General features: G+C 38.3%; 3 protein-coding genes and 1 long non-coding RNA gene across 4 annotated transcripts; 1 reads left to right on the plus strand and 3 right to left on the minus strand.

Annotated features, from left to right (window-relative positions):
* Positions 1 to 14,636: 14,636 nt before the first annotated feature.
* Positions 14,637 to 21,645, minus strand: LOC129452992 (obscurin-like). Its single transcript, XM_073862207.1, has 4 exons — positions 21,187 to 21,645; positions 17,401 to 17,736; positions 16,888 to 17,214; positions 14,637 to 15,115 (listed from the first exon to the last, which is right to left on the minus strand). Exons 1-4 carry the CDS (start codon positions 21,479 to 21,481, stop codon positions 14,772 to 14,774), a joined length of 1,302 nt encoding a protein of 433 aa, XP_073718308.1. The 5' UTR covers positions 21,482 to 21,645; the 3' UTR covers positions 14,637 to 14,771.
* An 11,919-nt stretch (positions 21,646 to 33,564) lies between these two features.
* LOC141359402 (zinc finger MYM-type protein 1-like) lies at positions 33,565 to 35,048 on the minus strand. Its single transcript, XM_073861798.1, has one exon. The coding sequence runs from the start codon at positions 35,046 to 35,048 to the stop codon at positions 33,567 to 33,569; it is 1,482 nt and encodes a 493-aa protein (XP_073717899.1). The 3' UTR covers positions 33,565 to 33,566.
* Positions 35,049 to 36,314: 1,266 nt separating this feature from the next.
* On the minus strand, positions 36,315 to 36,852 carry LOC129428925 (uncharacterized). Its single transcript, XR_012365952.1, has 3 exons — positions 36,732 to 36,852; positions 36,588 to 36,641; positions 36,315 to 36,490 (listed from the first exon to the last, which is right to left on the minus strand). It is a non-coding gene; the product is annotated as an uncharacterized lncRNA (long non-coding RNA).
* Positions 36,853 to 37,711: 859 nt separating this feature from the next.
* Positions 37,712 to 39,827, plus strand: LOC141359483 (uncharacterized). Its single transcript, XM_073862027.1, has 3 exons — positions 37,712 to 37,847; positions 38,184 to 38,239; positions 38,740 to 39,827. Exons 1-3 carry the CDS (start codon positions 37,712 to 37,714, stop codon positions 39,328 to 39,330), a joined length of 783 nt encoding a protein of 260 aa, XP_073718128.1. The 3' UTR covers positions 39,331 to 39,827.
* The last annotated feature ends 32,262 nt before the right edge of the window (positions 39,828 to 72,089 follow it).

The following is a 72,089-nucleotide window of genomic DNA, read 5'->3' on the forward strand; positions in this document are numbered from 1 at the left end:
ATACGTGAGAATGCGCACACCTCTCTCTCTCAGGGGTTTTAAAGCCCCCTCCACTACTTTGGTGAATACACGGGGCGACAGAGAGAGCCCGAATGGGAGGACTTTGTACTGGTATGCTCGCCCCTCGAACGCAAAGCGGAGAAACGGCCTGTGCCGGGGGAGAATCGATACGTGAAAGTACGCGTCCTTCAGGTCGATAGATGCGAACCAATCGTTTGGACGAATGCATGGAAATATGCGTTTGGGCGTCAGCATTTTGAACGGCATTCTGTGAAGTGCACGGTTCAGCGAACGCAGGTCCAGGATCGGTCGCAAGCCGCCGCTTTTCTTGGGTACAATAAAGTAAGGGCTGTAAAACCCCGACCTCATCTCGGCTGGAGGGACCGGCTGGATCGCGTCTTTCACCAATAAGACAGCGATCTCCGCACGGAGGACGTGCGCATCGGCAGCTCTCACCGTCGTGAAACGAACGCCGGAGAATTTGGGGGGAAGCCGGGCAAATTGGATCGCATAGCCGAGACGAATCGTGCGTAAAAGCCAACGCGACGGGCTGGGAAGCTGTTCCCACGCCCCCAGATACCGTGCGAGGGGGACTAAAGGCACGATCGGTGTACCCGCAGCGGGCGCAACGGAGGTGATCGCCGGTGTGTGCGTAACGGCCGCACCGACAGCAGTGTTGTGTGTGATAACACTCACCTGAGTCCGTTGCTGGGTGGTTGAGTAAGGGAGGCTCTGCTGAAGACACCTCACACCACTCGATGCACCCTCTGGCGACAGAGGAGGGAGACGATGGGTTATGAGCCCGTAGCTGTCTCCTACCGCCTGAGAAGTTGGAGAGCGCGGTGGGGTTATGAGCCCGTGCGTCGCTCTCGTTCTCCTCTGATGAGTCGGAGAACGAGGGGGGGTTATGAGCCCGCTCGTGTCTCCGGCGCTCATCTGAAGACCTAGAGATGGAAGTGGAATTCGCTTTTCTGTGAATTTGTGGGTGCCGACTGAAAAGTCGGCGGAACAGAAAAATGAAACAAAAGATTCCCCAACCGGCCCTCCTCCGGTGGGGGGAGTGGTGCCTTCACCATCTCCCGAAGAGCGATCCCCTCCATCTCTAGGTCGCCCGTCTCAGGGCCGCTTTGATCTTCTTTTTCCACCCTTTGAAGCGGGCTGAGCGGGCGGGGCGGGCTGCTGACGACCGGTTCCTCGCTTCTTAGAAGAGCCCCGGGGAGGAACGGAGGCGGCCGCCGCAGGACGCCCTCGGCGAGGAGCAGGCTGAGGCGCCGACGTGGACGGGGCAGGCGCAGGACGCTTCCGACGTGGCATGATCTGAGCGATGGCCTCAGTCTGCTTCTTGGCCGCGGAGAATTGCTGCACAAACTCCTCGACCGTCTCGCCGAACAGGCCGGTCTGGGAAACCGGAGCATTCAGGAGCCGGGTTTTATCGGCGTCCTTCATGTCCGCCAGACACAGTCAGAGATGGCGTTCCTGGACTACCAGGGTAGACATCGCACGCCCGACGTCATGACCTCCCGCGTGCAGGTCCCTCAGAGCCTTAGCCTGGTGAACCTGCAGCAATGCCATGGCATGCAGGGCAGAGGCTGCCTCCCCACAAGCCTTGTAAGCAGCACCGGACAGCGCCGAAGACTGCTTACAGGCCCGTGAGGGGAGAGTAGGCTGGTCCCGCCAGGAGGAAGCGACACCGGCCGGACACAACTGCATCGCGACCGGGCGCTCCACTGACGGGATACCAGTGTACCCCTTGGCATCTCCACCCTCGAGAGAGGTGAGAGGTGAAGGCTGATACGGCCGGTTCCGGGCGGAAAACGGGGTTTTCCACGACCGCGTCAGCTCTTCATGCACCTCGGGGAAGAAAGGCACCGGGGGCGAGCACTGAGAAGCCCTGGCACCCCCGAAGAACCAATCATCAAGGCGGGACGGTTCAGGTGGGGGAGGTTTAGTCCACTCCAAGCCGACCGCCTCCGCCGCCCGAGCGAGCATGGCTGCCATCTCAGGGTCAAACTCAGGACCCGCAACCTGGCCCGAAGGCGGGAGCGGATCCGGATCGACGTCCGAGGCTGACAACCCCCTCCTCCGACGTTACGGTGGACATCGCATCAGGTGGAGGCTCGACAGAGCGCGAGGACACCGTAGAACACGGGCCGCTCGTCTCCATCGGGACCTCCGCTGGCAACGGATCAGGGCGCTGGGAGCTGCTGGACGAACCAGCAGACCGACCCAGCACCGTTATACGGAGATCATCCTTCGCAAGTCTGGTAACTGCGCCCTTAGCAGTATCAGACTTGGAAGGCGGGGGCCGTTGCCGGAGGAACGACACCCGTCTCCGCAAATCCGCCATAGTCATGCCCTCGCAGACAGAGCATGAGCTATCACGCAACGCTGCCTCTGCGTGCTGGAGCCCCAGACACGAAAGACAACGCTTGTGGCCATCCTGGGGGGCGATGAACACACCGCATCCAGAAACGGAGCACGGACGGAAATCCATCTTTAAAAAGACGACCCCGACCGTAACACGAATGAGTGGCTGTCTTTAAAAAGACACAAAGCTCAAACGTGCTGCTCTTTCAGGGAAATCACTCTTTTGTGCGAGCTGGTGAAACACACAGGGAGAGGCAAACGCACTCACTCGAACTAAAGTCCTAAAAAAAGAGACAGAGAGAGAGAGAAAGGGTGGAGAAAACACTGCGAGCCTCCGCTGAGGTGTCTTTGCCCAACCAACTTCAGCAAGCTGAGATTTTTTCTTTTCCCTCTTAGAGACAGGATCTACGAAGATCAGTTTAAACAGCTTCTCGTGAGCAGATGTCTACCGGCTTCGAAGCAATAAAGCTGATTTGGTATTATGCACCTGCGCCTTATATACGCACCTGGCGGGGCGGCGCCGGCATTATGCAAATACCTGCATGCCAAGTTCATTGGCGTTTCTGATAGTTCTCAAAGTAGATAGGTCACCCGCGAAGCGGTTCCCAATTCGTCGGTCACGACGTGACGTCGTAGTGACCGACTGAAAGGGAACACTATATATATATATATATATATATATATATATATATATATAATTTGTTAACTCCAATGTAGTGTTATATTATTAATACTATGGTGTTAATATGGTAAATATAAAGACTGCAACATATTACCGTACTTTTGGGACAAAAATATTTATTTTCAAACACATTTTAAAAATGTAACAACACAGCAGTTAATCCATCATTCTTATTATAAAAACTGTTAAGGATTTTTTTTTTATTGTCCTCAGTGTATCATGCATTTATGTGTTTATTAAATTAACATAATATCTGAGACAACTAAAAAGAACACTCCCAATGTATAACAGAAGTACAGATGCTTTAGTTCATACAAACAAGTTTGACTTCATTTCAATCCAAAAGCCATGTTGGTTTTCACATAATAACAGCAGAAAATGATGAACCAGCTGTAAGGAGGTGATATGATCCTCAGTCAGACCTTCAGACTGGATATTGAACTTTTCTGTTAATAAAACAAAAATAAAATGGAAAAATGCGTTATTAAAAAACAACTTATAACTAAGTATAACACCGCAGAAACAAAAATCATACAGAATTCACATACAGAACACGTTACAAAATACTTTGAAATCATTTATACATTTATGTTTTGCACAAGATACTCACTTTGTTATAAAATTGCTCTTCGTCTGAAGAAATTTTCATGTAGGCCACTTTCTGTGCTCCTCCAAAGTCCCCAAAGCTAATTTCCTGCACACATTAACGGATTTAAAAATATATTTTTTAAACTAAAACAGCATATAAAGCAAAAAACTCCCCAAAACATTCTGAGTATGAATTGCTCCATCTGAGGCTAAGACCTTAACTCAGCTGCCGCATTCATAAAATGACAATAACACATGACTTAATGTTAAACTTGATACTAACCGCAATATAAAACATAACACCTCACAACTCTCAAATGTTATTGATCAAAATTTTATTTATTGAACATTTACTTACCATTTACATTGAAAGAGATGATCTTCTGCTTGAACTGCAACATCCAAAAACACGGTTCAGTTTGTGCTGTAAAGAGGGGGAGATCTTCTCTATTTAACACCCTAAGAGTTACAAACACCACTTACTTTTTTAAGTGGAAACACTCTGTTTTGACACCAACCCTTTATTTTTAAAGAGTAAAATAAAATAGTTTTAACTCAATCCAGAGTTAAATTAACTCTGAACTCTTTATATTTCCATTAACACTGTAATTTTAACTCTGCTACTATTAACTAAGATTAACAAAGATTAATAAATACTGTAACAAATGTACTGCTCATGGTTTGTTCATGTTAGTTAATACATTATTTAATATTAACTAATGAACCTTATTGTAAATTGTTGCCCATTTATTTAATGTCTAAATTCTACATTAAAATGTTTTTTTTCGTACTTTAGGTTTATCCAAAGTTCATGTCAGTGATTTAAAACTTTTAAGTTACAATGTAGATTTTAAAAAATTTATAAACTTAATGACTGTGTCAATAGTGAAGCTGCCACAAAAAACATTTCTGAGTTCATCACACTGATGCAGGGGCAAGCAACTTTCAGAAAAATGTGATTCTGTTCCTCCGACAAAGTTTCCCTCTGTGTTATCTGGTTTGTTATTAAAAGTTTGTCTGACTTCATGCTTAGCTGCAAGAACCAACAGGCGGATGACATCACAGTACCTGTAACATGATTTCATTCTCGCGGTACTTTGATGTCATCCAATTGTCTGTTCTTGCAGTGCTGCATCATAGTGTCAAATTATGTCAGATTAAAAATGTAACCAAACTCGGACACAACAGTGCATTAAATCTAATTCAAATAAAACAATGCATCTGTGTTTACTTCCAGTGAACTTTTTCTAAATATTTACTCACCATAGACAGTAACATTGAATCTGTATGAGATCTTCTGTTTGCCACTGATGATTATTTGATAAAGTCCAGTGTGTTGAGTTGTGATGTATGTGATGGTGAGATCTCCAGTCTGATTATTCACCTGCAGTCTGTCTCTGAATCTCCCATCAAGAACATCATCATATACTGAGATATTTTTGGCCACTCCATTGATTCTTGCTATGAGAGAATTTTCAGGTCCAAATCTCCACAGTATCAGATCATCTGTCTGTAGTTTAATATCAGTGTGTAGAGTAACAGAATCTCCCTCCATCACTGACACTGACTTCACTTCATCACCAAACACACCTGAAGACACAAACATTAACACAGAAAACATAGTTAACATAGTAGTTAAGCAATTGGAAACCTTTGGCTTTTAAAATCAGTTGTTAGAAGACATGACATCAAGAATGGAAAAAATTAACACAGAGATGAAGAAATCAGATCACTGAATGTTTAGGCTTTGCTTACAGTATTTGTTTCAATTAAAAAGTTAGAAAGTGAGTGCAAATCTTCTGACTGAATGAAAATGTAAACTATAAAATCATAAAACATGTTTAAAACTTACCAGTTAGACCGCAGAAGCACAAACAGAGATAAACACACATGAGAAACATTTTCTTCAACACTTCAGTGTCTGATAGAGTCAATACAGTGATGCTATCAACAAAAGTTGTGTAGAGATACATCTGCTGAGTTTGGACCACCCCCGTGCCTTCAACACACACCCTCAAAAACATCAATGTTTATACACACACATAGACATAGAAATGGAAATAAGTGACATTGCTCAGTGTGGTTCTGGTCAGAATCCAGATCAAAGTGTTTTGTAGAACCAGATTCTCAAGGTAACCTGAAAAATAGGACACAATATAAACACACAGGACTCACAAAAAGTGCACATAAGCATCCATAACGAAACATCTAACAAAATAAGAGACTATATGGTCTTGTGGAGTTTACAGATATGAGGTAGCTTCATTGGCTACCGGTTACATTTCAAATAGATTATAAAGTGTTGCTTTTTGTTTTTAAGTCTCTACAAAACCAAGCTCCCCAGTACTTTTCTGAACTGATCCACCCAGTCATTCAGTCAAGATCACTTAGATCGGGCGATTCAAACTTGCTATCTGTCCCTCAAACAAGGCTCAAAAATAGAGGTCACAGTGATTTTGGAGTTTATGGACCAAAGCTATGGAATGGCTTACCTCTTCACATCAGATCTGCCCAAACCTTGACACTTTTTAAAACTTCCCTAAAAATGTATTTCTTTTCAATAGCTTTTAATATAGCTTGATGTTTTTCGTCATCCACCTCTGCTGTGTTTTTTGTTGATGTTCTGTGTTTTGTATTATATATTTTTCCTTGCCTTCTTAAGCATTTTGGTCAACGCAAGTTGTTTTTTAAATGTCCTATACAAATTGTATTGTATTGTATTGTATTGTATTGATGGTTAAGATACTACAAAATTATTGTTAGTGATACAGCGTACAAAAACTTTTTTAAGGTATGCGTTTTGTTAATAAAGAGTAAGGAAGCACCGTAAACTCTTGAGTTAAACTACACTGTAAAACTTTTAAATTTTGATTAACTTAAATTATTTCTATTGGTTACACCTAAAAAAATATTTTTTCAACTTAAAGTTTGTCACTTTAAGTGAACAATCTAAGTTGTAAAAGCTTACATTTTTAGGTGCTACCAATTTTAATAAAAAAATCCTCTTAAATGATGTAAATTGTTTTAATGTTTAAGTAGATCCAATTTTTACTTTTTACAGTGTGTAATCATTTGTCCTTTTTTATCTACAGAGATTGAAATGAATACAGCTTAAGTAATAAAACAGCAAACAGTTTATCTGAATCTGTGAAAAAATAAACTGCTGCACAAATCTAAATGTACGATCTTGACTCGCAAGCTCACATCATCATCTGCACAATACTTACAGCTTATCTTATATAACTGAATGATACAGACATGTGAACTTATCTCTACACAACTCTTCTTGATAGCATCACTGTGTTGAAGAAAATGTTTCTCACGTGTGTTCATCTCTGTTTCTGCTTCTGTCGTCTGACTGGTAAGTTATAAAGTTTTAATTTTTGTTATAAAGTTTTTCTTTATTTATTTTAAGTTTGATTTTTTGTTATAAAGTTTTTCTTTGTTTATTTTATTTTAAGTTTGATCAGTTTGAAGATGCACTTGTTTTAATTGACACATGTAAAATTGGACTCAGGTCTGTTATCTCATATAATGAAATATTATTATATTATTTATCTAAATGTCCTGTCAGAGAAGATTTGCATGCTTTTTGTGTTTCTATGCTAAGATGTGATTTCTGTGAAACTCTGAAGAACTTAAATTCTGTCATCAATAAAGAAATTTAAATGGACTTTGCCATGACTTTTATTTTAGATTGAATATGTAAAAGTAACACGATTCACAAGTATATAATATTAAAATTTCTTAAATAACATATTTTTTTGCACATAAGAAATCTAATTTCCAAAGTCCAAAATTTGTAATTTTTAGTCTTTCAATTTTTTGTTTTTCAATACATTTACTCAACGTCTAGTTCTGTCTCTATATTTGTATCTACAGGTGTGTTTGGTGATGAAGTGAAGTCAGTGTCAGTGATTGAGGGAGATTCTGTTACTCTATACACTAATATTACTGAACTACAGAGTCATATACTGTGGAGATTTGGAGCTGAAAATTCTCTCCTAGCTGCAATCAATGGAATGGCTAATAAGATCTCAATATATGATGCTGTTCTTGATGGGAGATTCAGAGACAGACTGCAGGTGAATAATCAGACTGGAGATCTCACCATCACAAACATCACAACTCAACACACTGGACTTTATCACATGATCATCAGCAGCAAACAGAAGATCTCATACAGAGTCAATGTTACTGTCGATGATAAGTGGAGGTTTATTAAGTTTTGGTATTTTAGTGTTGAATGACAGTAATACTAATATACATACATGCACTATGTGTTTGGTCTTAGGTTTATCCATGTTATTGAGCTACAAATTCATTCTGATCTGTTGTGCTGCTGTTGGATGTCTGATAATTTTAGCTTCAATTCTGATCTGCTGCATCTGCAGGAAACGAAAAAACACAAAACAACAGTTCTGCTTAGAAATTACTTGAATTTATCTTTAATAATGTGTAAGGTTCAAGGTGTCTTGTTGAAATACACTCATCTGTTTGTGTTGTTTCCCTCAGGCTGTGTTTTCTGTTGTCATATTTCTGAAGTTGTGATCCGATTGGTCGTCTCTGCTCTGGTGGGCGTGGCTGTGGTTGCCATTTTGGTTTATGAGGTTAGCTCGAGCAGAGTTGAACAGAAGAAAAGATCACAGAGACTATCAGACTAGTTTTAGTGATGTTTTTATTAGTAATGAAACATATCATAGTCACAAAATTATAGAACCACTATTTTTCTTGTTCCTGTTTAATTGCTTTCCCTCTGTCAATAAGTCTTTAAATATTTCTTTAAATATTGTGATTGCCATTTGATGTGTTAATGGTGTGTGATAGCAAAAATGCATTTAAAACAATCACATGTTTAATAAAGCTGCTTTAAAATAAAATGAGAAATCAATTTAATAATTCATATATAAAAATGCTAATAAATTTATGAGTTCAAGTTCAATATCAAATTGTATGCGCATGGACCTGCCAGACTCTTAACTCATACAATAATATAAGCATACTCTTTGTCTGGTCTACAAACCGTGGCTTTTACGATCATATCTAACATGTTTGATATTTAGGATGTTAAAGGTGACATTTTACAAGACTTTTTATAAGATGTAAAATAAACCTTTCGTGTCCCCAGAGTACAAATGTGAATTTTAGATTAAAATACCCCACAGATAGTTTATTATAACATGTTATAATTGCCATTTTGTAGGTGTGAGCAAAAATGTGCTGTTTTGGGGTGTGTAATTTTAAATCCAAATGAGCTGATAACGCAAACACCGATCACCATAATGGTAATTTGTTGAAATTGAGACTCAATTGTGCTGTAAATAATTTTTTCTCTCTCTCTCTGCACTTAAGGGCAGTGCTGTGGTTGGATAGTGCAGATTTAGGGGAAGTTACTGGGTTGATCTTTTTCACATTTTCTATGTTGATAGAAGCACTGGGACTCAATTATAGCACTTAAACATGAAAAAATCAGATTTTCGTGACATGTCCCCTTTAAATTAAGATGATTATGTCACAGGTCGGAGCGGACCCAGATGTTAATAAGTCACACCCCTTCCTAGTTTCCACCTCGAGGAGGTCCCAAAGCCACCCCAATGACCAGACACACAGAGCCAGAGGTGTGGACTCGAGTCATGTGACTTGGACTTGAGTCAGACTCGAGTCATGAATTTGATGACTTCAGACTCGACTCGACAAAATGTACAAAGACTTGCAACTCGACTTGGACTTGAACATCAATGACTCGTGACTTCACTTGGACTTGCGCCTTATGACTCGAGAAGACTTGCTACTTCACATGAAAACCTGGGGATTTTTTTTCACACGGCCGCGCCGCTCTCAGTGTATCTGCATCTGTGAAAAAAATGTGCACAACCTGCATGCAGAGAGCACGCGCGCTGCCTGCACGACAGCCAATCACTGTAGTCCCACGTTGGTTTGGATGTTGGGACCGTACCAGCAGTACAGCTCAGCAGTGGTGTAGTCTACGTGATACGCATATACCCACTAAAAATAGCGCGAGGATGTGTAACAGCATGGTTTTGTGACATTTCAAACTTTTAGTCATAGTGAAGCACTGACCAGCATGCTACACTTGCTACTTTAGCGGGTACATATACATATATACCATAGGAATGAATGGGTCTAGGCTAAATGCTAACACATTCATAACACACTGTACAGTGCACGCATTGAAAAAAGATAGGTATGTATTAATTCGTCTAGGTTGAGGTAATAACAGTTTAATATGGCAAAAGGATAGACTATTCCTTTAAATGTGGGGAAATCTACATAATTGATTTGTATGATGTAATTTGAAATCATGTGCAAAATAGTACATGAAGAGATGTTTGTAACTGTATGCTTCATATTTTGATCTTACTTTGCATTTACTTTTTTATCAAAAGGTTTCATGACACCTCATAAGTCTAATTTCCAGAGAATCACCCATATACACATAGAAATGGAAATAAGTGACATTGCTCAGTGTGGTCTAGTCATCAAGTGTTTTGTATCAGGACCAGATGTCCAACTGTAAGTTCCTCATGGAAACCTGAAAAATAGGACACAATTTAGACACAAAGAAATTACAATGAGTGCAAATAAGCATCCACCCTGAAACATATAGCAAAATAAGAGACACTCTATATGGTCTTGTGGAGTTTACAGATTAGAGACGGTTAAGAGACTACAAAAGTTGTTTGTGACAGAGCCTACTGCAAAAAACTTTGTTAGGGAATATATTTTGTTTTTATTTATATTTCCAATTTTTACTTTCTACAATGTAATGTTATCATTTGTACTTTTGAAGATCTTTAGAGCGAGATGAATACAGCTTAAACAATAAAACAGCAAACAGCTCAACCGAATGTGTGAGAAAAAACTGCTGCACAAATCTGAAAATAAGATCTCGACATGTAAGATCACATCATCAGAGCACACAGTTGTGTTATTTCTGCACAATACTTACAGCTTATCTTATATAACCCAGTGATACAGACATGTGAACTTATCTCTACATAACTCTTCTTGATAGCATCACTGTGTTGAAAAAAATGTTTCTCATGTGTGTTTATCTCTGTTTGTGCTTCTGTCGTCTGACTGGTAAGTTATAAACATTTACATTTTTGTTATAAAGTTTTTCTTTATGATCTTATTTTATTTTAAATTTGATCAGTCTGAAGACGCACTTGCTTTAAGTCACAGATGTAAGATTAGATTAATATCTGTAATCTCATATAATGAAATATTATTATTATTTATCTAAATGTCCTAAAGACCTGGGCCCGGTTGCATAAAGCACCTTAAGTGTAATTTTACCTTAAGTTGTTTCCTTTAAACTTAAGGGTGTTGCAGAAAAACCCTTAAGTTTTTTCTGTTGTGTCTCCATGGCAACAATAGTATTTTATAACAACAAACTGGGGTCACTGTCATGAAACACTTAACGATTACTCTTACCTAAGAGAACCGTTTAAGGGATTATATGCAAAACTCTTTAATTATTATCTTACAGAAGTTAAGGGGAATTTACCCCTTAAGTGTCATACTTAAGGAAAAAACTTAAGGTGCTTTATGCAACCGGGCCCTGATCTTTCAGTCCTACTGAGGAAATTCTCCATTCAGGAAATCTGTATATAGTGTCAAGCTGTACTTGAATATCAACTCTGTTGTGAGTTAATACTTCAAATCAACCACGAGGCAAATAAATAGATGAAGGTAAAAAACAGCAAACAGGAGACGAAGTGATGTAAATATAATAAAGATAGTTTATTAAATAATTTTACTTGCTCAGTAGTTTTATCAATATAACATAAAACATTTAAAAAGAATAAAAGTGAATGATAAAATGCTTAAATTAATGAATACAAAAAATTGTAAGAGTATATAATGATAAATGAAGTAAAACAATAAATGAAAGAAAAAACACAAATGTATGTTTACTCAGCCCTTTACTATAAAAAGCGAATGATCTGAGTTGCTTTTCCGATAATTCTTAGCACTTATGCACATTTAGCATGTGTTCAACAGAATTTAAAAACTACAGGTTTAAAACAACATTATGGTGAGTAAATGATGACAGAACTTTCATATTTTTAAATCGGCTTCCATAATATTTAAAGCAATAATATGTGTTATATAGAGTGTTTTATATACAGAGCAAACAAACAATAAAAAAAGAAGAGTAAAAATAGTGGTTTTATGTAACTATAATATATGTTTCATCACTAATAGTCTGATGATGTCTGTGATCTTTTCTTCTGTTCAACTCTGTTTGATCTGATGTCATAAACCAAAATGGCAACCGCAGCCACGCCCACCAGAGCAGAGACAACCAATCTGATCACAGTTTCAGAATCATGACAACAGCAAACGCAGTCTGAGGAAAACAACATGAAACAAATGTTTTAACATGGCCAATATCTTAAAGGGAAATTTATTATTTACATTTATTAAAGATAAAGTGAAGTCATTTCTAAGCAAAACTGCAGTTCTACCTGAACACGGCTGACAGAGTTGAGTGATGTTAAGATGTTGAGTTCGATTTTTAATGGCATTGTTCACCACACATCTGAATGTGTTTGTATCCTGATATTCAACCTCCAGAGGTAGAGAGAGTTTGGAATTGAGATAAGTCACACTGATGCTGGACAATAAACTGTTTCCTTTATACCAGGACAGACTCACATCTCTCACATTCAACACTGAACACAACAACGAACAATTTGAGCTTGAAGATGATGAAGAACATTGTGAAGAGTCTCTGGTGATGACAGGAATGGGCAAAAAAGCTGAAAAAACATTTGATAGAATAAATAATAAATTACATTAAATTAAATATTTTTTTTGACATATTCAAACCCTGGATTGAGGTCATTCTGTCCCCTGTATTTTAGACCAAGTGCCCATTCCGTTCGTGTTCTCTGGTTTGTTTTAAAAGTGTATTTGAAGAGTTTGGTTCCAAAACGCGATAAACTCCTTTAAAAAAAAAAAAGAGTTACCACCAAAATTAGTATTGTATTAGGTCAGTATTAAAAAGTAAATTCTTAATTTTACGCAAAATCCAATAATACTTGAAGCCAATGAAAATCGAGCAGGATCAAAACATTTTACAGCTGATCGCTGTCAAAAAACTTCAGCGAGGACGTCCCAAGGATGACAGCAGCAATGACAGTGTTCTAAATATGACAAAGGAAGTGTTTTGATTAATGCCATTAATGTCTATTTTTTAATTAGTGTAGGGGAGAGCGGGGTAAGTTGTCACACGGGTAAGTTGTCACACTGTTAATAACTCCAACACTAGAGGCTCTATCTCAAAAATCAAATAGCCACTTTATGTGACTTCTTCTTCTATAGTGAACTTCCTGTTCACATGTGGTCAAGATCACTGTAATCTGAAGTTAGCACAATTTTCTTATTTTTCTGCTTAAAAAGTAAAAAAAAATCACTTTACATTTTATGCAATACAACTTTGTTAGGTGTGAATGTTTAAAATGATTATTTTGCACAAAATAGAGGAGACCGTAAAGTGTCTTTTGATACTTTAGCTAAAGTGATATGATGAGCTAAACTTGAGATTTAGACAACATTAGCACACAAGTAAGTATGGGGCAAGTTGTCTCAATGACTTTGGGGCAAGTCGTCACATCTGACAACTTGCCCCTGTACAAACAAACACATCGAACATGCTCAGAAAACATGATATAGAAAAGAATAAGCCTCAATCTAGCAAAAAGCTGTTTCAAAAGAAAGGGAAGCAGAAATCTGGACCTATGAAAAACAAGGCAGCTAAAAGAAGAAAAATCATGCAAGAGTCATCATCAGATGATGAAGAGTGCTTCTGCCTCGTCTGTGTAGAGCCATTTTCAAAGAGTCGTCCAAAGGAGACCTGGGTAAAATGTGTAAAATGCAACAATTGGGCCCATGATGCTTGCACCTCAGGCCAGGCAATTTATGTGTGTCAGAATTGTGATTCTGGAGATGAGTCCTATTAGTCATACAGGGCATCTGTTTTGTTCAGAGGTTAAACATGTTAAGTTAAGCAAGTTATCTGCAGCGTTCCATTCAGTTATCTGGTTTTATGTGAAAGCCATAGAACATTTGAACCAAAGTTCAAAGTAAAGTGGTCTTGCCACTTAATTGAAATGTGCATTATTTGGATTGAAATAATTGTTTTTCCAGATTCTCCAGGCACGGATGTTTATATTTCCAGTTTGGTTTGAGTTTAAAAATTAAAATCAATATTCACAATTAAGTAGTTGTGTTCTTATTTTTAGATAATCTAGTGTGACAACTTACCCGCCCTAGTGTGACAACTTACCCTCCGATGGGGCAAATTGTCACAAGTGCACAGTCACTATTCAACAGTCTACAACTCTGTAATGAGATAAGATATAAAGATGTTATGAATACAACATATGTGCCCAAGACTTCCTTCTTTCATTTGGTATGAGATTTATACCATTTTGATGTATGGTGCTCAGTAAATGTTAGACAGTGTGAAAAGTGTGACAACATACCCCGCTCTCCCCTATACCACTAGTCAACTTAATGAATATAACATGGCAAAGATGAATGCACATTTATACATTGATTCAATAGATTTATAGCATTTTGAATAAAAAAATGGTCATGGATTTATTGCATTTTGTGAAAAAATATCAGTTTTATAATAAATCTTGGATTATGGATTTGAATTTTTTATGTTTTTATAACCTAAAGATACTATGTGAAAGTTTGTAACATGAAAATAGTTGTTTTCATCTTGTCACTTTCTTGGTATAGAAAACACGTTTTTACCGAAATTTGTCAAAATGGATTTATTGCGTTTTGGAACCAAACTCTTCAAATTTTCTTCCTTACCCAATTAGGCCAAGTTGTTTAGCGCTGAATGCTTATCTTATTATATTTTAGTACTTTCATTCACTAACGCTAGGTGTTTCAATAGTGTTTACTGTGGTAACTTTGAGAGTCACACCACCGACAGCTGACAATCCCCCATTTCAACTTTAAAAATAGCTACTATGTCCCTGCTATTATGACAAATTACTCCTTAAAAATGACAATTGTGCATCAGATCTAGTTGGAATAGTACAAAACATGATCTGTGTTTATGTCTAGTGAATTTACTAAATCTTTACTCACCATAGACAGTAACATTGAATTTGTATGAGATCTCTTTAGTGCTGTTGATGATCATTTCATAAAGTCCAGAGTGTTTAGTAGTGATGTTTGTGATGGTGAGATCTCCAGTCTGATTATTCACCTGCAGTCTGTCTCTGAATCTCCCATCAAGAACATCATCATATATTGAGATCTCACTGGTCGCTCTGTTGATTTTTGCTATAAGAGACTTTTGAAGTCCAAACCTCCACAGTATCACATCATTTTTCTGTATTTTAGTTAGATGAGTGTGTAGAGTAACAGAATCTTCCTCCACCACTGACACTGACTTCACTTCATCTGTATCACAAAACACACCTGCACACACAGAGACAAGATTTGTCATAAATGTAGGTTTGTTTTTCTGCACATGGGACAGGGCGACTGCACTGTATTAAGGAGAGGATGATCGGGGTATTGCAAGATTTTGGGGAACAACCCCCTTCCCTCAGTTATAGCATTGAAGATGAGTCAAAGCTGGGTCTTCAAATATGACAATGACCTGTCATGACAACAGACCTATCTTAAATAACTGTATATTATCTTAAATAACTTTATATCAAAACATGGCACTAAACTAACTAATTTAATTCCTGAATATGAATTTATTAACAATACATTCTACAACCAGGTAGTGTTTCTGATTTATTTAGGACGTGACTTGGTTATGTTCCATCTCATCTCTCCCTTCCTATACGCACAACCGGCGCAACGTCATAGAATGTCTCTGAACAGGTTCACGCCCACTTTTGGGGGAGATCAGACTAGACCTTCCATTGGCTTCCATTCAGAATAGCGGAGCAAGGCAGCCTTCGTGCACAGCCGGCAGGCGTAAATGGCTTGTGAAGTCACTCAGATTGAACGTGTTGAGTAATTATCTGTCCACCCTGCCTGCCATAGAGCGCGAAAGATAAATTAACATATTTAATTTGGTCAATATAAAAACATGTCTCTTTCATTCTCCCAGCATCAAATTTGTGTAACAACGCTCCCTATTGGCCAGAGGTGTCTTACCCGGACATTTACTCGTACCTCATCGAGTCAACAGGAAAGCAAGTGAATGATTTTACTTCGTATTTGAAAGTTACTTAGCATTTATTTATTATGTCTCTATATTTAGAGTAATGAGTGCACTTTTCCGTCGAGTCATACAACTAACTGGCTTAGTGATATTTCTAGCAATCACTGGATGGCGTTGTTACACAAATTTGATGCTGTGAGAATGAAAGGGACATGTTTTTATATTGACCAAATTAAATGTGTTAATGTATCTTTCGTGCTTTATGGCAGGCAGGGTGGACAGATAAATAATAATAATAATCTGAGTGATTTCATAAGTTATTTACGCGTGCCGGCTGTGTAAAAACGTTGCTTTGTTCCGCTATTTTGAATGGAAGCCAATGGAAGCGCTGCTTTTTTATCCCCCAAAAAGGGGCGGTGACGAAATTTACAGTCAAGTTCCCGGATGTGCTGGTAGTCCGTATATGAGGTGTTGCCATTGAAGCTGTGACTTGGTGTGAATTAACCCCGCACAGCTCTTTGAGTAACAGATCTTCTCTAGACGAAAACTCCAAAGTCCCGACAAGAATAACTGATCGCATGGTGACAATTATATGATTGACGTGAGGTGCAGATGATGTGCAATTAAAATCTGATCACGCATTCAGTTATCCTCAACGTAATGGGAAGCGCGCTCAAGGTTGCGTAGCAGCGAAAGACGTACCACTCTCTCGCTTTTGAAGGAAAAACTATGTTATATTTTTGACAGTAGACGCGGGCCGGGAGTTTGAGACCACTGCCCTACAGTATCTCATTGATAGTTGGTCAGTAATTTCTGGAACCCTCAGTGGGCGGTTCTTGTCAGACGTGAAGTTGACACGCAAATTGACAGTTCTTGACGAGAGATTTGCGGTTCGGCTGTAATAGAAAATATTTTAACGTGCATTAAAATTAGTGACACGCGTATCAGGCATATTATTATAACAACCGGGGCTTTACTAAACAGGTCCGGGGCTCAAGCCAAATTCAGTTAGAATAATACAATGCATCTGTGTTTAGTTCCAGTGAATGTTTTCTAAATCTTTACTCACCATAGACAATAACATTGACTCTGTATGAGATCTTCTGTTTGCCACTGATGGTTATATAAAGTCCAGTGTGTTGAGTTGTGATGTTTGTGATGGTGAGATCTCCAGTCTGATTATTCACCTGCAGTCTGTCTCTGAATCTCCCATCAAGAACATCATCATATATTGAGATCTTATTGGCCACTCCATTGATTCTTGCTATGAGAGAATTTTCAGGTCCAAATCTCCACAGTATCAGATCATCTGTCTGTAGTTTAGTAATATAACTTTGTAGAGTAACAGAATCTCCCTCCATCACTGATACTGACTTCACTTTATCACCAAACACACCTGCAAAAACAGATAGTCACAAGCTCTTAAATTTAAGATGAACTTGTTTCTGTATACAATTAGAAACCTTTGGCTTTTAAAATCAGTTTTTGGAATACATGATGACATAGACTTAAAAACAACAGAATGGAAAACTAAAAACACAGATGCAGAAATCAGATCTCTGAATGTTTAATCTTTACTCACCATAGACAGTAACATTGAATCTGTATGAACTTTCTTTAGCACTGTTAAAGATCATTTCATAAAGTCCAGAGTCTTTGGGTTTGGTGTCCCTGATGATGAGATCTCCAGTCTGATCATTCACCTGCAGTCTGTCTCTGAATCTCCCATCAAGAACATCAGGATATATTGAGGCCTCACTGGACACTCCATTGATTCTTGCTATAAGAGACTTTTGAAGTCCAAACCTCCACACTATCACATCATTTTTCTGTATTTTAGTAAGATGAGTGTGTAGAGTAACAGAATCTTCCTCCACCACTGACACTGACTTCACTTCATCTGTATCATCAAACACACCTGCACACACAGAGACAAGATTTGTCATAAATGTAAGATTTTTACAAATACTAAGTAGGTAAATAAGAAGTCCAAACACAATTTATCTCTTAAAATCAGTTTTGTTGTGAGACATGGCATAGATTTAAAAACAACAGAATGGTAAAATAAACACAAAGATAACATCTCTGAATTCACACATTCATATTTTTTATGTTTAGGCTTTGCCTATTTGCTTCAAGTCAGTGGGAATCTGATAAAAAAATAAGAATTATTACAGTAAACTATAAAATAATAAAATATGTTTATAACTGTCTATAACTTCAATTGATTACACCTAAAAAATATAATTTTTTTTCAACAGAAGGTTTCTCATTTTAAGTAGAAAATTTAAGTTGGCAAAACTTATTTTTTAAATTGTTACTAATTGAAGTAATATATTTAAGTAGATCTAACTTTCACTTTTTACAGTGTAATGTAATCATTTGTAATTTTGAAATAAGATCTATACACTGAAAATGATTCATTCAATTTACTCAATTTACCCTTTTTAAGGTAAGTGGTCGCAATCAGTTTATTTAAGCTACATTAAAAAAAGAAAAAAACAACAAAAAACTTTTGCTTAAATGTAGCTTAAATAAATCGATTGCAACCACCCAGCTAGAAATAAAAAGTTCTAAGAACGTTCCCTGAAAGTTCCCGAGTGTTCCCAAGGACATTCTGCCGACGTTGAAAGCGGCTAGTTTTTTTTGCGTTCTAGGAGCGTTTCTGTTGTCTCTGAACGTTAGAGGAATGTTACATTCTATCATTTTAAACGTTATGACAATATCATGTTTTAATGTTCACACAATGTTTAAAACAACAGCTGTTTATTATATTGACTTGTTTAATTGTTATATAAATGATAGAGAAACATTGCATTTTATTATTTTATAAAACATTATTTCTGAATGTTCAGTAAATATATTGCTGTAGAAAACTCAATTCACTTACTAGGTTTAGATGTTGATGTTTCATTTTAAGTCACCCTTATTGTGATTCGTGTTTGTTTTAGTTGGTTTCTTGACACTTGACTTTTTGCCTACTAGTTTTTTCCTGGTTGTGTTAACTTTGTGGTAATGCACCACATTTGTTATGAAAAGTTATTAGTGTATTTCTGTGGCTGTTGGTACATAATGGTAAAGATCATCACCTAGTTCATTTACTAATCAAAAGTTTATTTTCTGCCAATATTGTATATTAGATCCAACTCTTTCACAGCAGTTTGTCATTAAGGAGTTTTAGAAACTTTGGACAAAAAATATCCGCTGTATAGTTGGGATGCCCAAACATCAAGAATCAGACTATGAATCTCAACCATGGTGACAATTAAAATTGTTAAAAAAATCCTTATTTATCCATGCTGCAGTGCATGCTGCAGTCCTGAATGAGGTTTGTAATTTGTTAATACCCAGCATGCATTGCAGCATGAAGTTTTTCATTTAATTGTCACCATGATTGAGATTCACAGTCCGACCCCTGATGTTTGTGCATCCCAGCTACACAGCAGACACCTTCCGTCCAAAGCCTCCAAAACTCCTCAATGACAAACCGCCGTGAAAGCACCGGATCTCATCCACATTTTTGACAGAAAATAAAGTCTTGATTAGCAAATGAATTAGGTGATGATCTTTACCATTATGTACCAACAACCACAGAATAACACCATCAACTTGGCATGTTCATAACAAATGTGGTGCACCAACACAAAGTCAACACAACCAGGAAAAAACAAGCAAGCAAAAAGTCAAGTGTCAAGAGACCAACTAAAACAAACACTAATCACAATAAGGGTGACTTAAAATGAAACAAACATCAACATCTAAACCTAGTAAGTGAATTGAGTTTTCTACAGCAATGTATTTACTGCATACAGAGGTAATGTTTTATAAAATAGTGAAATGCAATGTTTCTCTATCATTTACATAACAATTAAACAAGTCAATATAATAAACAGCTGTTGTTTTAAACATTGTGTGAACATTAAAACATGACATTGTCATAACGTTTAAAAATGGTAAAATGTAACATTACTCTAACGTTCAGACAACAGAAACGTTCCTAGAACTTAAAAAAAACTAGCCGCTTTTAACGTTGGCAGAATGTTTTTGGGAACATTCGGGAACTTTCAGGGAACGTTCTTAGAACTTTTTATTTCTAGCTGGGCACTTACCTTAAAAAAAATTAGTAAATTGAATGAATCATTTTTTTTCAGTGTAGTATGAGTCTGTGAGATGAATACAGCTTGAGTAATAAAACAGCAAACTGAATCTGTGAGAAACTGCTGCAGAAATCTCAATGTATGATCTCGACACGTAAGTTCACATCATCAGACACAGTTGTGTTATTTCTGCACAATACATACAGCGTATCTTATAATAACCCAATAATACAAACATCTGAACTTATCTCTACACAACTCTTCAAGATAGCATCACTGTGTTGCGTGACTATCAGACCCCTGAAAAAAAATTCTCATGTGTGTTTATCTCTGTTTGTGCATCTGTGGTCTGGTAAGTTATAAGCATTTTAATTAGATATGTCAGGAGAGAGTTAATGTTTTAGTTTGATCAGTCTGAAGACACACTTGCTTTAATTCACAATGTTAAAGAAGATGATGATAATTTTGTTAAAACATTCTGTCATTAATCAAGAAATTGACATGGACTCAGATTCTTTTACTAGATGTGACATGAATTTTTTTTAGATAATAATTGTAAGAAATTAAAGAAGAAAATTAACATGTGTAAAAATATGAAAGTGTCTTAATTCACAGATCTTTGCTGTTCTTTGAATATCTTAATTCCAAAGCACAAATTTGTAATTTTACAAATTCTTTCATAAGTTAATTTTCATAATTTTGAGATACATTTATTTACGGTCTAAATTCTACATTAAACTGTTTTTTTCTGTACTTTAGGTTTATCCAAAGTTCATTAGTGTTTTAAAACTATATATATAATATATATAAACATAATTACTCTGTTAATATTTCTGAGTTCATCACACTGATGCAAGGCCGTAGCAAGCAACTTTCAAATACATTGTGATTTTGTCCCTTACACTTTTTTGAACCAGCGCCAAACACATTTCTGTGTGTGTTCTCTGGTTTAAAGCTTGTCTGACTTCATGTTGAGCTGCAAGAACTTGCAGGCGGATGACGTTAAAGTACCGCGAGAGCGATCCAAAGACAGACTCCTCCATATGATTTCTCAAATCATTCTCGCAGTACTTTGATGTCATCCTATTGTCTGTTCTTGCAGCGCTGCATCATGTTGTCAAATGATGTCAGATTAAATATGTAGCCAAATTCAGTAAAGACGAAAAAGCACTCGGACACGTCTCGGAACACAACAGTGCAACAAATCTAGTTGGAATAATACAATGCATCTGTGTTTACTTCCAGTGAACTTTTTCTAAATTTTTACTCACCATAAACAGTAACATTGTATATGTATGAGATCTTCTGTCTGCCGCCGATGATCATGTGATAAAGTCCAGTGTGTTGAGATGTGGTGTCCGTGATGGTGAGATCTCCAGTATGATCATTCACCTGCAGTCTGTCTCTGAATCTCCCATCAAGAACATCAGAAGTTATTGAGATATCTTTGGCCACGCCATTGATTTTTGCTATGAGAGAATTTTCAGGTCCAAACATCCACAGTATCACATCTTTACTCTGTATTTCAGTAATATTAGCATGTAGAGTAACAGAATCTCCCTCCATCACTGACACTGACTTCACTTCATCACCAAACACACCTGGAGACACAGAGATAAGGTTTGACAAATAAGAAAGATCTTAAATATAAAAGCTCAGTAGAAGTTAAAATTAGAAACAAGTCTTTATCTTGACTTTACAGAATAAAACTAAAATAACAGCCTCGTGCAAAGGATTTTGGGAACCAAAAATTATTTCCGCCTAATTCACAACACGTGTATGCGCACATGAATTGTGTCTTGTTCTTACGTTAGTGAATTTGGAGTGTCCTACATGAGTGGTCGTGTGCATTAGGTTTTCAATTTGCATAAAAGACGCCCAATCTAGCTCCATATACAAATTTTCGCAGCTCTAGTCCACAGAACATTTTAGAGCAGTTTGTCACCGAAGCAAAAGAACTCGAAAAGAAATTCATGATCATATTTAATACAGGTAATATTGTGTTTTGCATTTTTGATTTAGGAGGTTTTGCTGTCGCTGGACGAAGCAAGTATGTCTCCACCGGAGTAGGCTAACATTAAAGTATTGGATGCGATCACAAACACATTTATTAATATGACATTTAATCAGTATGACAGAGATGCGCATCTATACAGTTGAAAGAAAAAGTATGTGAACCCTTTAAGCTTACTTGGATTTCTTCATAAATTGGTCATAAAATGTGTTCTGATCTTCATCTAAGTCACAACAATAGAGAAACACAGTCTGCTTAAACTAATACCGCACAAACATTATACGTTTTCATGTTTTTATTGAACACATTTTATGACCAATTTATGAAGAAATCCAAGTAAGCCCAAAGGGTTCACATACTTTTTCTTTCAACAGACAGAAGATCAAGTGATTGACGTTTGGACTTCCTTATTACATTTCCATAACGTTTACATTAGGCATTAAAAGGACACTCTTTTTTGAAAATAGGCTCATTTTCCAGCTCCCCTAGAGTGAAACATTTGATTTTTACCGTTTTGATATCCATTTAGCCGATCTCCAGGTCTGGTGGTACCACTTTAAGCATAGCTTAGCATAATCCATTGAATCTGATTAGACCACACAGTAAAATCCCCAGTGTTAAATTAACACTGCTCGGTGTTTATATAATCCACACCAAGATTGGTGTTAAAAAAAACACTAAATCAGTGTTAAAGTTAATAAGATAATGAAGTGATTGAGTCATTAATTGTGAACACCTGCTGGTCATTCCATGTCAAATCAACTCAATTTTGGAATTGTTTATTTTGTTGACTCTTTTTCTGGATAAAGTAATACTAAAATGTGGAAGAAAGCCAAATTATTAAATGCAATAGATGAAATCACCATAGTTAAATGAACACTATCATCATATCTGTTTGAAAACTAAAATTACAACTTGCATCCAGAGTTACATGGATGATAGGTTGAACTTCTAAAGAACTGCTGTAAATCTGGTTAATAAAGTAAGTCACCATTGCTCCGATTAGTGTTTCCTTTAGTTGGGTACTTGGGTCTTGAAGTTTAGTGTTAGTTTTCTTCTGCTAACTGTGGCAGTTTATAAAACACATCTGTTAAAGCAGAGGAAGATGAGAGAAATGAAGTCTGTAACTCATGCTATGTTAATTAGTATGAAAGTATAAGTCTTGGGATTCAATGCTATCATAAAAAAGTAATCACTAAATATAAGTGTTTAATTTATGTTCTGCCAACCCTGTGAGGCTCCCATGAAATCCAACAGTGCTGTGATAGTCCACATACCCTGAAGAGTTAAATATTGTTTACCCAAATCTAATCTGTGGTGTTAATCAGACACACTGAGACATCAACAATCAGCCTATAAAACACAATCATGGTGACAATCAACAACAAAGCCCCACGCCGCAATGCACGCTGGGCACCAGGATTGCAGAAAACTCATTCATAAATCCCATCATGCATTGCAACATGACAAAAATGTAGCAACTTTCTTACCATTAACTGTCACCATTGTTGAGATTTGTATCAGAAATCATGAAGTCTCTCTTAAGCAGAAAACAACAAACACAACAAAAAAACACTAAAGCATTACAGCAGTCTCATTCAATACAATGTCATTTGCATAGAGCTTTTCTATATGCCTGTTTCTTTATAATTAATTTGTGATCAAATGTTTCAATGATTTGTAGAGTAGAATATAATAAAAATAAACTAAGAAGGTCTGGAAGGTTTTCCCTCTACATGAAGCAATGAACAAGTGGTTTTACTAAAACATTGTTGCTATTGCTAAAAGAGGAAAGTTAGATCAGAGAAGATCAAGGGACAAGTGCCTAACTAAAGGAAACACTAGTCACAGTAATGGTGACTTCAAATGAACTCATAACAAACACAAACTTAAGATTTAATGTGATACATTTTGTGATAAATGTCTATTTGACTTGTGAGACATCGCGTCAGAAAGAAGATCCGTCCACCAAACCACACGCGCGGATGCTGGAACAGTTGAGCACCTGCATCCTGCTCTGACAGCTGATAGAAGCCAAACTTATCCAATTAGAAAATAACTCAGCAAGTTATCTTTTTATCTTCAAACAGAGATGCTGATAGAGAGGCAAACGTGAAAGCTTTTGGAGGCATACACCCAACAGTATTCATCCATTGCATTCAACAATCTGTCTCTCCTTACCATTCCAGCACTTTCTCCAGAAAACGAGCCATCAAAACAAAAATTCAGAGACAGGAAAATGTCCAAAATGTAATTGACTTGAATGACCAGCAGGTGTTCACCATTAATGTCTTAATCATTACTTCATTATCTCATTAACTTTAACACTGATTCAGAGTTATATTTTTAACACCAGTCTTTTTTAACACCGATCTTGGTGTGGATTATATAAACACCAAATAGTGTTGATTTAACACTGATAGAGTTAATTTAACACTGGGGATTTTCCTGTGCATTAGCATTGCGCTCAAAAATAACCAAAGAGTTTCAATATTTTTCCTATTTTCCTAAAAATCAAATGTTTAACTCTAGGGGAGCTGGAAAATTAGCATATTTTTTAAAAAAGTGGAGTGTCCCTTTAAGCAGACGCTTTCATAGAGACTTAAAAAGTGAGGAAGGAAAGTGCGAAGATTTGTCATTACGTTTTGTCAAACTTTTTATGTGTAGAAAAAATAAGTAGGAAATAATAATGTATAATATCCTCTATATAATAAAAATATAGATAATGTATATACTAATATAAAAAACAGAAAATTTGATATAAAATATAATAATGTAAGTGTAATATATCAACATTATTATAATTATAGAATAGTATTTTATTATAGCGTATGAGGTTATTGTGTAGGCTACATATTTAAAACATATTGTTACTCAATACAGTGATGTTATCAACAAAGGTCGGGTCTGCTGAGTTTGGACCACCCGCATGCCATTGCAACACAATCTCAAGGCAAGACTGTTTTTTGCTTTTTTCCATGCCATTGAGCATGAATGTCTTTTCGAGTCAATCAGCACAAACTTCTATAAATAGTTTTTTGTGTTCAGAGTACGTTATTTTTCGTATCATTATTTGTTTTCTCATTGTTTTTTCCTCCCTATTTTTAAATCATTGTCGCTTGGGTTTCAGAAAAATTACTTTTTGTCCTTCACTGACATAAATCTTTACTCACCATAGACAGTAACACTGAATCTGTATGAGATCTGCTTGCCACTGATGATTATATTATAAAGTCCAGTGTGTTGAGTTGTGATGTTTGTGATGGTGAGATCTCCAGTCTGATCATTCACCTGCAGTCTGTCTCTGAATCTCCCATCAAGAACATCATCATTTATTGAGATATCTTTGGCCACTACATTGATTTTTGCTATGAGAGAATTTTCAGGTCCAAACCTCCAAACTACCAGATCATCTCTCTGTAGTTTAATATCAGTGTGTAGAGTAACAGAATCTCCCTCCATCACTGACACTGACTTCACTTCATCACCAAACACACCTGAAACACACAAACAGAGATAAATTAACACAGAACTTGAGAAAACGTTAACAAGTAGTTAAACAATTGGAAACCTTTAGCTTTTAAAATCAGTTGAAGACAGAATTAAAAAATAAACACAAGATGCAGAATCAGACCTCTGAATGTTTAGGCTTTGTTGTTTGTTTCAATTAAAAAGTAAGAAAGTGAGTGCAAATCTTCCTGAAATCTTCTGACTGAATGAAAATGTGAATTATTTCTTACAGTAAACTATAAAATCATAAAACATGTTTATAACTTACCAGCCAGACCGCAGAAGCACAAACTGAGATAAACAAACATGAGAAACATTTTCTTCAGTGTCTGATAGAGTCAATACAGTGATGCTATCAACAAAAGTTAGAGATAAATCTGCAGAGTTTGGACCACCCCCGTGCCTTCAACCACACACCCTCAAAAACATCAATGTTTATACACACACATACACATAGAAATGGAAATAAATGACGTTGCTCACTGTGGTTCTGGTCAGAATCCAGATCAAAGTGTTTTGTATCAGGACCAGATTCTCAAGGTAACCTGAAAAATAGGACACAATATAAACACACAGGACTCACAAAAAGTGCACATAAGCATCCATAATGAAACATCTAACAAAATAAGAGACTATATGGTCTTGTGGAGTTTACAGATATGAGGTAGCTTCATTGGCGGTTAAATTTCAAATAGATTATAAAGTGTTGCTTTTTGTTTTTAAGTCTCTACAAAACTTATCTGAACTGATCCACCCAGTCTCTTAGGTCAAGATCACTTAGATCGGGCAATTCAAACTTGCTATCTGTCCCTCAAACTAGGCTCAAAAATAGAGGTGACCGTGATTTTGGAGTCTATGGACCAAAGCTATAGAATAGCTTACCTCTTCACATCAGATCTGCCCAAACCTTGACACTTTTTAAAACTTCGCTAAAAACGTATTTCTTTTCAATAGCTTTTATACCTTGATGTTTTTTGTCATCTACCTCTGCTGTGTTTTTGTTGATGTTCTGTGTTTTGTATTTTATATTTTTCCTTGCCTTGTTAAGCATTTTGGTCAACACAAGTTGTTTTTTAAATGTGCTATACAAATTGTATTGTATTGTATTGTATTGTATTGTATTGTATTGTATTGTATTGATGGTTAAGATACTACAAAATAATTGTTTGTGATACAGCCTACAAAAACTTTTTTAAGGAATGCGTTTTGTTTAGAAAGAGTCAGGAAGCACCGCAAACTCTTGAGTTAAACTACACTGTAAAAATTAAAAGTTTGATTAACTTAAATTATTTCAATTGGTTACACCTAAAAATATTTTTTTCAACTTAAAGTTTGTCACTTTACGTGAAAAATCTAAGTTGTAAAAGCTTACGTTTTTAGGTGCTATCAATTTTAATAAAAAAAAATCCTCTTAAATGATCTCAATTTTTTTAATGTTTAAGTAGATCCAATTTTTACTTTTTACAGTGTGTAATCATTTGTTCTTTTTTAAAAAGATCTACAGAATAGATCTAAGAATACAGCTTAAGTAATAAAACAGCAAACAGTTCATCTGAATCTGTGAAAAAAAATCTGCTGCACAAATCTAAATGTACGATCTTGACACGTAAGCTCACAGCATCAGAGCACGCAGTTGTGTTATTTCTGCACAATACTTACAGCTTATCTTACATAACCCAATGATACAGACATGTGAACTTATCTCTACACAACTCTTCTCGATAGCATCACTGTGTCGAGTGTTGAAGAAAATGTTTCTCGCGTGTGTTCATCTCTGTTTCTGCTTCTGTGGTCTGACTGGTAAGTTATAAAGTTTGAAATGCTGTTATAAAGTTTTTCTTTATGTTCATTTTATTTTTATTGTGATCAGTCTAAAGACGCACTTGGTTTAATTCACAGATGTAAATATGGATTCAGGTCTGTGATCTCATATAATCAAATATTATTATATGATCTATGTCCTGTTAAAGAAGATCTGGAAGCTATTTGTCTTTCTATGCTAAGATTTCTGTGAAACTCTAAAGAACTTCAATTCTGTCATCAATAAAGAAATGGACTTTAGCATGATTTTATTTTAGACTGAATATGTAAAAGTAACACACATAAATAACATCTCCTTTTGCACATAACAAAACTAATTTCCAAAGTCCAAAATGTGTAAATTGTAGTCTTTATAATTTTTTATATTTCTCAATACATTTATTCAACGTCTAGTTCTGTCTGTATGTTTGTGTGTGCAGGTGTGTTTGGGGATGAAGTGAAGTCAGTGATGGAGGGAGAATCTGTGACTCTACACACTCATATTAAACTACAGAGAGATGATATGATACTGTGGAGATTTGGATCTGAACATTCTCTTATAGCAAAAATCAATGGAGTGGCTAATAAGATCTCAATATATGATGATGTTCTTGATGGGAGATTCAGAGACAGACTGCAGGTGAATAATCAGACTGGAGATCTCACCATCACAGACATCACAACTCAACACACTGGACTTTATCAACTGACCATCAGCGGCAAACAGAAGATCTCATACAGATGTAATGTTACTGTCTATGGTAAGTGGAAGTTTATTGAGTTTTGGTATTTTTACTGTCGATAATACTGATATACATACATGCATTATTTGTTTGGTCTTAGGGTCATTCATGTCCTCGCACTACAATCTCATTCTGATCTGTTGTGCTGCTGTTGGATGTCTGATAATTTTAGCTTCAGTTCTGATCTGCTGCATCTGCAGGAAACGAAAAAACACAAAACAACAGGGCAAGTGAAAACTACTGCTAATATAACTGTAATATAATGCATTCATGTCTGATATAACCCAATGATGTACATTTATGTGTCTATTATATAATTGTTAAAACAGCTCAGAATGGTGAAGAGGAGGACAATTATACATACTCATATATAACATACAATAGAACACAAGCACATAAAACGGTAAGATCATTGAGACTGTCTTGCATACAAACAATAAATCCAAATGGGTTTGTTATTGATTTACTTAAAGCTGAGGATGGCTCAATGTGTTAGATACTGTATCCCAGCAACTTTTATTGTTACAAGTATGTTTGACATCTTTATTTATAGAAATTGAAGTAACATGAATTTAAAACACAATAGATAATATATAATATGATCAATAGATATATATCAATTTTGATTTTTAATAATTTTATCTGATTTTATTAAATGTTGTGTAGTGTTGTGTTCAGGGAGCTCCAGAGATGGATGAGGTGGTGTATACAAGACTCATAAGATCTTGATCGACTGTGATCAGAGATCTTCGATGGTGACAAAGAAACTGATGAAAACTGATGATGAAGATGGCCTCGGAAACCTCCGCCTGAGGAAGATTGAACTTTTATTACAACTCTGATCAACTATGGACTGATGAAACTTTCTGAATGAGGCTTTATACACAAATAGAAATGCACGTTTGAATTTACTTACACTTACAGACACCTGCTAAGAGAACAAGTTTATTACACTGTAAAAAGTGCAGAATGGATCAACTTAAAAAAAAATACTTCATTTGGACCCCGAAAAATTAAAGTTAATTATTTCAACTTAAATGTTTTATTTCAAGTATTTTTCACTTTAAAAACAAACAAACTTTTTTTAGGTGTTACCACTGAAGTATCCCAAAGATACTTCGTAATTAAAGCTGTAGTCTACGATGTTGAAAATCGGTCGAGAAAGCCTGAGACGGTTAGTAAGTTTTAAAAAACTCATCCCGCCCCTCTGTGCTACCTGATCCCTCCCACCGGGAAACAAGCTGAACAACGTCATTCAGTCAAGCTGTGATCACCAGTAGTAAACATCAGAACAGAGATTTACTGAGCAGTAAACACATAAAGCCTTGAAGGAATGAACAAATTATGATTGTAATTGACGTTATTTACATTCACAACAACGTTTGGCATACATTTCCCCTCCTGAGCTTCAAGAAATGACTTTGTAAATATAATTACTTTGACCCGTGATAAGCGATGCTAAACGGGTAACATTCCAATGCCGACCGGCAGCATGAGCATGATGTTGCCAGACTCATAAAAAGATATCTATGTAACACCTCACACAATAAAAGTATAAATAGATGCGTACCTACCTGTACAACAAAAAGTCTGCCGTGTCGGCGTCGGTTTTCAGATTCAAATCTCCCTGAAGCTTCCTCCAACGGTCAATGGCGGACCCTATATTGATTCTACTTAGAGTCCGGCGTTTTTCACACTTTTTTTACCTCTGCTCTTTCCTCTAAAGACTTCCTTTTTCTTCCAACCTTTACTGTAGGGACAAGAAGCTTGCTGCTGTCGGTTTGTTTTTTCATTAGTGAGATGTTGCTGCTTCGCTAGCTAACATACACTGACACAAATTTCATGTCGCAGGCAGGAGAGGGGCGGGGTGGTGTGCGATGGGGTGGAGACACGAGGTGGATTTTCAAGTGTACAGGGATTTGATGAGAGCAGTTAACCAATGTAAGCTGTTCGGCCGGACAGTTTACATTGGTCAACTTATCTGCCGCCGTACACCCAATAGACTGAATGGATTTTTTAAATTCTTTTTTCTCTTCATATTGTTAGGATTTTACTGTAGAACCATAACCAGCATCTAAACGAGTTTATTAATAATGAACAATCTTTGAAATCGTAGACCATAGCTTTAAAACGATGTAATCCGACCACGCAGAGTGTTTCCATGGATACTGAACTTTTACCTTACACCAAAAATGTTAACCTTGTAATTTCAAATAATAAAATTGCTAACATAATTACAAAATAAATAATGTAAGACTATATATATATATATATATACGATTTTTTTTATCTGTCATGTTGGTATACAAATAAATATCATACTGTATATGTGAATTTCGTTGCCGGTTTTGCACGTAACAGTGTAGGTAAAATTAGTAAATAAATGATAAAACATATCTTTCTCTTCAGACTGATTGTAAAAACGCACTTAACTCTCACGCGGGCGCACACTGGGAGCTGCCGCGTATAAATTAAATGAAGTCCTCTGAGCTTGGGCACCTGTTAAAAGTTATTAAAGCGCTAACAGTTTTACTGAAGTAAAGACTCTAGTAAATAAGTATTTTTCTGTTGTGAAAAAATAAGCAGAATTTATTTTTCCGTTTGATAAGCTAAATAAAACTATTCCTTTATGTTTATTTTCAGATAAGATATTAAACACGTAAAATATACATCCGCTCACGCTAATCCAAAACCTGTGTACACGAGGTGAAACCTGACGTGAGATTTGACCGTAACCAACGCTCATGTCCATAATAAGTATAATGCAAAGTCTTGCATGGAAATGACGTAGGCTACGCCCAGTTTTCGTTCGTACGCTCGTCACATGCTTGTCAGACGGCAAAGAATTAGATTTTTTAGCATTTATTTCAAATTGAATTTCTTTTTTTTTTCTTTTTTACAATATGTATAAAGTATATGTATACAGTGTATGTATAAAATATACAATTAAAATAGATTTTTGCAGTTTAAATTTGAAAATATATATTTTAGCCGTATGGTAATTTAATCTGAGGAAAAAACTGCTGCACAAATCTCAAAATAAGATCTCGATTAACAAGCTCACTTTATCAGAGCACACAGTTGTGTTATTGCTGCACAATAGCCTACTCAGCTTATCGTATATAACCGAATGATAGAGACAACTGAATTTATTCATTTTTTCATTTCTTGATCATCACTCTGTCTAGTGTTAAAGAAAATGTTTCTCGTGTGTGTTTATCTCCTTTTGTGCTTTTGTGGTCTGACTGGTAAGTTACACAAATTTTAAGAGTTATAAAGATTATGTTTATGTTTTTTATTTTTAGTTTAACTCACAGATGTAAGATTGAATCAATGTCTGTAATCTCATATAATATATTATTTATCTTAATGTTCTGTTAAAGAAGATCTGGAAGTTGTTTCTTTTCTAAGATGATCTTATTACTGTGAAACGTTAATTCTGTCATCAATAAAGAAATTAAAATGGACTTTGGCTTGATATTTATATTAGATTTATTATCTAAAATAACCAGAGTGAAAATATTCAAATGTCTGAACTCACGGATCTTTGTGTTTTGCGTGTGTCCTCTACTTCAAATCTGTTGTTTTAAGTCTTTAAAAAATAAATGTATCAACATTTATACGAGGTCCAAAATATGTTTTGTCAAGTTAATTTGTCTCTGTTTGTATCTGCAGGTGTGTTTGGTGATGAAATGAAGTCAATGTCAGTGATGCAGGGAGATTCTGTCACCCTACAAAGTAATATTACTAAACTACAGACAGATGATATGATACTGTGGAAGTTTGGACTTAACATGACTCTTATAGCAAGAATCAATGGAGTGGCCAAAGAGATCTCAATATATGATGATGTTCTTGATGGGATATTCAGAGACAGACTGCAGGTGAATAATCAGACTGGAGATCTCATCATCACAAACATCACAACTAATCACACTGGAGAGTATAAAATAATCATCAGCGACAAACAGAAGACCTCATATCATGTTTTTAATGTTATTGTCTATGGTGAGTTGAGTTTTGGCATTTTCACTGTCGAATGCTTGTTACACATTTATCTTACTATGAATCTTCAAGGATCATCAGATAAGACTTTATAAATGTGCCATAAATTCAGATTAAAGGATAATTTAGGTAAACGCTTGTATTAATGTTTGTTTTAGACAGAGAGTGTGAGTATATGATATACATACACACATTATATTTCTTTGGTCTAATGCAGGGTTTACACCAGACGCGTTTTGGGCGTCAAAATCGCGTCTTCCGCGCCTAGTTTGCCGCTTGAACACTTTGAATGCATTCGCGCGTGTAGAGCGGAGTAGACGCGCGGAAAAAGCAAGCATTTGACGCGCGTCCGAGGCAAACTCCGCTTCTTGTGGGAGGGGCAACTGCTGTGCAAGTGGCTGTTTGCAAGATGACTGATGTTGATTGTGCATTTATCAAGAGAGTTACCAGTTTGTATTGGGTAACCTTACTATAGGGGGAAAATAAACGGCGCGGGTCGATAAACGTAACCTAACTCAAAAGTAAAGTGTGTATTACAACTTACCAGGTTGCCCAAAGTCCTTACTGACACTCTTCAAAGCAAGGTCCTTTTTATTCCTGTATCCTATAGAAATAAGAACTTGTGTCATATAGCTCCGAGTGACTGCTTGAATGAGTGACTCCGGGCGGGGCTGCCACCACAGCAGCAGGCAGGCTTCTGATTGGTTAACGCGGCGCGAAATTCCGCCAAAGTTCAAATTTTTCAACTCGGGCGTCAGCCAGTGGCGGCTCCAGACAATTTTGATTGGGGGGGCAATGGGGGGTCCTAGTCATTTCAAGGGGGGTCTCATGAAAACCAACAAAAAATACAGTGGACAAGGCTAATAATGGCATATTACTGCTACTTAACAACAAAAACAACACAGCATATGAACCACTTTGTTTTTATTAATTAATCAATTCCAGTTAACAAACAATGCGCTCAAACTATAACTGCCATAGCCATACCCATGACAGAAAACAAAATAGTATCTATTCTCATACTCTCTTTTGATTGCCCTACTTCTGTTCAGTTGAAGAAATGACTTTCTTACTTAATAATTTTGTCTTGTTTTCAGTAAAAATTAGAAAACTATTTTCTTAGGTCATTTTACTCATCATGAAAATACATTTTTGATTTAATAATTTTAAGATATTTTTTACTGAAAACAAGACAAAAACACTAAGTAAAAAAGTCATTTTTTTGCAGTGTGTAATTTACTCCTATTACTCTCCAGTGTCATCCTCTCATCTTCTCTCCTCTCTTCAGTCTCCACAGGTGTGATTTACTGCAACATATGAGTTTATAGTGCACATAAATAGGTTAGTATTTATGCTAAATACAGCAATACAATAGCTAGAGGTTCACCTAACTCACTTCACTTACCAATATTGACTGCTCTTTTGTCCAGTTTCCTCATTTTCTCTGCTCCTCTTAAGTCTCCTCCTGTCTTCAATCCATTCTCCACATGTGTGATTTCCTGCAATAATTGTGTTATAGCACATTTAATACAGTACAATTTAAACCTGTTAAAATATAATGTAAGAGTGTACTCACCACTTAAAAGAGAACAATTCGCCTGTTGTTATGATTGGCTGCAAAGCGATCAATAACAACATCTACATCAATCTCTTTTGTTCTTCGTGAGCTGATTGCCAGCACAGCAAGATTGCTGGTTCGGACATCGCCACTTTTGTTTCTGAGGTAGGTTTTTAAACGCCGTAAGCAAGAAAAGCTCCTCTCACAAGCAGCTGTTGATACAGGCAGTGTCATGGAGATGCACACAAGTTTGTATAAATCAATGAAAGCCTCCTTGTATGGTCTTAATAGAATCAGCAAGTCATGGGTGCTGTTGAGAGAGACACCATTTTGTTTTTTTCTGTCAATGAGTCGTTTTAGTTGATGTAGCTCTGCTGAAAGGTTGTCTTCTAATATGCCATAGTGCCTAGCCATGGGTTGAAGGGCATCTTGGTGCAGGAAGGTCTTGTGTTTGGGATTAATAGCTGCAACTCCTTTCATAACGTGGCAACTGTCAGCAGAGAAGCGCCTATTCAATTCACTGATTAAACGGTCAAGTACTGGGAAAAAACAGTGGATTTTGTAGTCTTCTGGTGTTTGCAGTATCTTTTTCCTTGTGTTGCTATTGCTGACATGAAACTGCTGCAGGTGGGAGGGCTGTATTATTTTTCTTTTTGCCTGTTGGTGCTGCATGTCAATGCCCACTCTCTCACACATGTCATTTGCACCCTGCCACAAATGGGTCCAAGTTTCACCTTTGCGTTTTTCTTTGAGTGTGTCAACCAGTACAAAGACCAGATCAATGGCGGATGCCAAATCTAAATCTGTGGCCTGTAGTTGGTCAGATAAAGTTTTTGTGAGCCCAAATATGTTCTCCAACATGTAGATTTGCAAAACAAACTGTGCATCAATCAAGCCATTTAGTGATCTAGCCTCAATGGCTCTATGGCTATTTGTTTGATTGGTGACTTCCTCAAGTGTGGCTAAGATGCTAGGGAGGGTTTGCTTTATTGCCCAAAGACTATAGTACTGGCATGCCCATCTGGTATCTGACAGACGTTTTAATTCCACAGCTCTTTTAGTGGGCTCAAGTTCTGTTTGTTTCTGCATGAACACTTTGTGAGTTACTGAACCAGAAAAAAAGTTGTAAAGTAGCTGAACTGTGGCAAAGCAGTCAGCAACTGGTTTTACATTATGGACACAGTCAACTAAAACCAAGTTTAATCTGTGTGCATGGCAGTGGATGTACACTGCATGTGGGACTTCTCTGCGAAATTTTTCCTGAACACCGTTGTTGCAGCCAGACATGACAGATGCCCCGTCGTAACATTGTCCAACGCATGCATTTTTGTCTATATTGAATTTAGCCAATGCCCCTTTCACTGTCACAAGTAAAGACTCTGCATCCAAACCATCAGCAGGAACAAAATCAAGAAACTCTTCATAAATGTCATCATTGTGTATGTAGCGCAGAACAATAGATATCTGCTCTTTTTTGCTCACATCTTTTGTTTCATCCACCATTAACACTGCATGAAAAGTGGGATTTTCGTCCCCGTAAGCGCCTGTAGGCTCCCGAAAATTTCCCTAATTTTCGGCAGCTCTCCTCAATTTACAGGCAGCGAGCGTCGCGTTCGTCTGTGTCACAAATTGTTGTAAACGAACCATGACGCAGGTGGAGAGCCCCGCGGGGGTACGATGCCTCTAATTAGCATATGAATAGCAGCGAAACCTCTGCCGGCCAGGTAGAGCGTCTCTAGTCTAATTAGCATGTGAATAGCAGCAAAACTAGAGTAACTGCCCACTTGAATGTACTCACTCAGTATTGGCTAAAGCCACTACTTTTAAAAAAGTAAAATCTCCCGTGAATGGTTGGCAGATCACTTCAAACCAATCACAAGGGATTTTTCTTGTTTAAAAGAAGTGGCTTCAGCCAATACCGAGTGAGTAAATTCAAGTCGGGCCGTTACTCTAAAGAGGGGGGTTATTGGGCACCCTGGCTCATTATAAATGTAAACCCCAATAATAATAATAATAAATATATTAATTTATGTGATATTAATTTTTTATATAATAATGTCATTGTGCTATGTACTTCATTATTCACACCATCAAGAAATATAAGAGAAAACAAAGAGGTTTATTTATAAACACACACAGCTGTTTATTCAAAGAAAGAGCTTTAATTAGAAACACACAACTATGTACAAAGCAGCATAATGTCTCTTATGTTGTCCTCCAAACACGTCAAAAAGTGCCCAAGACATTCGGGAAAGATCCCTAAAAATCTTTTTCAAAGTTATCAAGTGTTGAAAAAAGAAAAAAACTCAAAAACGTTGTAAAAAAAGTCACTTTTTCAGGCGTATATGGTGAGTTGCCCTGTACTTTGGTATCGCCTCTAATCTGAATTGCAGCGTGGCACAGAGCTCGGAAAGTTCCAGGCTGCGAGAGGGCGGTGGCCGCACAATCCATCCAGACACCCCGCCAACAATGCCGTCTTCATCAGACATGAGATCTATGGTGGCGCACTTTCAAATGTCCATCTCACCCTCAGCCAGCACACTTCGTCTCGCTTCCAGCAACTGTAATATAATCAATAAAGACAATAAGTGACCAGAAAAATACTCACATTGACAAAAAACTGATCTAATATAATAAATCTTACCCTTTTTCTTCTGGGTCGACTCCGAGCTAAACTTTTCGCATTTTCCGCCCGCGATGCGAGTTCAGGTTGTTTGTATCTGAAGCTCCGGCGAACCGACTCATAATACGTCTTACAGGCAGAAACAATTAAATGAGACTGGTATTAATAAACAGAGTCACGGTACAATTAAACAAGAAATGAGGAAAAACATTAGAAGTTATACTTACAAACAATGTCGTCATTCTCAGCAGTTAAATGTGGACTTGCTAAAATAGCCCCAACCAAATAGGAGGTCACGGCTTCGTTATGAGGCGACGTTAGTCTGTGAAAACAAGATGTGCGGGTTTAAGATCGGATCTATTAACGTATCTATTTCCTTATACAAGAATAAAAGCATATTCTTTAAATCGTAACGTTACCTTTGCTCTGGTTCAAAGCGCCTGCAGTGTACCTCAGAGACGCCGTACAGCCTCCTAAAAATTACAAGACAAAAACACCTCTAAGCAATAAAAAACACAGCTTGGGCTACTTAAAAATATGCTTTTACATAAAATCATTCTTACCGCAATCTTGGGATTGTGCACCCGTCTTCTCTTCTTGGAGAGTTACAAACACCCAACCAAACATCGCTTAATGTTCCTCTTGTACTGCTGTGTGAGCCGTGGCCATGACCTCGCACGCGATTGGACGAAGGCGAGAAGCCTGTCGGGCTCCTCCAATCACACGCGAGGTTATTGATATAAGGAAAATCTTGTGAGACGTGCGCGCATGCGTATGATATAAACAACAAACGCGATGTGCCGGGAGCTCTGTGTGATATCAACACAGTGTGCTGTCAGTTGAAAGATGGAAGTCCCAAGACTGAAGAAACGACCTTGGCGCTTCCATAGAGATGTATATAAAGGCTAGATGGCTCGTCCGCGCTGCTGGCCAATTGAGTGCAACGTCCGCATTTTGGCGGCCATCTTACGACAGGGCGCTCGCTCACTCGTAGCATTGAGTTTTAATGATGAAGGTACTTTTAAATGACCATAACTTGCTTAATTTTTTACCGATTTTCAAACGGTCTGGTTTGTTACAAACGTCAAAGATGTACCTATGACACTGCATACCTATACTAAAAATAAAAAATAAATTCATGAAACATGTTAAAGCATCCAGATTTATAGCCACGTTAATAACGTTTGTAAAAACCCAAACCGTTTGAAAATCGGTAGAAAATTGAGCAAGTTATGGTCATTTAAAAGTACCTGCACCATTAAACTCAATGCTACGAGTGAGCGAGCGCCCTGTCGTAAGATGGCCGCCAGGTGATGCCGTTAGGGACTCCGCCTTGAGCCATCTAGCCTTTATATACATATCTATGTGCGCTTCTGTGAACATTGCAACACTGAACTGTGTCATACACAGTATTTTGACCACAGAAAGGGCTATTTCAAAAATGGAGTTTGGGAGAAAAAATCCAAAAGGACTACGTCAGGTCAGATAACGTACAGAGCCTGCTGCTATCCAGTCATGAACCCGCTGTGAGTGATGTCCTGTCATGTGTAAAGACCCGGAGGATAACTTTACTGGAGTTAGAGAGATTGGTGAAAGTGAAATGCAATCCGAGGACCCAGGAAAAAAAGTGATTGAAGAATTTGAAGAAATGCACCCAGCGTATTGCAGTTCAGACAACGGTGAGCATAATTACATATTTTTATATAAGCTTGGCTTGCTTTACGTATGTTAACATTTTAAACAATTCTAAAACATATCAACAAGTAAAATAAAATAAAATAAAATCAACAAGTTAAACAAAAACGTTTTGAGTATGCTATATCAAAAAGTAGCCATCCAGCATGTTTTATCCATTGTGGCAGCCCTTGCTCACAAAAAGGTTGGAGACCCCTGGTCTAGTTAAATGTGGTTGATTATCACTGTTGTTGTTATTTTAATAGTATAAATTAATTTATAATTAAATAGGAATATCGCGTTATAATGCATAACGGTATCTTCTGTTTGTTGTTTTTCAGACGAAACAGCAGATGACCAAAGCATTCATCTTTTCCTGGACATCTCCTGTTGTGTGGTAAGCATGAAATTACATTTGGATATACCGGTATAAAGTTCAGTACATGCTAATCCAGAGCTAAAATGGGAAAACCTAACATGTTTCACCCACATTATTGTTTTCCACTCTCAAATTTCTGTTAGTTAACTAATGAAAGCAACTAAAGTATAAACACACTTTATAAAGTATAAAAAAAAACTAAAATGAAGTTGAAGTGGATGAAGTTCCCACAAAGTACTTAACTGGTTCATTGCACTAAGATAAAGCTAGCTGTTTGAGATGCACATGATCTTTTCCAACTACAGTTTTCAAATCTTTTCATACTCAAATGGCCATATTGATGAGAAATGACCATATTAATTATGTTCTTTTTAAATCTCAAATGACCATATTAACGATGGGGTTTTCAATCTCAAATGGCCATATTCATGATGGACTTTTCAATCTCTAATGGTCTAATGGTGGTGCTGAGTATGTGCATTGCATGTGTTTTAAATATGTCCTTTAAATTTCCATAGGATGACTATGTGGATGAAGAGGGGGAAATCCTTGCTGAGGAGCAGAGTGAAGCCTATCCTTACATACAAGATGGGGAGCAGCATGGAAGTGATCAGTCCAGAAGTGAAAAAACAGAACACTTGTTGATGAAACTTTTGGCCATGATGAAATTGACTGGTATCCTCCGTGACGACGACTTACAGTATGTGGTTTGTCCAAAATGTATGACAGTGTACATGCTTACTGAAACCCATGAGCGCAGACGGGATGGTACAAAGGTTTGCAGGACTTGTGGTCACATCCCGTTCTACAATCACCCAAAGCAGAGGTCTGCATTAAGGAAGAAATATGGCTCTGCCTTGCTAAGAAAGGCTACATATTCGAGCGGTGAAGAGTATGTCCATCCAATACGTTCTTACTGTTACAAGAGTGTTGTGCAGTCTCTGGGAGGACTTGTTAAAAGACTTGGATTTGAAGAGAAATTAGATGAAAGGCGAAAGCGGGAACTGACAAAGGGTGTGTTAGGAGATGTAAATGATGGACAAGTATGCCAGGATTACCAGTATGTGAATTCAATAAACTGTAGTCATGCCACTATGCACAGTATTTGAGCTGTGATGTAATTGCACAAGTTACCTTGCTTCATTCCCATCCGGACAGACATTTTGTTGTTTGACATGTTGTTTGATGGTGTTTGCATAGAATGCACAAATTGAGCCTGATTAAAACTGTTAAAACAATTAAAATTGTTGAAATAAATAGTTTGGTGTATCTTTTTTTACCTAACATTGGTTATTGCTAATTACATACAGAGTAATTAATATACACTGTTAGCCTGGAGAAATTGAATCTACTTAAAGGGATAGTTTAAAAATTATTAGGAAAAAATATTTTGAAAGTATTGTGATAAATGGTGAAGAAAAGTTTGATAAATGATTGTCATTAAACTTAAAGTTGATTTTGAATTACTCTGTCCAACATCTCCACTTAGTTAACTGAGTTGAAAAAATATATATTTTTAATTAATGTATAATTATAATTCTCTTAGTGTTATAAATGGTATTATAACACAAAACTCATGACTTAGTCAGTCATTAAATAAACTTGATTCTCCACTGAAACACAATACAATACAATACAATACAATGTGTTGTTTATGTCAATAAACACTGATCACCTGAACGGGGACTTTCATTTACAAAAATGATAATTTATCATTTTAAACTAAACAACATGAATAATATTAGAGCATAAACCTCTATGACATTTTAACAAATATTTAAGTATTGTTTGTTAAAGTTGTAGTTAAAGTTCTTATTAGTTCTTAATTCTGTAAAAAAGCTTAAATAATCATAATATTCTGAGACAAAGGATTATGGGTGTTCCTTACAACATGTACTGCTAAAATTCATTCACTTGAATGTTTTAGTTTGATTAATTTTATACACTTAAAAGTTAAATAAACTAAGATTTTTAAGTAAATGTCCATAACTCAAAATATTAAGTGATGTTTACATCATGAAGACAATGTGTTAACCGTGTAGCATACTTTAAAAATAAATAAATTCAAACTAAAATTTAAGAGTCTGTAATTTGGCTTTACTGATACCAAAGATTTTCTTAAAATCAAAGATTAAAACCTGTCAGAATGTTACCTGAGTAAAACTCCCCCAGCTGCTACCCTGATTTGCATTTGTATAGCTCACAGCATGTTCATTTACATGTTAAAGCCTCCCCTAGAATTAGGGGAAGGGGGGACAACTTCCAAGCAAGACCCACGTCAACTTCTGACAACTTACGGCAGTTTTCGGTGTTGGCTGCAAATTGTCGTGCGCAGTCGTAAACTTGGAGTTTCACAGCAATCTACAGTGCCACATTCTGACGAAAATTCCACTTTTCATGCAGTGTAAAGTAAAGTGCTCTCCTAGTTTAACTTCGTTACTAACCTGTTCTCTCAAAATGCAGGCCATTATATCAATTAACTCATTCTGAATGTCATGATGGACATATTTTGCATTACCTGGCCCACTTGATAATTTTTTGGATACAGTGCTATCAAACTTCCCCAGCAGATGTAACATTTCAAGGAAATTACCTCTGTTGGTGGACTGTTCATCCTCTCGGTGGCCTCTCTGACCAATGGTTTGACAAGCTGTAAAGCGCAGTGACTCAACAACTGCTCGCATGTAGATCCTGTTTTCTTTAACAATTTTCTTATGCCCATCGTCATGGAGTTGCGTCAAAATCCTTGATCCGTTTTTCTCTCTCTCCTTAAATTCACACCACCCTTCCATTGCCACTTTGTGAGAAGCGCTGGCGTTATGTTGCGCCAGTTTCTCTCCTCCTTTTCTCCAGTTTTTAAACCCTTCCTGGGTGAAGCACTTTTCTGAGTGACCACCAGATCCATGCACACTGTGAAAAAAATGACGACACGCAAAACAAAAAGCCGCGTCTTTTGAGACAGAATATTCAAGCCACTGGTACTGTTTGAACCACGAGTAACTAAAACTCCTGGATGCTAGCTGTCCCTGCGATCCAAAAGAACGACGCGGGTATGCTTTAAGTTGAGGTTGTCTTGGTTTCTCGGCTGGGCCATGGCTTAAATCCCCCGTTAAATCCACTCCGCCACCAGGATTCTCACCATCCGTGCCCGCTGTAGAGCTCGATGAGGCGCCATTGTTTTCTATCTGCTCACCTGTCGCCCCCGCCTCGGAGGCTGCGAGTTGCTCCTCCTCCAATTCCTCGTTGTCCTCTGTTTCTATAAGCAAGCACGGCTCTTCATCCACGACAACGGGTATATTTTCAGTCCTTAAATTTCCGTCTGCTCTCATTTTTTTCTGAGGTATGACAAAGCGATCCATTTTCCGCTTGAAGCTAGCTTTAGCGTAGCAGCTCTAGCGGGCTCACAGCAGCGCCTTGAACGCAATGACGCAGCGACGTTCACGCGTCACAGTGCATCGCAGTGATTTTTATGTTTATATATTTTTTATGTCGAAAAATATTATTCTTTATTATTGTTCTGCGTAGAGAAACATTTTTAAATATTATCCCGGATATATATATATTAAATCAGGAAGAGGGTGGGGGGTCAAATGGGGGGTCAAGGCGTTTTTTGGGCGGGTCTTAAGACCCCTCAAGACCCCCCTTGGCGCCGCCACTGGCGTCAGCCGCAAATTCGCGTGAACCGCAAAATGCACAAAAGCACCATTCGCGCGTACCGCGCACAACGCTCAATTCGCGCCTTTCACGCGAGCTTCACGCGCGAATGAGGCGGAAACGCGTCTTCCGCTCCGCGCCGAACGCCTCTTCCGCGCCGCGGGACCTCCTGACGCGCGTCAACGCGTCTCCACATTGACTTAACATTGAAATCACTCGCGCTTCACGCCTCTAGCGCGGTTGGTGTAAATGCACCATTAGAGTCCTACCTGTTCTCCCTCATTCTGATCTGTTGTGCTGTTGGATGTCTGATGATTGTGGCTTTAGTTCTGATCTGCTGCATCTGCAGGAAACGAAAAAAACACAAAACAACAGGGCAAGTGAAAACTACTGCTAATATCACTGTAATATAATGCATTCATGTCTGATATAAACCAATAATATACTTCCATGTGTCTATTATATAATTGTTAAAACAGATCAGATCGGTAAAGCGGAGATCAATTACACAGATCTAACAGTCAATGAAACACAAGCACACACTGTAAAAAATTGCTGTTAAAAAACAGCCAAATTTAACAGTATAATTCTGTTTTTTAACAAAAACAGAAGTATACTGTTAAATTCTGCATTCTGTAAAAAAACAGTTCTCAGAATAATGTGAATTTACAGCCCTGAGAGTCCACCGTTTAAGACTGCGTCCCAAATCACACCTTACACCCTCATTCACTATTCCCTACATTAGTTTCCTAATGATCCACCTGAAATCAAGTCAATAAGTTCAGATACTGAAGCATTAATGATGGACACCTGCTGCTAATAAACAGAATCACTAAAGAAAAGATAAATAAAAAAGAGAAGTGATGAGCAGAAACAGTTACAGACACAAAGACTTAGATGAACATCAACTGAAAATAACACAAAACATTAAACATCTCCATATATCACCAGAGGAGAATTAAACATTTACACAAACACCATTACCATCTTCACTTATAAAACACTTTGACTTTATTTCTGTTATACATCTACAACAGTTCTTACTGAGAACAAACAGGTGTTTACTAGACTTTATAAGCATTTTCTTTAAAGTCACCATTATGGTGATCACTGTTTCCATTAGTTGGGCTCTTGACTTGGTGTTCAGTCTGGTTCCTATAACTGTGTCTTTATGATGCATGTTTGTTATGGCAAAGAAAACCAAGAGATGATAAACTCTTGTAAGGTTGGATGTTTGGTTTTTGATCAGTAGTTTATCTTGCCAGCCTTATGAAGCTTAATCACAATAACAATTAGTAGTACTTAGGGATGTTTATGACTTAGTATTTACATATTTGTATCAGAATCATTACAATACTTAGTATAACAGTAATCTGATATCTTGACAGAATTGCATACATATGGACTTTAGCGAACTTGAAACCAGTCCTCTGATGACACTCACAGACATCAAGAATCAGCCTATGATTCTCAACTAGGGTGACAAAAGAAAATGGGAAAACAGTTCATCGGCCTAATGAGTTTTGTACTATGCTAATACCCAGCATGCATTGCAGCATGAAGCTTTTCATTTGATAGTCACCATTGTTGAGATTCATAGCCTGATTCTTGATGTCTGTGTATGAATTTTGCTTCTGTTTTTTATTTCATTTAATCCCAATGTTTTTAAGATTCCTCTGGCCACCTCAACACTCATTTCTGTCACATTATAAGACTACTATAAGGGGTTGCCAACCATCTAATCCCTTATGAGCTTCTGTATAAATCAGTAAATTACTTGTGACTCTTGACACCAACACCAGAATGGTCGTAAGACAGTGATAATAATTTATTTAAACTTTTTTGCCATATTCAATGTCTTTCAAATAACAATGAAAAGCATGAATAATGCCAAGGGGCCAAGCCAAGGATCAAGAGACCTACTAAAGCAACTGCTGATCACGAGAATGGTAACTATTATTTAGGGATTAGACTATTAGACTAGAGCTGTCCAAACTCAAAACAACTTGCACTGACATATCTTAAAATACATCTGAGGGCTATTTCATAAAACTCGCTTGGAAAAGCGAGGATTAAAGTTACAAACTCGACTTGAATTAACCTAACAAATGAGGCGAGGATAAAGCGGTTTCAAAAAAGGCAAGTGAAGCTTACGCAATCCAACTAATGTGATCCAGATTTCCCTAGTCAAGATAATTGCGCGTGCACGCTATTCTTGAGCAGCCCTAGAGGTCGAGCGTGGATCAAATCGATCCAAGTTAAAGTGAAAGCGGTAATTTTTGATAAAAATGTATGAAAAATTTACTACTGACTGAAAATTATAATACTGCTGCAATAAACAAACCCATAAAATAGTTGGAAAGTCCTTATGGATCAAATCCTTGCATGCAGAAACTAAATTTAAATATATTGTCTTATTTTAAAACGATCACATGAAAGTATGAAACACTGTTAGAAATGATGGGCTAGTGGTTAGTGCTCTCAGCAACGCATGCGGTGATCCGGGTTCGATCCCCGTCAAAGTGGCTATACTTTGCTAATTTGTATATGCTGTACTTTTTAAAAATAACACAAATCTTAACTTTTAAAATACAATTTGTAGTTTACTAAGTAACCTAAATAATACATATTTAGCAGATGAATGATTTTAATACATTTAACTTTAAATGTAACTTACATTTATTTATTTTTAATTTGGGGGTACGTTTTAAAAGCAGCAACTTGAGTGGACAAAAAAGTAACAGGTGAAAATAAAACATAAATATATTGTCATATGAACTGTAGTTGATTTAAGCATAATTATATGCTAGAGGTGTCTAATCTCATTATGTCAGCTGCCAAAGATGTATGAGGAGAGCACTGTCATCTATCAGCAGCACAGCTTTACTCCTGCAGATGAACTGTTCTTCAAAGAAAAAAATGGGGTCACTGAGAGCATGGTGGGTGAACAGCATATGCATTTCTGAATTTACAGTGTTACAAGAAATGATTGTGTAAAATCATATATGTTACACATATTCTTGACCAATCATTATTACTTGACATGTTACTCAAAACATTTTTGATGGCAAATTATGTGTGCGTTATAGAGTCACAAGTCATCATGTTAAACCCTGGGAGTATGAGAGAGTTTAAACCACTGGTTTATTATCACACTGTTAAAAAATTAGTTGTATGCAGCTGTTTGTCAGTAACCTATGTAGATTTAAATGTATGTTATTTACTGGCAACAGTTTGTTCAAAGTTAAATCAACATTAAACATTAACAAGTCTATGATTTTACAGCATAAAACTATAAAATAACAGCCTCATGCAAAGCATTTTGTGAACCAGAAATCCTCATCAACCTTTTTCTGTTGTTTCCTTCATATTTTGGTTCCCAGAATGCTTTGCATGAGGCTGTTATTTGATGGTTTTATTCTGTAAATAAAAAGACTTGTTAATGTTCATGTTCATTTAACTTTGAACAAACTGTTGCCAGTAAATAACATACATATAAATACAGTAAGTTACTGGCAAACAGCTGACAGTAATACTGTAAGTTCTACATAATTTTTTAACAGTGTAGTGTTAGGTGTTGATAGATAAATAGAGTTTTATGAATGGTTACAGGGTGAGGATCAGTTGAAGAAAAACCTGAGGTATAAGTACATTATACTGTAAGTGTACAAGCCTTGTGAGCTGAAAAATTATTGTATGCAGGGCACTAACAATCTTCTCTGTGATAAAAAATAATTTTAACTCATTACAACAAAATGCCAAGAGCATACCATCACATAATTATATTGTATTCCTTCAGCCATGCAGACACCATAATTCTTTTTAAATTTCAAGAAAAATGTAACAACTAGAGAAAGATACAAATAGTGTAGATCTTTAAAATAATGTTTATTTTTATGCACACCAAGCATAAAAAATGAAATGACTGTACTTGACTTTTGTGTGTTAAATTAAATTTCCTCTTTGTGTGACAGACAATCTGAATAAAAAAAAATATATAATTTCTTAAATTTGTTAATAAACTATTATCCTTATATTGGGCTAGTTACTGTAAGATTATCATTTATATTCAACATTTGATAGGCCTATAATATACCATATTATGAAACACATATCTATATTTTATTAATTATTATTGTAACAAAATTTATCAAATTTAATATATACGTTGATTTTCTTTAATTGTTAGATTAATAGTGGTTAATAAAGTAAAATAAAATGTCAAAAAGTCAGCTGTAATATCATTGCATTTACATTTCAGTGTTAGTGGAAGTCTAGTTAAGCAACAAATGAGGCTTAGCCTGACAGTTAGCCTGCTCCGGACCAGGCTAGTTTCCAAGCATAAGTTTCCATAGTAACCGGGGTTGAACTAGTTCAAGTTTGTTTTATTAAACGAAATCCACCGGTAATAAGCCAGACTTAACAAAATAAGCCTGGCTTATTCTGTAATCTAGTTTTATGAAACAGCCCTCTGTGCCCTTTGTTCTGCGTGAAAATGCACAGAAGTAATGTTTTTAGTTAGGCATGTTTGTTAAAACTAGTTATATTTCCTAATTAAACTATTCCTGGTTTAAGATAATCCCGGTTCGGAAACCACCCCTTATGATTTACTTCTGAGCTAATGTACATATAATATAAAATCATACTGGTTTGTAATAAGTGAAGATGGTAATGCTGTTTGTGGAGTTGTTTGATGATCTTCTTGTGAGATCTTAGAGAATCTGGGTAAGTCTTGAGTCTCATCTAAGTCTGTAAATTGAGTTTCTGCTTGTTTTCTCTTTCTTGTTTATTTTTCATTCAGTGATTGTCTTTGTTAACAGCAGCTGTTCATCATTAATCAATCAATCAATCATCACTTCATTATCTCATTAACTTCAACATTGGGTCTGTTTCTTTTACTCTGTGTAGTGTGGACACATTGTTCTTTTGACACTAAAGATTTTTAAAGGGATAAATGTGTAAGATATAAAAACACAGAATGCTAATGTTTTTTAACAGTCCGAAGGAGACGGTAAAAAAACATTATCTTGCTGGCAACCAAGCTTCCAGTTGATTACTGTTATTTAACAGAATGTGCTTGTGTAAATGTTAACTTGTGAAACTGATCAGGGGATTTACACAAGATGATAATATGAGAGATCTCTTGAGACTCACATCTCTCACATTCAACACTGAACACAATAATAAACAATTTGATGATGATGATGATGATGATGAAGAACAGTGTGAAGAGTCTCTGGTGATGACAGGAATGGGCAAAAAAGCTGAAAAACATTTGATAGAAAAAATAATAAATTACATTAAATTAATTTAAAAAAATTGACATTTTCAAACCCTGGATTGAGGTCATTCTGTGCCCTGCACTTTTAGACCAAGTGCCCATTTTGGTTTGTTTTAAAAGTGTATTTGAAGAGTTTGGTTCCAAAACGCGATAAACACCTTTTTTTATAGTTACCGCCAAAAACATATTGTACCAGGTCAGTATTTTTCCCAAAACGCGATAAACGCCAGTCCATCTCTGCAGAATGCAATAAATCTGCTCAACAAATCAAATAATAACGCGAGAGGTACTCCCAAAAGCATCAAGCTTCTGTCATGCTAACACATTGACCCCAGCGGATCTTATGAAAAACTTTCCATTATTTTACTCAAAGTCAACGAAAATCGAGCAGGACCAAAACATTTTATAGCTAATCGCTTTAAAAAAGGTTCAGTGACGACGTCTAACCGCAGCAATGACAGTGTTCTTAATATGATAAGGTAAGTGTTTTGATTAATGCCATTAATGTTTTTTTAATCGGTGTATACCACTGGTCAATTAAATTAACATAACATGGGAAAGATGAATGCACATTTATATATTGATTTAATAGATTATACCATTTTTAAAAAAAACTTATCATGGATTTATTGCATTTTGCAAAAAAATATTTATAATAAATCTTGAAAATCAAATTATGGATTTGAGTTTTTAATGTTATTATAACCTAAGGATGCTATGTGAAGGTTTGTAACAGAAAATAGTGGTTTAATCTTGTCACTTTCTTGAAAACACATTTTTACCGAAATTCACTAACACTACGTGTTCCAATAGTGCAGGGCTATTCAAATCATACCCTGGAGGGCCAGAGCACTGCATAGTTTAGCTCCAACCCCGATCAAACACACCTGAGCAAGCTAATCAAGGTCTTCATGATCACTAGCCAATCACAGGTGGTTATGTTTGATTAGGGTTGGAGCTAAACTCTGCAGTGCTCAGGCCCTGCAGGGTAAGATTTGAATAGCCCTGCAATAGTGCTTACTTCAAAAGTCAGTCCACCGACAGTTGACAAACCCCCATTCCTCCTTTGAAAATAACTACGGTACTACATCCGTGCTATTATGACAAATTACTCAGATCAAAAATGAATCTTGAAAATGACAACCGTACATCAGATCTAGTTGGAATAGTACAAAGCATGATCTGTGGTTATGTCCAGTGAACTATTTTCTAAATCTTTACTCACCATAGACAGTAACATTGAATCTGTATGAGCTCTCTTTAGTGCTGTTGATGATTGTCACAGTGTAGTATGAGGTTATGGCACTGTGACTAGCCTCATACACAGCTTTTATTATTACACAGCCACCATTAACACCAAGCACGATTCGAATGCCAGCATTTAATGTATACACGGATCTGTGTTAGTGGTGTAGTGTATTGTGCATCTGTGTTTAATGTTTTATGTTGTTTATCACTGTTTGTTACTTCCCAAAAAAAACTACATTTCATCTGCCATAAAACATTGAAATAACCACCCAGCTAGAAATAAAAAGTTCTAAGAACGTTCCCTGAAAGTTCCCGAATGTTCCCAAAAACATTCTGCCAACGTTAAAAGCGGCTAGTTTTTTTTAAGTTCTAGGAACGTTTCTGTTGTCTGAACGTTAGAGTAATGTTACATTTTACCATTTTAAACGTTATGACAATGTCATGTTTTAATGTTCAAACAATGTTTAAAACAACAGCTGTTTATTATATTGACTTGTTTAATTGTTATGTAAATGATAGAGAAACATTGCATTTTATTATTTTATAAAACATTATTTCTGAATGTTCAGTAAATATATTATTATATTGACTTGTTTAATTGTTCTGTAAATGATAGAGAAACATTGCATTTTATTATTTTATAAAACATTATTTCTGAATGTTCAGTAAATATATTGCTGTAGAAAACTCAATTCACTTCCTAGGTTTAGATGTTGATGTTTTGTTTCATTTTAAGTCACCCTTATTGTGATTCGTGTTTGTTTTAGTTGGTCTCTTGACACTTGACTTTTTGCCTGCTAGTTTTTTCTTGGTTGTGTTACTTTGTGTTAATGCACCACATTTGTTATGAACATGCCAAGTTAATAGTGTTATTCTGTGGTTGTTGGTACATAATGGTAAAGATCATCACCTAATTCATTTACTAATCAAAAGTTTATTTTCTGTCAAAATGTAAATGAGATTTGCTTTCACAGCAGTTTGTCATTAAGGAGTTTTAGAAACGTTGGACAAAAATATCCGCTGTACGATTGGGATGCACAAACATCAAGAATCAGACTATGAATCTCAATCATGGTGACAATTAAATGAAAAACTTCATGCTGCAATGCATGCTGGGTATTAACAAATTACAAACCTCATTCAGGACTCCCAGCATGCACTGCGGCATGGATAAATAAGGATTTTTTTAACAATTTTAATTGTCACCATGATTGAGATTCATAGTCTGATTCTTGATGTTTGGGCATCCCAACTATACAGCGGATATTTTTTGTCCAAAGTTTCTAAAACTCCTTAATGACAAACTGCTGTGAAAGAGTTGGATCTAATATACAATATTGGCAGAAAATAAACTTTTGATTAGTAAATGAACTAGGTGATGATCTTTACCATTATGTACCAACAACCACAGAAATACACTAATAACTTTTCATAACAAATGTGGTGCATTACCACAAAGTTAACACAACCAGGAAAAAACTAGTAGGCAAAAAGTCAAGTGTCAAGAGACCAACTAAAACAAACACGAATCACAATAAGGGTGACTTAAAATGAAACATCAACATCTAAACCTAGTAAGTGAATTGAGTTTTCTACAGCAATATATTTACTGAACATTCAGAAATAATGTTTTCCAAAATAACAAAATGCAATCATTCTCCATCATCTACACAACAACTAAACAAGTCAATATAATAAACAGTTGTTGTTTTAAACATTGTGTGAACATTAAAACATGACATTGTCATAACGTTTAAAAATGGTAAAATGTAACATTACTCTAACGTTCAGACAACAGAAACGTTCCTAGAACTTAAAAAAAACTAGCCGCTTTTAACGTTGGCAGAATGTTTTTGGGAACATTCGGGAACTTTCAGGGAACGTTCTTAGAACTTTTTATTTCTAGCTGGGCACACGCATATTATTTATCTACTATCATTTATTGGGCAATAAACACGCATACAAAGATTACAAACACTCACCAGTTTCCACTTTCCAGAACCAAACCTGTGCAACATACAACCTGGGACTTTTATACACTTACCATGCTGAGCAGCCATTTTGGTTGTGACATCATACGGGTCACCAGTTCATGCCTGTATAAAAGTGTTTTGTTTTCTGTTTAAAGTCTTAATGGTTGTTTGATATGTCTGTGGAATTTTGTACTTGTACTTATTTATTTTCATTAATGTATATTTTGTTGCCCATGTATGTTTTTATAGTTAGAAGAGAAACCCCCAACAATTTCAGAATGGTTTGGTCCAGGGGCGGAGCTAAGAATATAAAATGGCTCCCACACAGTCAGTCAGTGTGGGTTGTTGTAGGAGTTGTGTTTTGCTTTATACAAAGTTTATTGCGGATTTCTTGTTGATGCAGTTCAGATCAGTTGATTTAGCTGAACTAGCATGTAAATACTTTGTATATAGTGTATATTTTGTACAGTTTATTTTCTTTTTGATTATTTTTCTACTTTTACACCGTGTGTCATTAATAAATCACCCTTCACTTGAATCCAAGCGGTTTCTGTGTCACTTTTGCCTCCTATCCTCCCGGTCAAATCCTAACAATGATCATTTCATAAAGTCCAGTGTGTTGAGTTGTGATTAGAGGTCTACACGGAAGACCCGAGACCCGAAGACCCCGGGACCCGACCCGGGACCCGTACGGGTTCGGGTCTATATTTTAAATGATCAGCCGGGTCCGGGTCGGGTCTCAATCTATTACTTCGGGTCCGGGTCTGTTTAACATTGTGGGTAATACCCGAGGTCGATCGGACTCACATTTAAATAAAATATTTCTCCAGCAACAAAAACTTAGATGAACTGTCGCATACATTTTTTCTATGACGCTAAAGTTGCGTTAAAAAGTTTATATTTGGTTGCTCCAACCAGGCAGCTAACGCGCATGCGCTCTTGTAATGTTTTATCTGGCTACCAGTCAGGAGCTTCTGCAGTGAGACGCAATGACTTTACCTTTGACAATTGGCTATTTTATTTAGAAGGCGGGACCTGTTCCGCCGTACCGCGCATTTTGCACTGACGTGACTTCTCAAATTTTTATAATAATATTATAAATTGAACGTCTTGCTGTTATATCTACAGTTTTTGCGACTCTGCTCAAAGAGCACAGAGATGATAGCAAAGTAAAGCTAACGAAAGCAGCTATGACACTGAATGAGGAATCGTTATTATCCAAATGGGCAAACATTATTAAGCAAGTTGACCCGATACACAACAAAGTGGACTTTTAAAGCTGGAATAAGCATTAAACATTTCAATCGTCAAGAGAGGAATAACATGGATGGAACTTTCTTGGAAATAAGGATTGTGCATCACACACAGTCAGGTACAAGGAGGGAGAAGACTAACTTCTGACGTTATGGGTAAGACAAAAAGTTTAATTTTCGCTACTTGTTTATTGACTTATTAATAACATTTGGCTAAAGAATATTTGCCGGTCGGGTCTGTGTCTTCCCGGACGGGTTTGGGTCCAGCTTTTAAATAATAGACGGGTCCGCGTCGGATCCGGGTCCAGCTTTTAAATAATAGACGGGTCCGCGTCGGATCCGGGTCCAGCTTTAACAGACGGGTCCGGGTCGGTTCAGTGTAGCACATTTACGGGTCTGATCGGGTTCGGGTAGGAATTTTTGGACCCGTGTAGACCTCTAGTTGTGATGTCTGTGATGGTGAGATCTCCAGTCTGATTATTTAACTGCAGTCTGTCTCTGAATCTCCCATCAAAAACATCAACATTTATTGAGATATCTCTGGCCACTCCATTGATTCGAGCTATAAGAGCCTTTTGAAGTCCAAACCTCCACAGTATCACATCATTTTTCTGTATTTCAGTAAGATTAGTGTGTAGAGTAACAGAAGCTCCCTGCTTTACTAACATCGCCTTTAATTCATCTGTATCACCAAACACACCTGCAAACACAGAGACAAGATTTGTCATAGATTGAAGATCTTAAATTTATGATTTTTTTACATACACTTAGTGGTAGGTAAACAACATGAACTCCAAACACAATTTATCTCTTAAAATCAGTTCTATTGTGAGACATGGCATAGATTTAAAAACAACAGAATGGCAAAATAAACACGGATAACATGTCTGAATTCACACATTCATATGTTTTATGTTTAGGCTTTGCCTATTTGCTTCATTCAAGAAAGTGAGTACAATTCTTCTGACTGATTAAAGAATAAGAATTATTAAACTATAAAATAATAAAATATGTTTTTAACTAACAGTCATACCACAGAAAAACAAACTGAGGTAAACTGAGATAAAAACTGAAGCACATGAAAAAAAACTAATCTAGAAGTACGATCTCGACACGTAATCTCACATCATCATCAGAGCACACAGTTGCGTTATTTCTGCACAATACTTACAGCTTATCTTATATGATACATTTGAACTTATCTCTAAACAACTCTTCTTGATAGCATCACTGTGTCGACTGTCGAGTGACTATCAGACCCTAAAGAAAATGTTTCTCGTGTGTGTTTATCTCTGTTTGTGCTTTTGCGGTCTGAATGGTAAGTTATAAACATGTTTTAATTAGATATGTCAGGAGAAAGTTAATTTTTTACTTTGATCAGTCTGAAGACATACTTGCTTTAATTCAGATGTAAAATTGGATTCAGTGCTGTGAGCTCATATAATTAATTATTAATTAATCAATTATTCAATTATTAAATCATTATTTATTATTAATTAATAAAATATTAAGTATTCACCTAATGTAACGTCCATACCGCCGTGCCACCAGAGGGAGCCCTCTCCTGAGTACTGACATGGCGCCGCTCTCTGCTCCTCTGATCATTTCCTGTTTTGCCTTACTTCAGCTTCAAGCTGTCCTAGGCCTAGTGCGAAGTATTGCCAGTTTACCCTGCATACCGAGCATTTATTCTGAGAGTTATTCTGACTGCCTGTTGTTGACCTTCTGGCTGTTAACCTGTTTATTGCCTTTGGATTACCCTTTGTCTCTGTTTGCCTGGATTGGGCAGCTTATTGTTATTGACCTGCCTGCCTGTTTCAGTTTACCCGCGTTTACTTGCGTTTTGGATTTGTTTGCTAGATTGGTTTGTTTTAATAAACATCCACAAAATGGATCCCGCTGTTTCTGCATCCTCCTTACAGAATACTTCGCCTACCATCGATCCAGCGGATGTTGCCAATCTACGGGCTGCTTACCAACATCAAAGCAGCCTCCAGCAGGGATATCAGGAACAACCTTCACGTCTCCATTCCGTGAATTGCCATCTCACCAATTATATTCAATCCTATATTCAAGCCTTGCCTTCTACGTCTGCCAAACGAGTGAGTGTATCCGAACCGAATAAATTTCATGTTACCGCTGAGCATGTGAGAGGTTTTGTTCGACAACTGGAAATTTATTTTAAGCATCATGAGGGTGAAGATTTACCTGACGAGAAGAAATGCTCGAAAGTCTTGTCGTTGTTATCAGGTAAAGCTATCGAGTGGGCAGCCGCTGTTTGGGACACGGATCATCATCTCTGCACTTCTTACGCATACTTCATTCAACAACTTAGAGAAGTATTTAAATATCAAGCCGGGTGCAGAAGTGCTGCATCTCGGATCATCCGAATGTCTCAAAATCATCGACCAGTAGCTGAATACGCCAGCGAGTTTCGCACACTCGCTGCACAGAGCGGGTGGGACAAAAATCCCTTAAGGATGTGTTCCAGAACAGTCTCGATACTGAACTCCAGGCCGAGCTTGCTTGTAAAGGTGAGGATCTCCCTTTTTCTTATGTAACCCTTGCAGTCCATATTGACAACCTGATGAAAACGTACCCGCTAATGCTAAAGTGAGGACTTCTTCGAGTGCTACGAGTGCTGTGAGTACAACCCGCAAAGTATTGTATTGCCCTGTTAATTCTTCAAATGTCGTAGAATCCATGCAATTGGGATTTTCCCCACTCAACATGGAAGAACGTCAACGCAGACGGAATCTTAATCTCTGTTTTTATTGTGGAGAACCTGGCCACCGCATCAAATCTTTTCCTGCTAAAGCACCACGTTACAACAACCTGGTAAGCCAGCCTAAAACCCTCCCTCCTTGCCATGAAATGTGTTCACAAGAAGTAATGATAATACACGAGGATGATATCCTGTCATTTACTGCATTAATTGACTCAGGCTCTGCCTTAAATCTCATCAGCGAAGATATCATTACAAAATACCAAATCCCTGTCATCCCATGTCAACCACCTCTGCAAATTTCAGCCATAAATGACTTTCCCATTGGTAATGGTATCACTCATTGCACCATTCCCTTCATACTCCGAGTTGGATCACTGCACTGTGAAACCATAACACTGTATGTTATTTCCTCCCCACGTTATGATATCATCCTTGGTCATCCCTGGCTAGTGGCACACAATCCCAAGATCAACTGGAGGTCTGGAGAGATATTACAGTGGTCGCCTCGTTGCATGAATAATTGTATAATACCCCCTAAGCCCAAACCCTGCTGTCTACCAGTGTTGAAAGCCCGTCTGGTAAGGACATTAAAATTCCTGATCTGTACAATGAATTTTCTGAAGTTTTAGTAAATCCAAAGCTACTGAGTTGCCTCCCCACAGACCATGGGACTGCGCTATAGAACTGTTTCCTAACACCATGCCCCCCAAGAGTAAAGTTTATCCACTGTCCCAGCCTGAAACCCGCGCTATGGAGGATTATATTTCTGAAGCATTAAAGAATGGATTTATTTGCTCCTTCACCTCTCCTGCTGCTGGTGGTTTCTTTTTTGTGGAAAAGAAGGACGGAGGCCTGAGACCATGCATCGATTACAGAGTTTTGAATAACATTACAGTAAAATTCCCGTATCCTTTACCTCTTGTCCCTTCTGCCCTTGAACAGCTCCGAGAAGCCAAGATCTACACCAAGCTCGATCCCCGTAGGGCCTACAACCTCATACGAATCAGAGAAGGCAATGAGTGGAAAACTGCCTTCCACACCACTAGGGGGCACTATGAATATCTTGTGATGCCGTATGGGCTATTCAACTCACCAGCAGTGTTCCAGTTCTTTATCAATGAAGTGTTCAGAGATCTCCTCAACAAATATGTCATTGCATACATTGATGATATACTCATTTTTTCCACAATATGGAGAACCACATCAGCCATGTAAAAGAAGTTCTGTCTCGTCTACTCAAAAACCAGTTATATGTGAAAGCTGAAAAATGTGAGTTTCATGTTTCCAAAACTAACTTTCTGGGGTACAATATCAGTTCACAGGGAGTCGAAATGGACGACTCAAAGGTCAAGGCAGTCACAGAATGGCCCAATCCACGCACTATTAAAGAACTACAGAGATTCCTTGGATTTCCAAACTTCTATCGGAGGTTCATCCGTAACTACAGCATGGTTGCAGCACCACTCACGTCACTACTCAAAGGCAAGCCGAAAAAATTATCTTGGAACCCCCAGGCAGAAAAGGCATTTCAACAACTGAAGGTATGTTTTACTTCAGCCCCTATTCTGAAACACCCGGATCCTGAGAAACCGTTTATTGTGGAGGTTGACGCTTCTGATACGGGTAAAGGGGCTGTCCTATCCCAGTGCATACTTTTCCCGAAAACTCACCCCTGCTGAACGAAACTACGATGTCGGAAATAAAGAACTTCTGTCCATTAAAGCAGCCTTAGAAGAATGGAGATACTGTCTCGAAGGTGCTAAACATCACTTCATTATTCTCACAGACCACAAGAACTTGGAGGATGTCAAGGGAGCTAAACTACTCAACGCACGACAGGCAATATGGTCTCTGTTTTTCAACCGATTTATTTTCTCCATTTATTACAGGCCCGTATATAAGAATGGCAAGGCAGACGCTTTATCCCGCTACCACGATCCCACACCTTCTGACCGTACCCCTGCATCCATCATGCCACCATCTCTCATCATAGCCCCCATTTCGTGGGATATAATGCAAAAGATTCAACAAGAGTACCAACAAGATCCCATACCGCCAGAATGTCCTACTGAGAAAACCTACGTTCCTCTGTCTCTCCGTCCCCGCATCCTGCAATGGGTTCATGGTTCCCTTAGCTCTGGACATCCAGGTATCTCACGCACCATTGCGCTTATGGGAACGTCCTTTTGGTGGGCCACCATGAATAATGATGTCACGAATTTCGTTAAGTCCTGCCGTATCTGTGACCAATCTAAAACTCCCAAGGAACTACCCTCTGGTCTGCTAAAACCCCTGCCCATTCCACAACGCCCCTGGTCACACCTCAGCATTGACTTTATTACTGATCTCCCCAATTCTAATAATTACACTGCAATTCTGGAAATCATTGACTGATTCTCAAAGGCCTGCCATCTAGTCCCCCTCAGAGGATTACCTACTACCTATGTTTCACCACATCTTCAGAAATTATGAAATCCCAGAGGACATCGTATCAGACCGTGGCACCCAGTTCACCTCTCAGGTTTGGAAAGCTTTTTGTAACCAGCTTGATAAAAATGTACGTACTCGGCTACCAACCACCCATGTTCCCTTGGTCAGGAGAACCGTCTGCTGTCCCTGCTGTGGACGATTGGATGAGGAAGAGTGGAGAAGTTTGGGAAAGCACCCATGTAAGACTCCAGAAAGCCATCAGGAACCAGGAACTCCACGCTAATCGTCACAGACGTCCTCACCCCCCGTACCAACCTGGCCAAAGGGTCTGGCTCTCTACGAGGGATCTCAAGCTCCATGCAGCTACCATCCAAGAAACTAAGTCCGAGGTACGTAGGACCTTTCAGAATAATTAGACAAATGAATGATGTTACTTATCAATTGGAACTCCCCGTTAATTATAGAACATTTCTTTCTTTCTATGTTTCCTTGCTTATACCCTATCATGCGGAGTACGACCTGAACGCGGAGCCTCAAGAGCCACCACCTCCTCTGGACGTCAGAGAGATGTTAGACTCGAGGCACTGCGGGGGTTGACTCCAGTACCTGGTTGATTGGGAGGGCTATGGCCCACAGGAAAGGTAGCCTCGGACGACATTCTGGACACCAACCTCATCGAGGATTTCCACAGAGCCAGACCTGACCGACCTGCACCACGTCCTTGAGGAAGGCCCCGTAGAGCGCCAGGAGGCACTCTTAGGGGGGGGAATTCTGTAACGTCCATACCGCCGCGCTACCAGAGGGAGCCCTCTCCGGAGTACTGACATGGCGCTGCTCTCTGTTTCTCTGATCATTTCCTGTGTAGCCTTACTTAAGCTTCAAGCTAAGCTAGGCCTAGCGCAAAGTATTGCCAGTTTACCCTGCATACCAAGCATTTATTCTGAGTGTTATTCTGACTGCCTGTATATGACCTTTTGCCTGTTTACCTGTTTATTGCCTTTGGATTGCCCCTTTGTCTCTGTTTGCCTGTATTGGACTGCCTATTGTTATTGATCTGCATGCCTGTCTTAGTTTACCCGCTTCCCTAACGTTTGGTTTGGTTTGTTTTAATAAACATCTGCAAAATGGATCCCGCTGTTTCTGCGTTTTCCTTACACCTAAATGTCCTGTTAAAGAAGATTTGGAAGCTAAATTTTGTTTCACTGCTAAGGTGATGATATTTTTGTTAAAACTAATGTTCTTTAATTTTGTCCTTAATAAAATATGAAATATTTTACTGGATGTGACATCAATTTTATTTTATACAATAAATGTAAAAAATTTAAGAAAAAAGTAACAAAAATATGAAAGTGTACGAATTCACATATCTTTGCTGTTCTTTGAAGTTCTTAAATCAAAGCACCAAATTTGTAATTTTACATCTTTCAGAACTTCATTTTCATTATAGATACATTTATTGGTAACACTTTACAATAAGGTTCAATAGTTAACTACATACATGAACTAATAATGAACTGCACTTATACAGCATTTATTAATCTTTGTTAATGTTAATTTCAACAATTACTAATACTTTATTAAAATCTTGATAACGTAAGTAGCACTGTGAACGTCTCGGTTACGTATGTAACCCTCGTTCCCTGAAGGAGGGAACGGAGACGTCACGTCGTGACCGACGAATTGGGAACTCGCTTAGAGAGACCAATCTGCTTCGAATACTACTAAAACGCCAATGAACTTGGCATTGAGATATTTGCATAATGCTGGCGCCGCCCCGCCAGGTGCGTATATAAGCCCCAGGTGCAAATATAGAAATCAGCTTCTTTTTCGCTGAGAAAGCCGGAAAGTGTGACCGGCCGATAAACAGCAGGGAGCAGCCCTGTGGCGACGGGACGTGACGTCTCCGTTCCCTCCTTCAGGGAACGAGGGTTACATACGTAACCGAGACGTTCCCTTTCAGTCGGTCACTACGACGTCGCGTCGTGACCGACGAATTGGGAATCCCTACCAAAACGCCACTGAGGGCTGACCTCTTCCAGTGTCTGCGTAAAGCCCTCCGGTTCCACAAAAGGATAATGAGAATTAGGTTTTAATGAAGAAGGCCGGGCACTAGATGTTCCTTTAACCCACAGTAGTGCCAGCGACTGGGAAGCGCCCTATCTAAGCGGTATAGGGACGCTGCGGAAGCCACCGCCCCGTTAAGGGCTATTGGTGGTCGAAAGTCAACCGTAGTTGAGGTATCAATGACAGCCGTGGCTGTGTAAGCAAAGCAGTGCTCTGCTGAGGGAAACGTGGGCTAGTAGGATTAACCCCACGGAAAAATACTCACAAAGGAACCCGGTGGGACGCAATGTGGATGCCCGAGCCAAACACAGGTTCGCGAGGATGCAGCTAGTGAGAGGCTGGCAGCGGATGCTCCGCAACATCAGGCTGCCAAGGCAGCGGAGGAAGGCAAAACAAATTATTACGCGTTTTTGCCTCGATGGCCTTCCATACTGAGCTCAGTTTGGAGCAGCAGTCGGAGGCTGCAAGCCGACCTGCGAGCCTGTTCTCTGTGCTTCCCCTAACGAGGAAAGGACACGAGAGGAGACAGGCTCGACACGAACACTGTAAAATCTAATGAACGTATTAGGTGTCGCCCAACCAGCAGCTCTGCAGATGTCTGTTAGCGAGGAACCACGAGCGAATGCCCAAAATGAGGCAACACTTCTAGTAGAGTGAGCTCTCAAATTAAATGGACAAGGAATGCCCTGCAGATTATAAGCAAGGGCGATAGTATCAACTATCCAATGAGACATCCTCTGCTTAGTGATAGCTTTCCCTCTCTGCTGACCACCATAACAAACAAAGAGCTGATCTGAGGTCCTAAGGCTTTGTGTGCGATCCACGTAGATGCGTAACGCTCGTACGTGGCATAATAAAGCCATGGTTGGGTCTGCCTCCTCCGCGGGCAAAGCTTGCAAGCTCACCACCTTATCTCTGAAGGGAGTGGTGGAACCTTTGGGCACGTAGCCTGGTCTGGGTCTCAGTGAGACAGCAGGACCAAACTGAAGGCACGAATCGTCAACAGAGAATGCATGTAAATTCCTGACTCTCTTCACGGAGACCAATGCTAGTAGGGTCAGAGTTTTCATTGACAAAAACTTCAGACTCGCAGACTGCAAAGGCTCGAACGCGGAACCTGTAGTAGGGCTTCAGCACCATGGACAGGTTTCGGAGGAATAGATATAGGAATCTAATAACCAAATCATGCTGGCCAACTGGTCTGCCGTTAATAAGTGAGTGATGAGCAGAAATAGCGGCGATATCAACTTTAATGGTGGAGGGTGACAGCCTACCATCTAACCTATGTTGAAGATATATAAAAGCACAATGTTAAGCATTCTCTGGGGTCCTCGCGTTGCGAAGAGCACCAGGTGACGAAAAGGGTTTCATTTAAGCGCGTAAGCCCGTCTTGTGGACGGTGCTCGTACCGCGTCGATGGTGTTAGATACCGCTTGCGATAAATCACCTAAACCTTGCGCGCACTCAACGACCATACATGGAAATCCCACAGGTCGGGGCGCGGGTGCCATAATGTGCCCCTTCCTTGAGAAAGAAAGTCCTTCCTCCGGGGAATTCGCCAGGGAGGGGCTGTCGCGAGGAGCATTAACTCTGAAAACCAATTCCTGGTCGTCCAGTACGGGGCGACTAATAAAAGGCTCTACTCGTCCTGCCTGACTTTGCACAGTGTCTGTGCGATTAAGCTCACTGGAGTGAATGCGTATTTGCGCGTCCCCGCGGCCAGCTGTGTGCCAACGCATCCACGCCGAGGCTGCCCTCGGTAGTGAATTAAACATGCGACAGTGGGTATCGTCCGGTGACGCAAATAGATATATCTGCGCACAACTAAACTTCTTCCAACTTAGCTGAACCGTCTGGGGGTGGAGTCGCCATTCGCCGGTTCGCGAAGCTCGGGAAAGCGCGTCTGCCGCTGTATTGAGCGTACCCGGGATGTAAATGGCACGAAGGGACCCAGATGCTTCTGACTCCAAAGGAGGAGATGACGAGCGAGATGCGACAGGTGACGAGAGCGCAAAAACCGCCTTAACGGTAAATAACGCAACAGTCGCAATGTTGTCGGTGTCGGCTAATACATCCTTCCCTCGCATCTCCATAGCGGAGCGTACAAGTCCCAGATATACAGCGCACCGCTCGCGGCAGTTGGGGTGCTACGCACACCCCTGAGACTGCAAGCCCGTCATACGTGGCTGCTCATCCCGTGCTGGGGGCATCGTATGTGCTACAGAATGCCAGGAGACCCGACTCAGGGGCATATCTTGCTATCAGAAATGCTGGGTCTGCCACGGGGTAAAATTGAAATGACACGCAGGTGTAATGGTTACACAGTGTATGCCGTTGCGCCACGCTCTCCTCGAGACTCGATCGTAAAACCAATGCTGAAGCGGTCTCATATGAAGCAGCTCGAGCAGTGTCACAGCCGCAGCATGCTGTCATATGTCCAAGAGCTTCTGAAATTGTTTCAGAGGGACCGCGTACTTCCCTCGAATTAAACCGAGGCAAGTCAGAACTGACTCGCGCGCTCTTGTAAAACACGCCAATAAATCGATCGAGTCTATTTCCATACTGAGAAAAGGATCCTCTGCACGGGGCAAAGTTGCTCTTTTCCCAGCTGACCTGAAGACTTAAACGAGCGAGATGCTAAAGCATTAAATCTCTGTGTTCGCGCACGTCTGCCAAGAACGAGCCATTATAGTTGACGTAAATATACGTAGAATGCGAACAACGCTCTCTCTCTCGGAGATTTTAATGCCGTGACTAGCACTTTCATGGAGACACGGGGAGAGAGAGACAGCTCGAATGGTGTACTTAGTATTAATATGCCCACCCCATGACGCAGAGCGAATAAACGGTCTAAGGCGAGGGGAGATGGACACATGAAGTACACGTCTACAGGTCTAAGGCTGCAAACCGATCTGAATATTGAAATACGAGCCTCGGCGTATCATCCTAAAAGGATCACATTTGTAGAGCCGGTGCGTAAATAAATCGGTCGTAACCCACCGCGTATTTTGGGTAATATGAGATAAAGGCTGGAAAAACCTTATCATCATTCTCGGTAAGAGGGACCGGCTCGAAATGTCCTCCGCCAGCAGGACATCGACTTTTGCACGCAGTACATGTGCATCGGACGCTTTCACTATAGTGAAACGAATGCCCGAGAATTTGGGGGAGTGCCGGTAATTGTATTTCGTAACCGAGGCGGACAGTGCGTAAAACTCAACGAGACGGGCTGGGAACTGAAGCGAAGCATCCAGAGACCGTACGAGGAGAATTAACGACACTACCGAAGTACCCGCGGTGGGGCAGCGAAGCGAGACAGGTGAAACTGCCGGTGCGTCTGCTGTGACAGCATAAACATCTACAGTATGTGTGTGTGTGACACTAACCTGAGCCCGCTGAGGGTGACGGTCGTCTGGTCTCCTGCGCGGAGAGCGCAGACTCCGGAAAAACACCCGCTGGCGATAGAGGAGAGGTAGGGTGAGCTGGTGTGCCCGCTCACGGCTCTCTCGATCCTCTGGAGACCTGGAGAGGGAAGAGGAATGCACTCTTATGTGTGGTTAAGTGGGTACCGGCTGGACAGCCGGTGGAACAGATGCAAACCAAGAATTTTCCACCCGACCCTCTACCGGGGGAAGGAGCGAATCACCGTCTCCTGAAGAGTGATCCTCTGCCAATCCTGGTCGCCCGTTACTGGCCACTTAAACTCCCGATTTTCACGGGAAGCGGCTAAGCGGGCGGGGCGAGCTGCTGACGACCGGTTCCCATGCGCTGCCGAGATGGGGTCCGAGGAGGGGAACAGAGGTGGCCACCGCAGAACGCCGACGGCGAGAGGCAGACTGAGGAGCCGGCGTGGTGGACCAAGGGCAGCTCTATTTCGCCGGGGCATGACCTAGGAGATCGCCTCAGTCTGCGCAGCGGAGCTGTACGACTCCACGGGCTCGCCGAAGAGGCCGGTCTGTGAGACAGGAGCATTCAAGAAGTTGTTCTCGTCTGCGTCCGTCATGTAAGTCAGACATAGCCAAAGGTGGCGATCTTGAACACTGTGGTGGACATCGCACGACTGAAGGTCGCGGCTTCCCTCGTAAATCTCTAAAGCCTTCGCTTGGTGAACCTGCAGTAACGTTATTGCGTGCAGGGCTGAAGCCGCGTCTCCGCATGCCTGATGGGCAGCGCCCGTAACTGGACGACTGTCCATACAAACACGGGAGGGAAGGGTTGGGTGGTCCCTCCAGGAACGCAGCTGCATCGCAACCCCCCGCTCTACTGAAGGGATCCCCCCCTTAGCGGCTCCGTTGGTGAGGGAGGTGAGGGGTGAAAGCTGAACGGCCGAGACGGCCGCAAATCACGTCAGCTCTTCGTGCCGTCGGGAAAGCACAGGAGGTGAGGACCGTAGAGGCCCGGGCAGCTCCGAAGTACCAATCATGTGGGCGGAACGGTTCGGGCGGAGAGGGGTTAACCCCTCCAACTCTACCGTTTCCGCCGCTCGAGCGGGCACGGCCGCCATCTCCGGGATGACTCCGCCTCGGATGGAAAAAACGGACACCCCTCTGATGCTGCAGAAGTGACGGGACCAGAAGGAGGTCCAATGGATTCGGCAGAAATCGCAGAACACGACTCTGCAGTCTCCACCGGAGCCTCAACCGGCTGAGGATGAGAAGGCCGGTAGGTGAAGGACGCATCCTCCGTCCTACTCAGCGTAGTGATGCGAAGAGCGTCCTGCGAGCGCTTGACAGCCGCACCATGACGGCGTTCAGCACTGCAAAGACGCGGACGTCGTTCCCGTAGAAATGACAGACGTCTCCGCAATCCAAGAGGGTTATGCTCTCACAGAGAGAACAAAAGCTCTCCACGAACGCAGCCTCGGAGTGCTCGATGCCCAAGCACGAAGACAGCGCTCGTGACCGTCACTGGAATCCCTGTACTTCTCGCATCCAAGATCGCACGGAGGAAAAGCTATCCTGAAAAGGACGCTAATCTCCGAATATACGAGATAGTGGCTGTCTTTAAAAAGACACAGAGCTCTCACGTATCACTCTTTAGGGAAATCACTCTTTTGGTGCTCAGCTGATGATGCGCACTGGGAGAGGCAACGCACACACTAAACTCAAAACAAAAAATATGCAGAGCAGTGGAATACTGCGAGCGTCCGCTGTGTCAGTACTGCTTGTCAATCAACTTCAGCAACCGTTCCCAGAAGAGCAGAGAGTAGCTTCTCAGTAGCAGATAATGCCGGCTTTCGAAGCGATAAAAAGCTGATTTCTATATTTGCACCTGGGGCTTATATACGCACCTGGCGGGGCGGCGCCAGCATTATGCAAATATCTCAATGCCAAGTTCATTGGCGTTTTAGTAGTATTCGAAGCAGATTGGTCTCTCTAAGCGAGTTCCCAATTCGTCGGTCACGACGTGACGTCGTAGTGACCGACTGAAAGGGAACTAACATAAACAAACTATTACACAGCAAAATCTGGAACCTCAGAATAACTCTATCAGAGTTAATTTCAACACTTTGAAAGTGTCTCATGGGGTCCACTCCCAAAAGAGTTATTTTAACACTTTTGAAAGTGTTGGCACATTGACTCTTTTAAAGTGTTAACATATATGTATATATGTGTGTGTGTGTGTGTGTGTGTGTGTGTGTGTGTGTGTGTGTGTGTGTGTGTGTGTGTGTGTGTGTGTGTGTGTGTGTGTATATGTATATGTATATGTATATGTATATATATATATATATATATATATATATATATATATATTTATATATTTATATATATGATTTGTTAACTCCAATGTAGTGTTATATATATAAATAATTTGTTAACTCCAATGTAGTGTTATATTTTTAATACTATGGTGTTAATATGGTAAATGTAAAGACGGCAACATATTACGGTACTTTTGGGACAAAAATCTTTATTTTCAAAAAGTTTTTTAAAATGTAACAATACAGCAGTTAATCCATCATTCTCATTATAAAAACTGTTAAGGATTTTTTTTAAATTGTCCTCAGTGTATCATGCATTTATGTGTTTATTAAATTAACATAATATCCGAGACAACTAAAAAGAACACTCCCAATGTATAACAGAAGTACAGATGCTTTAGTTCATACAAACAAGTTTGACTTAATTTCAATCCAAAAGCCATGTTGGTTTTCACATAATAACAGCAGAAAACGATGAACCAGCTGTAAGGAGGTGATATGATCCTCAGTCAGACCTTCAGACTGGATATTGAACTTCTCTGTTAATAAAACAAAAATAAAATGGAAAAATGCGTTATTAAAAAACAACTAATAACTAAGTATAACACCGCAGAAACAAAAATCATACAGAATTCACATACAGAACACGTTACAAAATACTTTTAAAATCATTTATACATTTATGTTTTGCACAAGATACTCACTTTGTAATAAAATTGCTCTTTGTCTGAAGAAATTTTCATGAAGGCCTATTTCTGTGCTCCTCCAAAGTCCCCAAAGCAAATCTCCTGCACACATTAATGGATTTAAAAATATATTTTTTAAACTAAAACAGCATATAAAGCAAAAAACTCCCCAAAGCATTATGAGTATGAATTGCTCCATCTGAGGCTAAGACCTAAACTCAACTGCCGTATTCATATAATGACAATGACACATTAATGTTAAACTTGATACTAACCGCAATATAAAACATAACACCTCACAACTCTCAAATGTTATTGATCAAAATTTTATTTATTGAACATTTACTTACCATTTACAGTGAAAGAGATGACCTTCTGCTTGAACTGCATCATCCAAAAACACGGTTCAGTTTGTGCTGTAAAGAGGGGGAGGTCTTCTCTATTTAAGACCCTAAGAGTTACAAACACCACTTACTTTTTTAAGTGGTAACACTCTGTTTTGACACCAACTCTTTATTTTTATAGAGTAAAATAAAATGGTTTTAACTCAATACAGGGTTAAATTAACTCTGAACTCTTTATATTTCCATTAACACCGTAATTTTAACTCTGCTACTATTAACTAACATTAACAAAGATTAATAAATACTGTAACAAATGTACTGCTCATGGTTTGTTCATGTTAGTTAATAATTAATGTTAACTAATGAACCTTATTGTAAAGTGTTGCCCATTTATTTAATGTCTAAATTCTACATTAAAATGTTTTTTTTTCGTACTTTAGGTTTATCCAAAGTTCATGTCAGAGATTTAAAACTTTTAAGTTACAATGTAGATTTTAAAAAATGTATAAACATAATTACTGTGTCAATAGTGAAGCTGCCACAAAAAACATTTCTGAGTTCATCACACTGATGCAGGGGCAAGCAACTTTCAGAAAAATGTGATTCTGTTCCTCCGACAAAGTTTCCCTCTGTGTTCTCTGGTTTGTAATTAAAAGTTTGTCTGACTTCATGCTTAGCTGCAAGAACCAACAGGCGGATGACATCACAGTACCTGTAACATGATTTCATTCTCGCGGTACTTTGATGTCATCCAATTGTCTGTTCCTGCAGCGCTGCATCATGGTGTCAAATTATGTCAGATTAAAAATGTAACCAAACTCGGACACAACAGTGCATTAAATCTAATTGAAATAATACAATGCATCTGTGTTTACTTCCAGTGAACTTTTTCTAAATATTTACTCACCATTGACAATAACATTGAATCTGTATGAGATCTTCTGTTTGCCGCTGATGATTATTTTATAATCTCCAGTGTGTTGAGTTGTGATGTTTGTGATGATGAGATCTCCAGTCTGATTATTCACCTGCAGTCTGTCTCTGAATCTCCCATCAAGAACATCATCATATATTGAGATCTTATTGGCCACTCCATTGATTCGAGCTATGAGAGAATTTTCAGGTCCCAACCTCCACAGTATCAGAGCATCTCTCTGTAGATTAACATCAGTGTTTAGAGTAACAGAATCCCCCCTAGAAATTGTACGTTCCCATAACGTTCTCAGAACGACCCCGCTGGTGTTAAGGACGTTGCCCAGTAAAGTTCCCAGAACATTATGAGACGGACGTGTTGTGGAGTTCCCTAAAGGGTTGGAGGACGTTATTTGGCAGACCTCCATGGAACATTATGGACGTTCTGGAAATGTTAAGGGGACCATATTTTATGTACATTTTACGTTCCCATAACGTTCTTAGAACGACCCCGCTGGTGTTAAGGACGTTGCCCAGTAAAGTTCCCAGAACGTTATGAGACGGACGTGTTGTGGAGTTCCCTAAAGGGTTGGAGGACGTTATTTGGCATACCTCCACGGAACATTCAGGACGTTCTGGAAATGTTAAGGGGACCATAGTTTATGTACACTTTACGTTCCCATAATGTTCTTAGAACGACCCCGCTGGTGTTAAGGATGTTGCCCAGTAAAGTTCCCAGAACGTTCCGAGACGGACGTGTTGTCGACCTCCACGGAACATTCAGAACATCCCGGGAATGTTAAGAGAACCATATTTTAGGTAGAAATTTCAAGATCCCATAACGTTCTCAAAACGACCCTGCTGGTGTTAAGGATTGGGGACCATAGTTTATGTACACTTTACGTTCCCATAATGTTCTTAGAACGACCCCGCTGGTGTTAAGGATGTTGCCCAGTAAAGTTCCCAGAACGTTCCGAGACGGACGTGTTGTCGACCTCCACGGAACATTCAGAACATCCCGGGAATGTTAAGATAACCATATTTTAGGTAGAAATTTCTGGTTCCCATAACGTTCTTAGAACGACCCTACTGGTGTTAAGGACGTTGTCTAGTAACATTCCCAGAACATTATAAGACAGACGTGATGTGGAGTTCTTTAAAAGGTTGAAGGACGTTATTTGGCAGACCTTCACGGAACATTCAGGATGTTCTGGAAATGTTAAGGGAACCACATTTTATGTAGATATTTTATGTAGAAATTTTATGTTCCCAGAACGACCCCGCTGGTGTTAAGGACATTGCCTAGTAAAGTTCCCAGAACATTTGAGACTCAGCCACAACTTATCCAGAACCCCCAGAACATAACCATAACTCAAACAATATATAATTATACTGTGAAATTGATACGGTTGGTGTGGTGGAGGATAAAGGAGGAGATGGAGATCATGATGAATCCAAAATGATAATCTTTAATTAATATAAAACAAGGAACATGGAAACTGGTAAAAAGCAAAACACACAACACATCACTATAAACAAGAACTGACCTAGACAAAGGGAAAAGCAGGGTATTTAGACAATTGAGTGATGAGGGGGATGACTGTCAGGTGAGGATAATAACAAACACAGTTCAGGTGAGAGAGTGAAAAGGATTATGGGAAATGAAGTCCAAATGGATGATGAACAGGGAAACATGGAGAAACAAGCAGGAACAAATTGGGACTGTGACAAAATGTATCATTGAGAAACACAGAAAATAATTGAAGTGAGATTACAGGAAAAACAAATAGAAGGTCAAAATCTGGCAAATTAACAGAAGGATAATAAAAAACAAAAACAAATAAATAGCCAAAAAATACAAGAATAACATAAAAGCTAACAAAAACCCACATTAATTAAATTGTTTTAAACAATAAATATGCAATTAAAACAAAACATTTACATTTGGAGTGCATAAAATGTAACAGATTTCAATATACAACAACTGGTTAAATAAAATAAAAAATAGCCCACAAAATATTAAATTTATGTTTACAGATGTGCAAATGTGTATTAGATATATAAATGTAAAAAAATAACACCATGCAATAAGGTCACAAGCTTGATAAACATCAACCTTTAGGAACTTCAATCTCCAGGTCTGGAGCCTGCAGAATAAGAGCATACAAATACAAATCCAGTTAAAAATACATTTACATAAAATGCATAAGTAAGGGCAAAAACACATACTACAAAACATCACAAATCCAAGAACTAAGATTTTTAACATTCAAATCGAGATGTGAAAAAAATATGTTGGAAGATTTCAGACTTCCAGAAAGATTTTCAAATTACCAACTTAAAGAAAAAAGCAATTACAAACTACAAAAATGTTAAGCTCCAAAACTTTTTGGTCAAGTATTTTTTATTGCCTGCTTCATTATTTGCCATTATTCTTTACTACTTCAAACAATCCAAGCCCCAGTACCTGAAACATTTTTAAAACATGCTGTCACTTTTAAGCCAAAACACTTGTGCTTTTGTAAAAAAAAAGTAAAATAAAAGAGTAAGACAAACGCTAATTTATGATTCTTAGGTATTAAATTCCTTTACAAAAGTATTTCCAAAAATGTCGATTTTTTTTGTTTTGTACACAAATCATTTGATTTTCGGTTGGCTTCTTTGTGGGCTGAGCATTAATTTATTTTGTAAAGATCGAACATCTTAAAGATTTTTTTTAACATCCTCTTTATGAAAATTGTTTAGCTCACTGTAAGCCTGCATGTTTATCATTATACTTTAAATGGCAAATAAGAATATATAGCCTAACATAGAAATAAAAAACATCACAGAAAAGAATAGCAAATAAACAGAAAAAACATTTATGTAACTCGCTGTAGAACAACGAGTGAAATCTATTTAAAAAGAAAAGTATAACTTACCTTAAAGTATTATATAAAGACAAAACAAAGATCACGCGTCATCAAGTGTGGCAGTTTGAATTTCATGTGACTTAAGCTGTTGCATTATGGGAAAGGTAGTTCTTTTCATAAAGCGGATTGAACGCTGTTGCTGTTAACTGACTACTGTTTCCAAGATGCATTGCAATCTACATCATTATATTCAGAGAGTACAACATAATACATATTAGTATAGTATTATTTACTAGTATTTTTTGTGCTTGTTAACACAATGTAATGTAAAGTCTTATTTAATTACTATTTGTCTTTGTCTGATGTACGATAGTGCAGACTGAATCACTCATTTATTTTTCTTAATTCTGAAATCATTTATTTATTACTTTGTTTGTATGGTCCACTGCACATTGACACATCCTTTGTATTAACTGCCTATAAAAATAAAATGCTCTAACTGTAATTTCATATTTTGTCCTCCTAGTGATATCAGGAACATTATTAAATGACCAACAGAGGACCATGTGAGAACATTCTACTAATGTTCCAAATGTCCTCTTTGTAACGTTGCCACACTGCAAAATCCCCGGTGTTAAATTAACACCGGCTCGGTGTTTATATGGGTACCACCAGCAGGGTGTTAAAAGTAACACTGAAGCAGTGTTAGAGTTAATTAGATAATTACGCAATCATTTGAGTGATTATTTGATTATTGAAGACACCTGGTGATAATGACCAGAACTACAACTACAACTTCCAGTCACTGCCTTAGATAAAATCAACTGAAAAGACATCTCTCTTATTACAAACCAGACTGACTTTTGTGTACTTTGAAATTGTTTGGTCACCATTATGGTGATCAGTGGTTCCTTTAGTTGGGCAGTTTGACTCTTATTTTCCTTTTGATGTCTTTGCAACAGTGTTTACTGAACACATTATTTGTTGTAAAGGTTGTTAAAGCAAAGTTTATAAAGTTTTTATAACAGAGATTGTAGATTGAAGTAAATTGTTTACACACTCAAAAAATTCAGTATTCATGGAAAATAAAATGTTGACCAAATATATATTCTCTATTGGTTTTAACTTACAGAGCTTTTCAGATTTTATTGTTAAAAATATTTGCCGGAAAGTTTATATTGTGCCTCATGTGCAGATATCATGAATCACCCCATTAATCGCAACAAGGGTGACATAATTTATGTTGCAATGCATGATGGGAGTCATGAGTTTTATACTATGGTGGATCCCAGCATGCTTTGCAACATTATGTTTGTCACCATGATTCCGATTAGTGGGGTGATTCATGATATCTGCACGTGAGGCAAAAAAGTATTTCCAGCAAGTATTTAACAATACAATTTGAAAAGCTTTGAAAGCTATGTTACTGAAGTCCAATAGAGAATATATATTTGATCAACATCTAATTTTCTATGAACACTGAATTTTTTGACTGTGTAAACAACTTGCATCTATAATCACTGTTATAAAAACTATATAAACTTTGCTTTAACAACCTTTACAACAAATAATGTGTTCAGTAAACACTGTTACAAAGATCTCGAAGACAGAAACAAGAGTCAACCCACCCAATTAAAGAAACCACAGATCACCATAATGGTGACCAAACAATTTCAAAGTAGACAAAAGTCAGTCTGGTTTGTAATAAGAGAGATGTCTTTTCAGTTGATTTTATCTAAGGCAGTGACTGAAAGTTGTAGATGTAGTTCTGCTCATTATCACCAGGTGTCTTCAATAATCAAATAATCACTCAAATGATTGCGTAATTATCTAATTAACTCTAACACTGCTTCGGTGTTACTTTTAACACCCTGCTGGTGGTACCCATATAAACACCGAGCCGGTGTTAATTTAACACCGGGGATTTTGCTGTGCATGTGACCACAGGATAACCAATATGGGACGTCCCCCTAAAGTCATATCAAGAACAATATTATATGACCAACAGAGGACCATGTAGGATGGTTCTGTAAATGTTCCAAATGTCCTTTCTGTAACGTTCTTATGCGACCACAGGAGAACCAATATGGAACGTCTTCCTACAGTCATATCGGGAACGTTTTTATTTGACCAAAATAGTACCATGTGGGAATGTTCTGTAAATGTCTCGGGCGTCCCCCTAAAGTCACATGAGGAACCTTGAACTGCAAGACTTTTAAGACCAACAAAGGACGTTTTAGGAATGTACCTAATGTTCTCTAAAGGTTCAGGTCTTTTCATCCTCTTTAGAGAACTTTTAGGGAACGTTGCGAAAGGTCCCGAGAACGTCACCTTCTACGTGGGATCTCCCTCCATCACTGACACTGACTTCACTTCATCACCAAACACACCTGTAGATACAAACATTAACACAGAAAACATAGTTAACAAGTAGTTAAGCAATTGGAAACCTTTGGCTTTTAAAATCAGTTGTTAGAAGACATGACATCAAGAATGGAAAAAATTAACACAGAGATGAAGAAATCAGATCACTGAATGTTTAGGCTTTGCTTACGGTATTTGTTTCAATTAAAAAGTTAGAAAGTGAGTGCAAATTTTCTGACTGAATGAAAATGTAAACTATAAAATCTTAAAACATGTTTAAAACTTACCAGTCAGACCGCAGAAGCACAAACAGAGATAAACAAACATGAGAAACATTTTCTTCAACACTTCAGTGTCTGATAGAGTCAATACAGTGAT

This window comes from Misgurnus anguillicaudatus, chromosome 23 (assembly GCF_027580225.2).
Source record: "Misgurnus anguillicaudatus chromosome 23, ASM2758022v2, whole genome shotgun sequence".
Classification (NCBI taxonomy): Eukaryota; Metazoa; Chordata; class Actinopteri; order Cypriniformes; family Cobitidae; genus Misgurnus; species Misgurnus anguillicaudatus.

Bases quoted from the DNA above. Each gene is read 5' to 3' on its own strand.
- LOC129452992 (XM_073862207.1), bottom strand. From the start codon at position 21,481: ATGGAGGGAGATTCTGTTACTCTACATGCTAATATTACTGAAATACAG. The intron at 17,737-21,186 runs GTGAGTAAAAAT...CTGTGTGTGCAG, and splicing joins ATACAATGTTACTGTTTATG to GTGTGTTTGATGATACAGAT. The intron at 17,215-17,400 runs GTGAGTAAAGAT...CTGTTTTTGCAG, and splicing joins ATTCAATGTTACTGTCTATG to GTGTGTTTGGTGATAAAGTG.
- LOC141359402 (XM_073861798.1), bottom strand. From the start codon at position 35,048: ATGGTGGATGAAACAAAAGATGTGAGCAAAAAAGAGCAGATATCTATT.
- LOC141359483 (XM_073862027.1), top strand. From the start codon at position 37,712: ATGTGTAAAGACCCGGAGGATAACTTTACTGGAGTTAGAGAGATTGGT. The intron at 37,848-38,183 runs GTGAGCATAATT...GTTGTTTTTCAG, and splicing joins GTATTGCAGTTCAGACAACG to ACGAAACAGCAGATGACCAA. The intron at 38,240-38,739 runs GTAAGCATGAAA...AAATTTCCATAG, and splicing joins TGGACATCTCCTGTTGTGTG to GATGACTATGTGGATGAAGA.